The sequence below is a fragment of the Coregonus lavaretus genome, assembly GCF_964263955.1.
Source record: "Coregonus lavaretus genome assembly, chromosome: 10".
NCBI lineage: Eukaryota > Metazoa > Chordata > Actinopteri > Salmoniformes > Salmonidae > Coregonus > Coregonus lavaretus.
The window spans coordinates 52,085,640-52,147,485 of record NC_139997.1 but is presented as its reverse complement, the minus strand read 5'-3'; the positions used below and the strand labels follow the sequence as shown (position 1 = coordinate 52,147,485).

At 42.2% G+C, this 61,846-nt stretch overlaps 2 protein-coding genes across 3 annotated transcripts in view; both read right to left on the bottom strand.

Moving 5' to 3' along the window:
* Positions 1-13,232, bottom strand: part of LOC311136380 (dihydropyrimidinase-related protein 3-like) — a gene marked incomplete at its 5' end in the record, with an annotated part of 40,439 nt that extends 27,207 nt beyond the window's left edge. Inside the window, 2 exons of the mRNA XM_084170478.1 lie at positions 6,216-6,273; positions 12,992-13,232. Coding sequence (XP_084026604.1) covers positions 6,216-6,273; positions 12,992-13,232 — 299 coding nt within the window. The remainder of the gene's footprint in view (positions 1-6,215; positions 6,274-12,991) is intronic.
* Positions 13,233-28,151: 14,919 nt separating this feature from the next.
* LOC311135655 (janus kinase and microtubule-interacting protein 2-like) lies at positions 28,152-57,619 on the bottom strand (the record flags this gene model as incomplete). 2 transcript variants are annotated; one of them, XM_084169678.1, is made up of 20 exons in its annotated part: positions 28,152-28,202; positions 29,127-29,192; positions 40,861-41,064; positions 41,438-41,515; positions 41,968-42,036; positions 42,140-42,205; positions 42,329-42,382; positions 42,494-42,595; positions 47,142-47,240; positions 47,497-47,559; positions 48,487-48,570; positions 48,824-48,952; positions 49,393-49,515; positions 49,616-49,672; positions 52,443-52,589; positions 52,985-53,131; positions 53,369-53,467; positions 54,887-55,096; positions 56,467-56,964; positions 57,491-57,619. In XM_084169678.1, 20 exons carry the CDS (start codon positions 57,617-57,619, stop codon positions 28,152-28,154), a joined length of 2,475 nt encoding a protein of 824 aa, XP_084025804.1. The 2 variants fall into 2 exon arrangements, with proteins under 2 accessions (XP_084025804.1, XP_084025805.1); XM_084169679.1 differs by lacking the exon at positions 47,497-47,559.
* Between the last annotated feature and the right edge of the window lie 4,227 nt (positions 57,620-61,846).

Genomic DNA, 61,846 nt, shown 5'->3' with positions numbered 1-61,846 from the left:
GACCATTAGACCAGACATGGAGTTACCTCAACCAAAGTCATGAATAATGTATGTATGGGACCCATTATCCTTTGACACTGTGTAAAATGCCAAGGTTCAGTTCACTGCCTCGTAAGGAAACAGAATGGAGGCGTTCCTGGAGTCTCCCGTCAGCACATGGTGTGGTGTGATTTGTGATTTACTATCTTGGCTGTGGAGCTCGGCTGGCACGTCGTCAGTACGAACCCCACCCCTCCCTACTGCTTTAAATGAAGCCATACTGTACTGTAAATCCGTAGCCTTAGTGATGTATCCCCGGCATCTGCACAGCTCACACACCAAACACTGGCTAGTCTTCCCAGACAGTGTGTTGGGGATGGGAGGGAGGGGGTCTGATGCTGATTAGGCAGAGAGAGAGTCTTCTGAGCCATGCAGGTCACCCCACCCTGCCAGGAGCAGGCAGCACACTGTACAGCACCGAGGCAGACAGAATGACAGCATGTATACAGGGTCACTTACAGAATGGCCTCCACCACCTCCACACTACACAGTCCCCCTAATCCATACCATACCACTACCTTCAGGGGTTTTGGATCTGAGTATGTTTCAGATTGATAGTATATAAGCAGATGGTATTGCATAATAATATTCTCAATTTCTCACACAATGCAGCCGGCTAGCCCCTAAGGGGAGAAGCCTGGATATCGTGGCTAGCTAAGGGGTGATGGTTTAGTGACCTAAGGGAAGTGAATGTATCTAACACCAGCCCTAAGAGCATGAGGACGTCATCTCCCTTAAATGATCCCTATATGGTGTCGGATGCATGGTCTAGATGGTCTACTGTGCTGCATAGGTCTCTGGGCTATACTGTGTTGCTGTAAAGACATGCCCACATGCCCCGGGCCTGACTGCAGAGTGTTTGCCTGAACACCCACCCCCATCTGTCCCTGTCCTACCTCAGGCCTCGGTCCTGTCATCACCAATCAGAGCCAGCATCAAAACTGAAGGCTCACTTTCATCATATCTGACTAACCTTCAACATACTCTACTGCTGTACTTATACCAGCATCTGTATGACCACACTGCAAAATATTATGCAGATATATGACTTGCTTTATTACTTCTCAATCATACATCATCATTCGAGATCCTGCCGTAATCATACGGTGTGGCTTTGCTGTTGGAGCAAAGCCAAACCTCTAATGGTCTCACTTAGCTACATACTAAGCTCAGCCCTTCCACTCACAGGCACAGCAATAGGCCCCAAGCAATAGGCTTCATGTCAGATTTCACAAGCAACAGATGTAGGATCTTAATTTGATTACCCTGTTGCAGGAGAAGTTTCCTGCAATGCAGGAAATGTAAAACGTGTAAAGTATTTGAGGTTTAAAAAGGCTTCTGAAGTTTGTAATTTCCAGTTAGAAATTTCCCTTAAGAAAATTATATACGGTAAAACTTAAATTTAACGCCAAGTCTCAAATAGCTGCCTGTCCGTTTTAATAGCCGGGCAACGACACACATTTCAGCAAATAAATGCCTGTTTCAAATAAACGCCGGGTCTAAATGAATTGTTTACGAGGTTACCATGAATTACCATGAATTGTTTACGAGGTTCAATGTTTCATTTGTTAGATTAAATAATTCAGTAATGACTCTAAGAAATTGTGACAATCATCCGTTTTTATCGCCAGTAAGAAACTGCTAGCCATTGGCTGCTAACAGCTGAGAACTACTAGCTAACTGGCAAGCACAAAAATAGTAAATAACTTCGGGAGTACTGAACCCTAGAAATCTGCCGATTCCCCTCTAGTGGCAAAAGTAAGAACTGCTGAAAATGCACAGTCAAAGAGAAGAATACTTATTGTCAAGGAAAAGTTAGATTTTTTTTAAATAGAGGCATACTAAGAAAAAAAGAAACATGACACATTGTGTAAATGATAACACAGCGCAATAAATGATTAATTGATTAAAATGCTGGAAGTGAATGCTGGAATTAAACAATTAACTAGGCAAATGAGCAAAAGCTATGCATTAAGGAAATAAACGCCTGGCTCAAATTGAAGCCCCTCTCTAATAAGTGCCTGTTGTGTTCAGTGATTTAAGCAAATAAACGCCTGGGCTATTAATTGAAATTTTACAGTAAACCCTTACAAAAATGTCCATGAATTATTCTCCACATAATAATTCACATTTTCTGTTGCTGCAGGATTATTTTCCTGCTGTAGCAAACTGGCTCACATATATAGGCTTTTGTCCATCATCTCAATGCTTCTGTGGATTAATCCAGCAGAATAATAATAATAATATTAATAATAATATTGATAAATGACAGAAAGTAAAACGTTTTGGAGGTAATTTTCATTAAAGTTGTGATTTTGTGAACATTCGTGTTTTTATGTGGTGGAACCTTGCTGCGGCTGGAAATGACTGAATGCACTGTTATTTTCATAGAGCAGTGGTCTCCGCTGTGTAAACAATGGTATCTCCAAAGTGATTATAATTATCAGAGAATCAGAATCAGTATGAAACCCCAACCCTCAAATGCATAAATCTGTAGAAATCCCACTGAAAATAATGAGGGAAAAGAAAGACAGTCCGCCATGTTTTTGCAAGACGTTCCTCAACCTTTGTTACAACATAAATATGACAGCACTTAAAAGAGTAAAACGATACTGCAATCTGCGGTGGTTAAACGCTTTGACAGAATTCAGTATTTGCAGTAGTGTTCATATGAGACCAGCCAAAATCCTTGAGGTGTGACTGCACACCATTGGTCTTTGATGGTGGATTTGCAGATGGGTCATGACAGGAATTGTAAAATATTGTTCACGGTTAAACCGCCACCAGTGGAGAGTCCCATCAGTGCAAACACAAGACATTCAGAGCTTACATTTTAGTCATTTAGCAGACGCTCTTATCCAGAGCGACTTACAGTTAGTGAGTGCATACATTATTTGTATTTTTCATACTGGCCTCCCGTGGGAAATGAACCCACAACCCTGGCGTTGCAAACACCATGCTCTACCAACTGAGCTACATCCCTGCCGGCCATTCCCTCCCCTACCCTGGACCAATTGTGCGCCGCTCCATGGGTCTCCCGGTCACGGCCGGCTACGACAGAGCCTGGTTTTGAACCAGGATCTCTAGTGGCACAGCTAGCACTGCGATGCAGTGCCTTAGACCACTGTGCCACTCGGGAGGATAAGGATGGAACCAACTGATATGAAAATCATATACATCTGTGTGCTTACTGTATCACTACAGTACTACTAAAATCCCATTCCATGAAAAAAGTTAAATGGAAATCAGAGAGAAAACAATATACATACTATATCTAAGGACATTTCTCTCATAACAGTATCTTCCTCACTGAATCATTGTGCATTAAAAATGTTCCTGTTAAAATGTTAACTTACTGTAGCCTACACATCATCTGAAATGTATCATTTTGCCTTCAACAGTAACTGAGATGAGTGTGTGTTGTGTACATGGTTTAGTGCTGTCCACTTTGGTCGACATCAAAGCCCCACCTGATCACTTAGGCTGACCTTGACTAGGTCATGTGCCCTAAGGCCTACCCCCGCCTGTCAATCAACCAGGCTGCAGCCAGTTACAGTAAAGGAGAACAAAAAGAGCTTGAATGGGTAGTATGTCTATGTTTGTGTCCCAAATGGCACTTGTTAAAAGGCCTTGGTCAAAAGTAGTGCTTATAGGGAATAGGGTGAGGTTTGGGACACAAGCAGCCTCTATGTAGAGCCCTTCCACAGCATTGGCCTGGTGTGGCACACAGACAGATACTGGGGGGGGGGGGGGGGGGGGAGGGGGTTTGTTGTTGGCATGTTACAGATCACAGGATTTGGTTAATAGTTTAAGATTACACAAAGTGGAACAATCTGAGGATTATGATTTTGAGACATGCTCGTGATAGAATCTCCTCCTGAGGTCAGAAAGGCCGACAGTAACAGCGATTTGCTGCAATTTGACATTGGAAACAACAGATGTAAGTCCTTGTACACAAGATTGAATTTAAATCGAACTTCAGAAATGATGATGAGGTCAAAAGGGATGAACTTGTATCGAGTCATCCTCTTGACCCAGTCCTGGCCCTGGGGACCCAACAGGGTACACATTGTGGCGCAGTGGTCTAAGGCACTGCATCGCAGTGCTAACTGTGCCACTAGAGATCCTGGTTCGAATCCAGGCTCTGTCGCAGCCGGCCGTGACCGGGAGACTCATGGGCGGCGCACAATTGGCCCAGCGTCGTCCAGGGTAGGGGAGGGAATGGCCGGCAGGGATGTAGCTCAGTTGATAGAGCATGGCGTTTGCAACGCCAGGGTTGTGGGTTCGATTCCCACGGGGGGCCAGTATAAAAAAATATGTATTCACTAACTGTAAGTCGCTCTGGATAAGAGCGTCTGCTAAATGACAAAAAAAAATAAAAAATTGTTTTTGCACTAACTAACATACCTGATTACACTAATCAAAGGCTTGATGGTGAGTTGATTAATTGAATCAATTGTGTGCTAGGGGAAAAAAATAAAGTGCATTCCGTTGGGTCGCCAGGGCCTGGATTGGGAAATACTGCTCTTGACCATGTTCCAAGCTGTATCTTATCGTGGCAAGGTCTGTTTTTCCAATTGTCAGTCTACTATAGGCAAACAGGAAGCCGGTATTCAGGTGAAAGTTTTCAGAACACGACTCTTTGATGACATTCATGTCATTGTCATGCTTGTACCCAGAACACTAATACAACTACGGAGCTTCCTAAAGGAAACTGGCCCTTTCACTATTATACAAGACAGAAAACACTAAAGACAGTCTAAAGGAAGGACTGTATGCTGTATCGTGAAGGTTTGTGAAGGTTTTGTCACATTGACCAAATTGAGAAGAGCACACATTACCGTCAGAGAAGCATTTGCAACAGGCCAGTTCTTGAGGACATCTGCAGAGTTTGACTGAGAACAGTGTTGCCGTGTGTTGTTGCTAACAAGGAAAACACAGCAGCCAAAACACACAGAGCCAAGAGGATATTACAGAGGAGTCCATTAACTGAGACCCTTATCTGTGAGGCAGGCGGGCGGGCAGGCAGGCAGGCCGAGACCAATGGAAAGGGAAAGTTATCCTGATGCATGCGAGCCAGTGCCTCTGCTTCCCTCAGCCTTGTTGCCTAGTGACAAAAATATTTACTATTCGCTCAAAAGCACATCATATTAATTTTTTTCTGTGGAAAAGTCAAAACAATAGGACTTTTCAATCTAAATAAGTTGCCTAGCCACCACATCACAGAGGCTGGTCTCCGGCAGCGTGATCTTGTGATAGGCCAAAGCAGCACGGTTTCTATGGCCGCCCAACACTCAAATCTGGTTCTGATTGGGCCTGCCCACAATCTCCTTCCAGAATCGGAAAATGGCCTCATGTCAGAGGCTAGAGCTAGGGAAACAAGGTTAACCGAGGTGGTATTTTGGTAAACTGTCTCTATGCAGGTCACCATGGAGAGTGGATGGCAATAGCTGGGTGGTCACAGCAGGATGTTTTGATTGCAGTCAGGCCCACTTTGCAGGCAGTGTGGGGATGGAGGGGCCCTGTTTTGAGGTGCCATTTAGAAAAAAAAATCTGGGTAAGGCTTGTCAGTCCTGCCCACATATGCAGGTTCCAGCTGGAGGGGATTATTGATGACATGCATGGCACTACAGAGGGCTACTGTGAGGACATGGAAAAAGCATAACCACACCTAGAAATCTGACATGGCCTCTGCTGCTCCCAGACATAGGGAAACAGCTGGAATGTAGGGGGTAGAAATAAATTAGGAAAATCATTCCCAATACAATATATTTCTCAGATTGTCAGGCTATAGCCTACATATAATTACACTGTAATTAACTGTCTATCAATAATTGTTTAAAGGACTTTAGATTCTCCATTATGTCAAGTTGGTGATTTCACAATTTATTTTGGAGTCAGGCACATATTGTACACATTGTACAGTAGGGTAAAGTCATAGGCCTACAAGACGGCTGATATGTAGAATTGATTATTAAGCATAAAATAGTGCCCCCCAGGGCCAGTACAGCCTGGACTGAATAGCAGGTGTATTACCTTTACAGGCCACACAAAGATGTTCAAAGCCCCCACAAAATAAAACATGTAAAAATATACACACAGAAAACATGCACAAACGGTTCCTAAAACATTATCGTGCGTGCTGATGCTTTACATATGAGAGGACCCCTGCAAACCAGCCGGCATCCACCCCCAATCCGTCAGTGATATCGGACGAGACAAAGGGCGTCTCTCCTGGAATAGAACACCACCCAGAGCAGCAACAATGAACACGCAGCCATTTCAGACAGACCCAGAGCTGTGCTGCAGCAACACCAGCAGCAGCATAAATCCCTGCCACCACGTTGCTTGCAACGATTTAAACTCCAACCCCTTTAGGCACAGCACTGCACCGGCGAATTCTATTACATTATGTTCTAGTGATGCGGAATTCGAAATGCCCCATTTTACGGGCGGGTTATCGCATCTGATCACACATGGGCGTGGGAGATACATTTTTTCTCCCTGCACCAGTCCAGACGCTCATATAGCCTACAGCTGGATAAATACATATTTATTTAACAGAATGGGTGTACAACATGGTTTATTATGATACAATAATGAAAACTAATAGACCATATATTTCCTCGATTCACACAGTTATAACTGATTTATTCCTTTGTATTCGTAGTATTTCTTATCATAGGAGGCTGGGTTTTCATAATATTTGGCCCTGTAGGCTACAAAAACGAATCCAAAACGCGATAATGTAGTGTATTATTTATAAAAAATAATGTGATTGCCTACAGCATTTTATCTCTCTTTCCCCAATCGTTCAAGTTGCCACAATTGAGTAAAAAAAGAAAGTTATAACAATAACAGTCCAGTGTGATGATGTAGGTTATTGTATTTATTTTATTATATATCTTGCACATGAGCCACATGCACTGCGCACGGGTACCATGCCATCCTCAACAAAGAAGATGCAAGTTACCTTTAAGAAAACGCCTTGTTCTGTCTCTCCGGCTGTCACTATTGTGGCCAATCATGCCACCTCATTCTCCACTACTTAGCACTGTATTTCATTTCCCACCGGCTATGTTCAATAGACTATCATAATGGAAATGAAAATATTCCACACTGATGAGAAAAGCCTGTATGCATCCGCCCATTAATTGCTATTGCCACAGCCCTGAATAGCGGTTACTTAAAAAAGGAAAGACAAAACCAATGCACTGATTTGCAAAAATCAAGCATGCAAGTTTCAAGAATAATTGAGGCAGATATTACTTTCTACTTACTGTGATCTTTGGAATATTCTTTTTGCCTTGATAAGAATGCCCAGACATGATTGCGACTGAAAACGGATTCCACCTCTGAACAAAGCCTTGAAATATTCCCCTCTGGATGCTTCTGCGGCTACAGCCTGGATGGGAAAATTAGGGAATGGTCGCCTCTCTCTGCAATGTAAAGTGCGCTTCGCAGTGAGCTAGAAAGTCTACTACGGTGGACTCCTCCCTCAATACGGTCTAAAGCTGCAATGCTCAAATCATCCCACAAGAGGACGCTCAAAAGCAGGTGTAGGCGACCACTGTCGGCTGGCTACTTTATAGCTGTGTTGTGTAAACTCACTGGTGTGTTCAACATGCTACGCATGCAGCGCTAACAGATCCCAGCAGGCCTACAATGCAATAGTTAATTCACGGCTGAATTGATCATAAGAACAGGTGCGGCCGTGGATAGCCAATGGGCAGAGCATGTAGTTACCACGCGGTAGAGTGGCGTGGGCCTGACAGGTTAGACTACAGCGGTACTGTACCAAAGGAACTGGAGGAGGATACTACTGAAGCTAAGGATGGAGCAGGCTGTCCTATCCGCTTCACCTTTGTAGTCCTATTTCTAAGCTCATCAAGTGACAAATCCACGTTTTTTTTCTAGTAGGTTGGTCTTTTTACTGTAAAGCAACATATGTCAAGGGATCTTTTTTCCAGCTAAAATAAAGTTGAACGGCTCTCAAATAGGCCTACCATTCTTATTATTTTACTGGGAGTGGTCTAGCCTTCAGACCCCATACAAATCATTATCCATACACAATAGAAGACTTCCTGAGTGTATCCACAATCCACCAATCATGTATGATTTATTGTAAAGGCGATGCATGACTTGGCTATTGTGTTTCTTCAGTATCATGTGGTAACTAGGAAAAATGACAGGGTTGTACAGTACAAATGCACAACAACTCTAGCATTTCCCCCTTTTTCCATTTTTTTTATGGGCTACAAAATACTGAGATGTAGTATTTCAGGGAGAGCTGATATCTGTGTCCATGATCTTGATAATTATTGGGCTAGACTGGTCTGCCTCCTGTTATTATGTAGAAAGAGGGTGAAGCTTGCTGGTTAGTAACAGCTGTCGGCCCCACAGAGCCTGTCACTGTCCACACCCTGCCATGTGTCTCTATTGTCTGGGCCTCAGCAGAGCAGACCCCCTTCCCACACCCCTCCTCTCTCCCACCCACCCCATGCCCTAATGCATCCATAAAGAGGTTCTGTGTTTATAAAACAACACTGTGTGTGTTGGTGCGTGTGCATGTGTACATGCATCTGTATGGTGTATGTACCAATTGATTATCATGGGTTTAAAAGGGTCTATGAGTGATGCTGTGTACATTAGTTCAGTAAATAGTTGTAGAATATAAACAAGAAAACAGAGGAGGAAGTAATTTAGTGAGGAATGATAAGGTGCTCCTAATAGCACACTGTTGACATGTCCTTTCATGGATGTGGACAGACAAGTTATTACTTCAGCATTTTCTATCCCTGGAGAATGCATCAACAAAGCACTTAAAGTTGGCTGAATATTTCCTCTGCAAGCACAGAAGGCACACTGAACGATGCAGATAGAAATGTATGATATTCCCATTAAAATCACAATACAGTAATAGAGAATAATTCTAGTCTTTGATGTTCTGAAAGTAATGCACTAGAGCATATGCTCATAGGCACAGACAGGAAGCTGGGTATCATGTACAGGCCAGCCACAGAGGGGTCTTACAGACAGGAAGCTGGGTATCATGTACAGGCCAGCCACAGAGGGGTATGACAGACAGGAAGCTGGGTATCATGTACAAGCCAGCCACAGAGGGGTCTGACAGACAGGAAGCTGGGTATCATGTACAGGCCAGCCACAGAGGGGTATGACAGACAGGAAGCTGGGTATCATGTACAAGCCAGCCACAGAGGGGTATGATAGACAGGAAGCTGGGTATCATGTACAGGCCAGCCACAGAGGGGTATGACAGACAGGAAGCTGGGTATCATGTACAAGCCAGCCACAGAGGGGTATGATAGACAGGAAGCTGGGTATCATGTACAAGCCAGCCACAGAGGGGTATGACAGACAGGAAGCTGGATATCATGTACAGGCCAGCCACAGAGGGATCTGACAGACAGGAAACTAGGTATCATGTACAAGCCAGCCACAGAGGGGTCTGACAGACACCTTCCACCCTGTGGGCCAAAGGGGATTAAAACCCCTAACCCCTATTCCCCCCCCCCCCCCCCCCCCCCCCCCCCGCCCCCGCCCGACCCACCCGGGGCCAAGCCCCTACCCCATTACCACCATGACAGGAGTTCCATGGATGCTGGGGGAGTGTGGAGAGAAAGGCCATCCCTGGGGCATTACCCTGACGGGCAGAGGACAAAGAGAGAGCCCTCCTCTGGTCTGGCCACCTCCCTGAATCTAAGACAAGACAGGGCACGGAGACTCTCCATCCCTGGTTGTTTGTATGAAGAGGTACTTTCCGTTCCACTGAAGCACAAGCTTTAGTGGTGTTGCTGCACAAATCAACTCTTTTAATGGAGTAGAGGAAGGGGATTAATTCCCAGTGTGCCAAGTTTAGGCGTGTCACAGTAGAAAATAAATCAATTTTTATGAAGATGGGAGCACATAGTTTTACATTCTTAAATAGGCTATCTTAATAAATATTGTATTGTGAGGCTTCATACTCTGGCCTCATGTGGTAGGGCATGATTATAACCTTATAATCAAACATTGATTATATAGAGTACAGCTAGAAGTGCACATTCGTGTGAAACAGAACTTGCATTAGCTAGATGTTTCAGCTGAAGTTCCGTTTGGCATTCGCTTGCATGACAGGACAGAACAGAAAGAAGCTCCCAGGTTTAATTAGACTGACATTAGTTGTCAGTCTGATATGTCACCACCACAAGATTGGAGCACAACAGACTCAGATCAGACGGTCAGATCAGGGCTGCAGCATTGCAGTTCCACATCGGTCCACATGGGGACCAAGGCTGCCATCAGAGTCATGGCTAGATGCAGCTGAATTTTTTTGCATTTAACCTAATTATCCTAACCTGCTACCTTTAATCTCCTAACCTGCTACGAAAAAGTCAATTTTGACCGTAGCTGTATACCATTTAGTCAAAACCGTATATCAGCCCATGATGTCACACCACTAGTCCTCACTGTGATGCCTGGATGGAAATGTCCCCTTGATTTATTACGCAACAAGAGACAATCTGCCATCACAGCACAAACTGACAGAGAGAGAGAGAGAGGACTCAGTTAGTGACCTCGGTTTTGCTTGGTCTGTCTCTTTACTTGCTCTGTGCTTAGTTTGGGTGTGTGTCTAGGATTGACTGGGACAGCTATGGCTATATATTAATCATCCTTGCTCAACCTAATGGATTTTCTCATCTCTGAGCCAAAGGGATTACAGTATAGCAGGGCAGGATACAGTGTCTCAGCCCCAAATGGCACCCTATTCCCTTTGTGGTGCACTATAAAAGGGAATAGGGTGCCATTTGGGACACACACAGTGAATCATCACTTTGTGTTGCCCACAAGCTCAACTGAAATAATTTTCAAATTGAGACATTCAGAAGTTTTATGACAGAACCCGCAAGCCTTAATTAAACCACATTATGATGGTTTAAAGGACAAGTAATGTTATACTGTAATTTCCCACCAATTATATTATAATAAGAATAAAGATGACTTCAGACATAGGATGGATTCATAACTCACATCACCTAGTGAATGGCTCTCTATCTTAACCATCTCAGCTTCCTCCCTCAGCTTGAGACAAAAGAGAGACTGTTGTTTCTTGAAGTATACCAGAAAGTGTCCTTTCTGGCATACCTTCAACATCCATTATAAGAATATGAGCACATATTCCAAAAATAATAGTGAGAAATATTTGAAACATTTCAATGCTTAATAAGTTGTATTCATTGTTCAAATAAACTCTACACTGACAAGTTCTGAAAGATATGTAGTGGAACATATGACGTAAAAAACCCTCACAGAATAATTCCTGTAAAATAACCTACTGGATTCCTTTTAAATGCTTCTTATAACCTGCAAGGTTGATGTATCATAATTCAAATGCATTTGTTTTCATTTGAGACTAACAATTATAACATATATGGCTGATACAAGAACGATAGAACTTGGCAAAATGTGCTTATGTGGGTTTTGATAGGATTGGTGTGAGTTGGCTACAAATCATAAGGATGAGAAATAAAGAGAGTTAGAATGTTTTGTTTATTTCATGAGATTAAAGACTAACTCCAGGCTCAATGTGTGTTGACAACAGGAAAGGGGTTAATTGAGTAAAGCATTTCACATGATCAACTGCTCTGTGTCTCTGTGTGTGTTGCCAGAGTGAAGCAGCCAAAGGATGAATGGGTTCTTATGTCTCCATCAGGTGATCCAGAGCCACAGTCCAATCTAATCAAAAGCAATCATATTTATACTGCAGCCTTCATCAAATTCCAGCATTTATAGCCTTTCATTTTCATTCAGATTGGTTTTATAAAGTGCATGTGGATACTGGGTGTTCAAAGTTCCCTTTACAACTTTGTTAACTTTCCATAAGCCTGTTCAGAGGCAAAATCACACACACACACGCACACGCACACACAGTTGTTCTTCACACACACATATGAAATACTTTATTTGAATCCACAAATCACATTACAGTCGAGAAGGATTCAAACATTTCATAGGTCATGGATATATGGACACTTATGGATACAGAAAGCACCTTCTCCATACCGCAAGGCTGCCCATGACCGCTGACACAGAGCAGTAAGCTACCTCACTAGCTGCTTTGCCTTTGTCCTATGCAGGCCTGCAATCTGAAGGCCACATACTGTCAGCCTACAGTATGTACATGGTCGAGACTCCCAAATACCAGCACAAGTTTACACTCATAACCAAGGCTGTTCAGGTGTGACACACACACAAATATTTTAACAGTACAACATTACCATCATGCAACTTATGTAAAGGGTTGACACATGGAAGATTGTCTACATGGTGTGATGTACAGTTTAAGCTTTATTCATTTAACTGGATAACAAAAAGATAATTTGAGGAAAGCTAAGTAGATTGGCAATTAGTAGTCAATCGCTAAAAAGAGGGAACGAAATGTGATTTAATATTTCGCTTAAACCTGTAATTCATTGGATTGCATATTGTGCTGTACTGATACATGTAGGGTGTCAGACTGCAGCTTCACCTGATCAACTCTGACTCTCTCTTACATCATTCATTATCCGGATGCAATTACAGTGTAGTTGGTATAAACCCAACCAACCCTCTTAGGAAGACACGTTTCTCAAGGAGCCCTTTGATATGAAGAAGAACAATTTGTCACATTTCTGTTGCCATGACACAACATGAATTCATCTGTATGCTCCTCTGAATATAAAGTTGAGTGTCAGCTGCTGTGCATCTTTTGTGTTATATTGTATTTAGATCACTATTATTGAAACTAACAGGTACATTGATTCCTGCAGACATCTGTAGCATGCAAGAATAGAAATTACCTTATCATCAACCAGGTTCTGTAGAACTTCCTTGTCTCTGGTAGATTTTCTCTCTATGCCAGAGTCTTTCATATCGTGCCAAATGACACTTTCTTTACACGGAGACCTCTCACTTGTAGGGCTCCTCGCCTCCTGCGCGGTGTCCGGTTTAGCAGTCCTAGGGGTTCGGTTCCCACGCTGACCGACGCTCAGAGCATCAAAATCAATGGTTTTGCTCTCGTATGCTCCCTCAACGTTGCAAAACATACCTCCGTATTTTTGCCGGGGTACCTGGTCGGCCGTTCCGGGACGGGCGAGATACACCGGTAAGTCATCATTCTCCTCCCTGTTCCAATTCTGCTTATGCTCGGCCATAGTGCGCTGTAGTGAGAGGAAAGAGAGCGAAAGTAGTCCTGAAACTGTTCTAGTGTGTAGCTGCACAGGGCAGGAGGAGGCAGGGGGAGTAGGCTATAGTCTCCAATGCACTGGGCAGGAGGAGGTAGGGGGAGTAGGTTAGAGTCTCCAAACCAGAGGTGGCAGTGCTGCCCTGGGTCTCATCAAAACAAAGTGATACCTGCAGCAGGAGCTTTTTTTTTACCCCCTTCAGCAGTTCAGTCACACATTTTAGATGTTAGTTTACCACAGATGCACCAAACATCTTCAATGCATCATCTAGTAAAATAACTGCACCTGATATGGTTATAGTCCAGGCAACTGTCATCTCCTCTAAATAGGCCTATATTGAATATCTTAAGACAAAATATGTTACTTTTTATATAAAAACCAAAACTGATTACTGGGTATTATTTTGTAAGGGAGTAGCCTACGATAAACTATTTATTCATGTACACTTTTTCAGGCCAGGGTTGTTGCCACAGGTGCACGTGTTTTGGCCACACCCATCTTCGGCGCTGTCCTTTCAGCACCATGCATGCTCCCAGGCAAATAGCACCTGTGGTTGTCGTCGCTCATATCTAGGTTAACTATGCATGGCGGTTCAACGTTCAAACACACAATTTCCCTCCACCCCGAAGAAAGGCGCTATATCTTTAAGCTTCGTCTGAGCCTGCAGATGACAGCGTCACTGTTCTCAGACACTGGCCTGATTACTTAGCAGAAATTAGACAGACAGGGGCCTGCAGGAAGACAGATTCTAGCACGTCTCAAAGTGACAAAGTGCTGAGTGCTGAGATAAGCACAGGCACCAACTGAAGGATCCGCTTCAACTGGCTAAGTAGAAACACATAACCACTCAACTGTTTTAACAAATAAACGGTCATATTCTCTGACGGTAATATTCCCTGACACTCTCCACAGCCAGAAGCCACACAGCAGTTTCTCACAAGGTCTGTTTGGGTGCCTTCAATTGGAATTGACCTACTTAGAAATAAATGTACTTAGCCAACACAAAAATACGTTCTGCTGGATACAGTGACGCCATGCCTAGCTGTATACTTGCATCCTCAAGTGCAACCTGGTCTCAGAGCATTCCATAGTATTCTGTATGTAAATCCAAGACACTCCATTTAGTATGATATGTTAAGTTTAGTATGTTATGTATTCATTTGTGGAAGTCCATCAACCATTTCGTACGATATGTTACAAATTAGCTACATTTGTGTTACAAATTCTAGCTAGGTAGCTAATGTTAGCTAAAATTTTAGCAGAAGCTCTTATCCAGAGCAACTTACAGGAACAATTAGGGTTAAATGCCTAGCTCATCAACAGACTTTGCACCTAGTTGGCGTGGGGATTCGAACCAGCAACCTTTCGGTTACTGGCCCAACACTCTTAACAGCTAGGCTACCTGCCACCCTAACAGTAGCTTTTTCCTTGACACCCAAAAGTACTCGTTACATTTTGAATGCTTAGCAGGACAGGAAAATAGTCAAATTCACGCACTTATCAACCAAACATCCCTGGTCATCCCAACTGCCTCTGATTTGGCGGACTCACTAAACACACATGCTTCGTTTGTGTGTTGGTGTGTGCCCCTGGCTTTCCGTAAATAAAAATAAAATAAAAAATTGTGCCATCTGGTTTGCTTAATATAAGGAATTTGAAATGATTTATATTTTTACTTTTACTTTTGATACTTAAGTACATTTTAGCAATTACATTTACTTTTGATACTTAAGTATATTTTAAACCAAATACTTTTAGACTTTTACTCAAGTAGAATTTTACTGGGTGACTTTGACTTGAGTTATTTTCTATTAAGGTATCTTTACTTTTACTGAAGTATGACAGTTGGGTACTTTTTCCACCACTGCTGTTAATTAAAATGCATTCCAGGTGACTACCTCAATAAGCTGGTTGAGAGAATGCCAAGAGTGTGCAAAGCTGTCATCAAGGCAAATATATTTGTATTTGTTTAACACTTTTATGGTTACTACATGATTCCATATGTGATATTTCAGAGTTTATGTCTTCACTATTATTCTACAACTGAGAAAATAGTAAAAATTCAAACCCTGGAATGAGTAGGTGTGTCCAAACTTTTGACTAGTACTGTACATCAGTGTTGCTAAACCTACACTTGGCAACCAACTATAGGGTATAGTTGATTAACTTTGGTTTGGTTACAACTCAATGCAGATGATACCTAAATGTAATAGTCAGTAGAGGTTTTTCTCAGTCCCAATAGAAATGACACGTGGCTGTGCGGAGGGAGTCGCATCACAGTGCCAAAACAAGGGTGTATGAGTGGAGAGAGAACTCTGGGTCACCCTGGTCCTAGCACAGTGAGATCAAACAGGCTGTGAAATTGCACCCTATTCCCTATATAGTGCACTACTTTTGACCAGAGCCCTATGGGGCACTATATAGGGAATAGGGTGCCATTTTGTGTTGCTTAGACATACTGTGCACAGTCACCACTCTCATGACATGAGAATGCTAAACAGAGAGCACATGACAACAGAGATGAGATGCTTCAATGCCTTGGATAATTTCCATCCTTTAAACTAAATCTGACGTGTTTTTTTCTTATTCAGCTTCTAAATGCACCACAGTATGTTCCTCAGCTCAGTTGCAAATTTGCCCACAATTCTCGGCAGTCTATTGTCAAACATTCTTAAAAATACAACAATCCCTTGTCACAGATTACATTTAGCACACCGACATGTAAGAGCAACACCGTTTTTCTGTCACAAGCATGTGATTAAGGAATGAAGCTTCTAGAGATTGCAAAAATACACTTATCCTCCTGTTCTGACCGCTAACTATTTTCTCTCCTACAGCCTCAGCCTGGGAGCCTGATGTCTGGGGCAGACTGCTACACTAAGTATTAGGTCATTCTGTTTCTGGGAGTTATAGTATAGTTGGTGTGATGTCATGGCTGTAGTGCTAACAGATCTAAATAAATGGTGCTGGACATTACGGGTACGTCAGAATGAATGACAAGAATAGTTCTGTAGTGATTATGTGGAGTACAGATAGCCCTGAAGCATATAGGATGCTGAAGGCCCATTACAATGTGTAAGCCAAATAATAAATATTCCCCTCTGATGATTTATTCAGATGATTTATCCGATTTTCCCACATGAATCATGAGATCACTTTTTGTCATTTGGACTTCTAGTAGAAAATATGTATGGATTAAGTATTTGAACGTTATACCTTTAAGCCAACACAGCCCTGCAACATGCAGAATTCCATTTGGCACTTATTCAAGGACACAGCGATGGCTACAGGATGCTATTATATACTTAGTGAGGCTTAAAGCATGAACATAGGAGCATAGGGAGGGTTATCAGCCATCATACTATTACAAATGGATGAGGGGCTTTGAAATGAATGCCCCTAAAAAGATAACAGGTCTCATGTCTCCAGGGCCGTAAGTGCATACTCAGTCAGGCATGGTACAACAATCCCTGATAATGCTTAGACACAATACACAGTCAATCCTCTTCATGCCAGTTACATTAACGTTTTTGTCATTCAGCAGACGCTCTTCTCCAGAGCGACTTACAGTTGGTGAGATAACCACATATCACAGTAGTAGTAAGTACAATTTTCCTCAATAAAGAATTTATCAGCAAAGTTAATGCTAGTAGTGAAAGACAAGTGCCATTTAAAAATATATATATATTCAAAGAGGTAGGGTTTCAGAAGCTTTCGGAAGATGGGCTGGAACTCTGATGTCATAGCTTCAGGGGAAGCTGGTTCCACCATTGGGGTGCCAGGACAGAGAAGAGCTTTGACTGGGCTGAGCGGGAGCTGACCTCCCGTAGTGGTGGGACGGCCAAGAGACTAGAGGTGGCAGAACAGAGTGCTCGGGTTAGGATGTAGGGTTTGAGCATAGCCTGAAGGTAGGGAGGGGCAGTTCCCCTTGCTGCTCCGTAGGCAATCACCTTGGTCTTGCAGTGGATGCGAGCTTCGACTGGAAGCCAGTGGAGTTTGCGGAGGAGCAGGATGACATGGGAGAACATGGGAAGGTTGAACACCAGGCGGGCTGCAGTGTTCTGGATAGGTTGCAGGGGTACGATGGCACAAGCGGGGAGCTCAGCCAACAGAGAGTTGCTGTGGTCCAGATGGGAAATTACAAGAGCCTGGATTAAGACCTGCGCCACTTCCTGTGTGAGGAAAGGTCATACTCTACGGATGTTGTAGAGCATGAACCTGCAGGAGCGAGTCACTGCTTTGATGTTTGCAGAGAACGACATGGTGTTGTCCAGGGTCCCGCCAAGTTTCTTTGCACTCTGGGAGGGGGACACCATGCAGTTGTCCACTGTGATGGAGAGGTATTGGAGCGGGCAGGCCTTCCCTGGGAGGAAGAGCATGTCCATCTTGTCGAGGTTGAGCTTGAGGTGGTGGGCCGACATCCAAGCTGAGATGTCTGCCAGGCACGCAGAGATGAATGTCGCCACAACGGTGTCAGAAAAGGGGAATGAGAAAAGTAGTTGAGTGTCATCCGCATAGCAGTGATAGGACAGACCATGTCAGGATATGACAGAGCGGAGTGACTTAGTGTAGAGAGAAAAAAGGAGAGCGCCTAGAACCGTGCCCTGGGGGACACCAGTAGGGCAGACACAGATCACATAAGGCCTCAAGGTACTAAAGCATATTTGGGTGAATAGGTCTTATGGAGAAACCTCTACACTTAGAAAACAAACAAGTAACAAATACTCATTACTGGGGTCGTTCCACAAAATGAGTGCCTTTTGCGTGCCTTTAATATTTTGAGTAGAAATTGTAAACCAATATTGACATTTAAAAGCCTGTTATATTCAATGAAGTCTCCTTTAACATAGACCACATGAAGAATTCAATAAATCCAAATTTATATATGAATAAAGTGTCCCTCCGTGCATTAGGAACACCTGCTCTTTCCATGACAGACTGACCAGGTGAATCCAAGTGAAAGCTATGATCCCTTATTGATGTCACTTGTTAAATCCACTTCAATCAATGTAGATGAAGGGGAGGCGACAGGTTAAAGAAGGATTTTTAAGCCTAGAGACAATTGAGACATGGATTGTGTATGTGTGCCATTCAGAGAGTGAATGGGCAAGACAAAATATTTAAGTGCCTTTGAACAGGGTATGGTAGTAGGTGCCAGGAGCACCGGTTTGAGTGTGTCAAGAACTGCAATGCTGCTGGGTTTTCCATGATCAACAGTTTCCCGTGTGTATCAAGAATGGTCCACCACCCAAAGGACATCCAGCCAACTTTACACAACTGTGGGAAGCGTTAGAGTCAACATGGGCCAGCATCCCTGTGGAACGATTTCGACACCATGTAGAGTCCATACGCCGACGAATTGAGGCTGTTCTGAGGGCAAAAGGGGGTGTAACTCAATATTAGCAAAGTGTTCCTAATGTTTAGTACACTCAGCATATATTTCCACAGTATGAGGTTAATGAGAATAATACTGTGATGTTGTGAAAATAACCTTTTAGTGTAAGAGCTGTTTGAAAATAAAACTTCAGCCTGTTTTGGTGAGATGGAGTTTTGGCCTGCCTGCTGACATCACCAGGCGGTAAAATAGTTAATAGACCAATAAGAAAGAGAGTTACAACCTCTCTGCCAATAGCTAGTTTTCAGTTTTCCCCTCCCCACTCAGACCACTCCCAGACTGTCCTAGCAACATTTTTGCTTGAGAAATTGCTCTTGCTAGAAAGTACTCAGACCCCTTTACTTTTTCCACATTTTGTTAGGTTACAGCCTTATTCTAAAATTGATTAAATTGTTTTTTTCCCTCATCATTCTACACACAATAACCCATAATGACAAAGCAAAAATAGTTTTTTTATAAATGTTTGCTAATTTATAACAAATAAATAAAAAATGGAAATATAACATTTACATAAGTATTCAGACCCTTTACTCAGTAGATTGTTGAAGCACCTTTGGCAGCTATTACAGCCTCGAGTCTTCTTGGGTATCACGGTACAGATTTGGCACACCTGTATTTGGGGAGTGTCTCCCATTATTCTCCCAGGTTGGATGGGGAGCATTGCTGCACAGCTATTTTCAGGTCTCTCCAGAGATGTTTGATCAGGTTCAAGTCCGGGTTCTGGCTGGGCCACTCAAGGACATTCAGAAACTTGTCCCGAAGCCACTCCTGCATTGTCTTGGCTGTGTGCTTAGGTCGTTGTCCTATTGGAAGGTGAACCTTCGCCCCAGTCTGAGGTCCTGAGCGCTCTGGAGCAGGTTTTCATCAAGGACCTCTCTGTACTTTGCGCCGTTCATCTTTGCCTCAATCCCGACTAGTCTCCCAGTCCCTCCCGCTGAAAAACACTCCCACAGCATGATGCTGCCACCACCATGCTTCACCGTATCGATGGTACCAGGTTTCCTCCAGATGTGACGCTTGGCATTCAGGCCAAAGAGTTTAATCTTGGTTTCATCAGACCAGAGAATCTTGTTTCTCATGATCTGAGTCTTTAGGTGCCTTTTGGCAAACTCGAAGCGGGCTGTCATGTGCCTTTTACTGAGGAGTGGCTTCCGTCTGGCCACTCTACCATAAAGGCCTGATTAGTAGAGTGCTGCAGAGATGGTTGTCCTTCTGGAAGGTTCTCCCATCTCCACAGAGGAACTCTGGAGCGCTGTCAGAGTGACCATCAGGTTCTTAGTCACCTCCCTGACCAAGGCCCTTCTCCCCCGATTGCTCAGTTTGGCTGGGCGGACATCTCTAGGAAGAGTCTTGGTGGTTCCAAACTTCTTCCATACAAGAATGATGGAGGCCACTGTGTTCTTGGCGACCTTCAATGCTGCAGACATTTTTTGGTACCCTTCCCCAGATCTGTGCCTGAACACAATCCTGTCTTGGAGCTCTACGGTCAATTCCTTCGACCTAATTGCTTGGTTTTTGCTCTGACATGCACTGTCAACTGTGGGACCTTATATAGACAGGTGTGTGCCTTTCCAAATCATGTCAAATCAATTGAATTTACCACAGGTGGACTCCAATCAAGTTGTAGAAACAGTTCAAGGATGATCAATGGAAAGAGGATGCACCTGAGCTCAATTTCGAGTCTCATAGCAAAGGGTCTGAATACTTCTGTAAATAAGGTATTTCAGTTTTTTAAATCTCTAAAAACCTGTTTTTGCTTTGTCATTATGGGGTATTGTGTGTAGATTACTGAGGATTTTTATTTATTTAATCAATTTTAGAATGAGGCTGTAACATAACAACATGTGGTAAATGTCAAGGGGTCTGAATACTGTCTGAAGGCACTGTATGTACAAAAGTATGTGGACAGCCCTTCAAATTAGTGGATTCAGCTATTTCAGCCACACCCGTTGCTGGCAGGTGTATATAATCGAGCAGACAGCTATGCAATCTCCATAGACAAACATTGGCAGTAGAATGGCCTTATTGAACAGCTGAGTGACTTTCAACGTGGCACCGTCATAGGATGCCACCTTTCCAACAAGCAGTTCGTCAATTTTCTGCACTGCTAGAGCTGCCCCGGTCAACTGTAAGCGCTGTTATTGTGAAGTGGAAACGTCTAGGAGCAACAACGGCTTAGCCACGAAGTGGTAGGCCACACAAGCTCACAGAACGGGACCGGCAAGTGCTGAAGCATGTAGCGCGTAAATATCGTCTGTCCTCGGTTGCAACACTCACTACCGAGTTCCAAATTGCCTCTGGAAGCAACGTCAGCACATAACTTTTCGTCAGGAGCCTCATGAAATGGGTTTCCATGGCCGAGCAGCCGCACACAAGCCTAAGATCATCATGCACAAAGCCAAGCGTTGGCTGGAGTGGTGTAAAACTTGCCACCATTGGACTCTGGAGCAGTGGAAACGCGTTCTCTGGAGTGATGAATCACATTTCACCATCTGGCAGTCCGACAGACGAATCTGGGTTCGGCGGATGCCAGGAGAATGCTACCTGCCCCAATGCGTAGTGCCAACTGTAAAGTTTGGTGGAGAAATAATGGTCTGGGGCTGTTTTTCATTGTTCAGGCTAGGCCCCTTAGTTCCAGTGAAGGGAAATCTTAACGCTACCACATACAATGACATTCAAGACGATTTTGTGATTCCAACTTTGTGGCAACAGTTTGCGGAAGGCCCTTTCCTGTTTCAGCATGATAATGCCCCCATTCACAAAGCGAGGTCCATACAGAAATGGTTTGTCGAGATCGGTGTGGAAGAACTTGACTGGCCTGCAGAACCCTGACCTCAACTCCATTGAACACCTTTTGGATTAATTGGAATGGTGACTGCGAGCCAGGCCTAATTGCCCAACATCAGTGCACGACCTCACTAATGCTCTTGTGGCTGAATGGAAGCAAGTTCCCGCAGCAATGTTCTAACATCTAGTGGAAAGCCTTCCCAGAACAGTGGAAGCTGTTATAGCAGCAAAGGGGGGACCAACTCCATATTAATGCCCATGATTTTGGAATGAGATGTTTGACAATCAAGTGTCCACATACTTTTGGTCATGTTGTGTATTGTTGTCACAGTAAGGTACCCAGAAATGATTTGATATTGAGATCAAAACTGCTGCATGGGGCATTTAACAATGTTTTTCATTTAAGATGAAATCGTCAACCCTCTTATGGTTTACCCTGTTACTTTATTTGGCACTTAATAGGCACTTACCACAGTCATTTTTTTATTTTATTGAACCTCTTGAGATGGGAAAACTAGTTTTTTATGATGTTGAACATAATGCTCTTTATGACAGGATGTTTTTTCACAAAGTTACACATCTCAAAAGTCACCAAATTGGTAGAATAACCCACTGCAGGATAACATGGGTGTTTGATTATTTTTGTCCAAGAAATCATTTAAATAGGACACACACTTTACAGGAGTGCTTCAAAGTGCGTATTCATCAGTTTCTCCCATCATATTTGACTCTCAACTCCTCCCTCACCTGAAGGATTGGCTGGGGTGGGGATGTCTGATGGATTTGCTGACACACAATCATAGCCTGGGTGGAGAACAATAAATACAGAGGCCATTCATTCATAGTGATGCTGCAGAGAGATGAGGCCAGCTGCATCCGTTTGTAATGGCAGAGCCTGCAGAGCTGCTGGAACAGAAATCAAGTTAGAATAATGGTAATTACATAAGAGACTCCCAGACACTGTTCTGGTAGAAAACCAGGAGTTCAGTCTGATCTGGAGATGACCTTTCTATAAAGCACATCCTTGTTCATTCCTAGCATGAGGTGCAGCTCAGTATTAGGGATTCTATGCTTGAAAGTTGTATATTTTTGCAGAGCAAGCAGAGCTGACAAATACTCATATTTCTATTCACACACAGCAATATGTCACCTGGGATTTCTGCAGAATTAAGCCATGCTATTGTTTCCCTTCTGTCACTAATTTTGTCTCAGGAAGATACAGTACAGTCGTGGCCAAAGTTTTGAGAATGACACAAATATTAATTTTCACAAAGTCTGCTGCCTCAGTTTTGATGATGGCAATTTGCATATACTCCAGAATGTTATGAAGAGTGATCAAATTAATTGCAATTAATTGCAAAGTCCCTCTTTGCCATGAAAATGAACTTAATCCCCAAAAAACATTTCCACTTCATTTCAGCCCTGCCACAAAATGACCAGCTGACATCATGTCAGTGATTCTCTCGTTAACACAGGTGAGAGTGTTGACGAGGACAAGGCTGGAGAACACTCTGTCATGCTGATTGAGTTAGAATAATAGACTGGAAGCTTTAAAAGGAGGGTGGTGCTTGAAATCATTGTTCTTCCTCTGTTAACCACGGTTACCTGCAAGGAAACACGTGCCGTCATCATTGCTTTGCACAAAAAGGGCTTCACAGGCAAGGATATTGCTGCTAGTAAGATTGCACCTAAATCAACCATTTATCGGATCATCAAGAACTTCAAGGAGAGAGGTTCACTTGTTGTGAAGAAGGCTTCAGGGTGCCCAAGAAAGTCCAGCAAGCGCCAGGACCGTCTCCTAATTTTGATTCAGCTGCGGGATCGGGGCACCACCAGTGCAGAGCTTGCTCAGGAATGGCAGCAGGCAGGTGTGAGTGCATCTGCACGCACAGTGAGGCGAAGACTTTTGGAGGATGGCCTGGTGTCAAGAAGGGAAGCGAGGAAGCCACTTCTCTCCAGGAAAAAAATATATTCTGCAAAAGGTATAGGGATTGGACTGCTGAGGACTGGGGTAAAGTCATTTTCTCTGATGAATCCCCTTTCCGATTGTTTGGGGCATCCGGAAAAAAAGACAAGGTGAGCGCTACCATCAGTCCTGTGTCATGCCAACAGTAAAGCATCCTGAGACCATTCATGTGCAGGGTTGCTTCTCAGCCAAGGGAGTGGGCCATGAATAAAGAATGGTACTAACACATCCTCCGAGAGCAACTTCTCCCAACCATCCAAGAACAGTTTGGTGATGAACAATGGCTTTTCCAGCATGATGGAGCACCTTGCCATAAGGCAAAAGTGATAACTAAGTGGCTCGGGGAACAAAACATCTAAATGTTGGGTCCATGGCCAGGAAACTCCCCAGACCTTATTCCCATTGAGAACTTGTGGTCAATCCTCAAGAGGCGGGTGGACAAACAAAAACCCACAAATTCTGACAAACTCCAAACATTGATTATACAAGAATGGGATGCCATCAGTCAGGATGTGGCTCAGAAGTTAATTGACAGCATGCCAGAGCGGATTGTAGAGGTCTTGAAAAAGAAGGGTCAACACTGCAAATATTAACTCTTTGCATAAACTTAATGTAATTGTCAATAAAAGCCTTTGACACTTATGGAATGCGTGTAATTATACTTCAGTATACCATAGTAACATCTGACAAAAATATCTAAAAACACTGAAGCAGCAAACTTTGTGAAGACCAATACTTGTGTCATTCTCAAAACTTTTGACCACGACTGTATATTTGTGGCCGGAAATATTGTTTAAATTTTTTTTTTACAACTATACCAGCTCTGTCTCTGTGAATGACCTTTCTTTTATTGAGAGTACATGGTGAAAGGTGGATAGAGAGAGAGAGATGAAAGTCTATTTATGGCAGATAGCCTCTGGCAGAGGTGTAGTCCAGAGCTCTCAATGGTTCCATTCTATTCTGGCAAAGCTTGGGACAGAGAGGGTAAGTGAAAAGACAGACTCTTGGATTGACTTTGTTCTGTGTTGAGTTGGCCAAGGTATAAACTCAGTGCCAAGGAGCTGAAACATCTCCTTTTTCTATTAGTAGGAGAACAAGGACCTTTACCTCTGCTTGGGTGAAATGCCAAAAAGCACTTGTGATTCCCATAATGTGAAGTCCTCAGTAACCAAGTCAACTGGGTTCCATAACACAAACAGATGTCAATTGTTTACCTCTTGGAAAAAGCTAAAGGGTCAGAATACACAAAGAACATAATTCAAACAAAACATGTACAGTATGTGAGGTTGATAATGTACAGCGAAAAATAAAATAAAATTGTGTCCCTAACTTACTGGTAGGTAATGGCTGCAGTATGTGGGAAATGTTTTGGATATCGTTGCCAATTGATGGCCAAGTGTAACATATGCAGAGCACATCGCGCACAGTAATATCTCTTAACAACCAGACCCTATTTCCCTTCCCCACCTCAGTCAGTGCCACAGGATTCCATTATTCCCATATGTTGAGCTGGAGCAACTGAGACACACTGTAAAAGTCAATCGCCACCACAAATTACATTTGGAAACAAGATGTCGCCAAAATACAGACACTTAAAACTGAAGTCCATTCACTTTTATTTTCATCATTATCTTTTTGTTTGTTTGTTTAATATACTTCAAAGAAGAGGAGGGGGTTGAGTTCTCAATGGAAAACAGGAGGGTAAAGATTTACAAAACAATGTCCTCAGTGAGCAGAAATGTACAACGTTACATAATCATATTAACGGACCAAAAACATAATCATTAAAAAGAACGTAAAAATGTATGGGGATAGCGCATTTAAGGCAATCGCTAGTTAGCGGAGTTTGCTCCAAAATAGTGTCAATCATTCCCCTACAGTGTACCGTAACAGAAGTGGGCCATGTTCATGTATGTACAGGGATGTAATGGGATGCCTTAGGTTCCTAGGCCTCTGAATAGGGTCGGGTGGGTGAGCTAGCTCGGGTGGATGTGGGTGAGGGAGTTGGACGGGGAAGGTAGTTCATATTGCAGGACCAGGACATTGTCAGGGTGAAAGGAGAGAAGCAGAACCAGGCAGGTATACCTTGCATCAATTGTCTCCTATTTCAGTTTGGAGAAGGGGATAAGGGGGGGGTAGGAAGGTTAGAACCAACCCCTGTGGTGTCCATTGTGTTAGTAAAATAGAGTAAAGCAAACGACATGTCATTGCTGCAAGAGGTTCTGTACAGTCTTCCTGATCACTTTGCTGAGAGGACAATGACCATAATCAGACAAAGCTGTTTAGGATGTAGGTAGGTATCCAGGATGTAGTATTTACAGATCGCTGTAGATAGTACTGTTCTTTTAAAGGGAGTGTTAAACGTAATTCAGTATAAACCATGAAACTCCTGCTGGTAGGCTACAATTGATTATCTTGAACGAGTACAAAATAGAGGGAATGTGACAGAGAAAAGGGGGGAGGAAAATATTAAGTTCAGTACAATTGAGGAAATAAATTTCATTTGCAGCTGTCACCACAATAAACAGAGCAATTCATATGTTGGGGTATTTATAAACTGCCGAGCAGCTCTACTGTTCAAGCTGCAGAGGAGAAAGGGTTAATATTCACAAAGAAGGAAATAAACTACAGGAAATCATCAAGACACATGTACATATCAACAAATGTATATAGAGAGGGTCTTTTTTTCTCTGTGGAAATCTTGGTACATGAGGATCGACCTGGACTGTTGGTTTATTCAGAAAGGAAAAGAAGTGGAACCAGAGACTTTCATTATGTCCGCTGTTTTTTTAAAAGAAAGTTAAGTTCTCAAAACAGAAGCCCGGTCCTTCTCTCTCGCTCTGCCATCCCCTGACCTGCTTCAGACCAGAGGAGACACATTATCCTGGGTGTCCCATGTCCCGTGTCTCCTGGTCAGAGAACAGTCAGTCAGTCACCATCAGATCAATCAGTCACCATACTCACAGGCCCTGAGTCAGGTCTTGTCGCTCCTGTGAAGGGGTGCTTTCACACATAAGAGCGTCTGGCAGGTTTATAAGAGGGAGAGGAGAGGGCGAGAGTAAGGACTCTGTGGTCTGGGGAGGTCTATTGATGAAGACTACAGCAGCCTTTCCTTTCCTCTCCTGTCTGAAGTCTGGGTGTAGTCAGTCTGAAGTCTGGATGTAGTCAGTCTGAAGTCTGGGTGTAGTCAGTCTGAAGTCTGGATGTAGTCAGTCTGAAGTCTGGGTGTAGTCAGTCTGAAGTCTGGGTGTAGTCAGTCTGAAGTCTGGGTGTAGTCAGTCTGAAGTCTGGATGTAGTCAGTCTGAAGTCTGGGTGTAGTCAGTCTGAAGTCTGGGTGTAGTCAGTCTGAATTCTGGGTATAGTCAGTCTGAAGTCAGTGTATAGTCAGTCTGAAGTCTGGGTGTAGTCAGTCTGAAGTCTGGTTGTAGTCAGTCTGAAGTCTGGGTGTAGTCTGGTGGTGGTCAGTCTGAAGTCTGGGTGTAGTCTTGGTGTAGTCTGGGTGTAGGCAGTCTGAAGTCGGTGTAGTTTGGGTGTAGGCAGTCTGAAGTCTGGGTGTAGTTTGGGTGTAGGCAGTCTGAAGTTGGTGTAGACTTGGTGTAGTCTTGGTGTAGTTGGATGGTGGTTGGTTGTGTAGTGTTCCCCTGCATGGCAGAGATAAGATCTCCCAGACTTTGGTTTCCTTGACGTCTGTGAGTGGGTTTGGTGTATGTATGTGTATGTGTGTCTGCGCGCACACGCACATGTGAGTGTATGTGTGTGTCTCTCTGTCTGCCCGTGTATGTGGGCGTGTGTTGTGTGTTATATTTGTGTGCATGTGTTTCCAGTATGTTAGTATTAGTGTGTCCAGTGTATATGAGTTTTTGCGAATGATGTGTGTGTGTGTTTTCCAACTGAGGGTTCTGTTCCTGTTACCCAACTGAGTTTACGGATGTTCCAAGGATCAGGACAGTGCAGTGCAGTGCAGCATACATGGTGTGTATCCCCAGAGTGAGGTCCCAAATCAAACAGGTGTGAATTCCCAGCCATGTCCATTTCCAAAAATATGACTCCCTTCACCAAAAAATGTAAACCACTGCAGTCACAAACACAATCTCCAAGCTGCCACACTGTCTGCAAACAGAGAGAGAGAGAGAGAAAGAGAGAGAGAGCGAGCGAGAGAGCGAGAGCGAGAGAGAGAGAGAGAGAGAGAGAGAGAGAGAGAGAGAGAGAGAGAGAGAGAGAGAGAGAGAGAGAGAGAGAGAGAGAGAGAGAGAGAGAGAGAGAGAGAAAGAGAGAGAGAGAAAGAGAGAGAGAGAAACTGTATGAGATCAATCTAACAATGGTTGTAGCATTATCCATAGGGAGCCTCAGAGGAGCCGGTAGACCAAACAAAGCTTGCATGCCAAGATCACAATGTCACAGTCTGACAATGGATAGCACTAAATAATGCTGTTCTTCATAACTGTGAAGGAAAAATGGGTTGGCTTCAAGGAATAATGACTTCTAGTGTCATTAGGAAAATTATTAGTTACATATAGCATGAATCCCTAAACAATGAATCTCTATGAATCACAACTGTGAAAAGACATGTTGGCTACACTACAAAGATGATTTCACTCCTTTTACTATCACAGGTCCTGATGGTCGCTAGGGAGATGGAGAACAACAGGGAAAACAGACGAGTGCAGAGAGGAAGATGGGAAGATTCTCTGTTTGTTGACCAGGACAGACTTACCTCTGCTGCAGGAGATGTCAAAGACATCAAGGCCAAAGGATAAAGGCAAGAGAAAAGAATAAGAACAGAAACAAAAACTGCAGAGAGAGAGAGAGAGAGAGAGAGAGAGAGAGAGAGAGAGAGAGAGAGAGAGAGAGAGAGAGAGAGAGAGAGAGAGAGAGAGAGAGAGAGAGAGAGAGAGAGAGAGAGAGAGAGAGAGAGAGAGAGAGAGAGAGAGAGAGAGAGAGAGAGAGAGAGAGAGAGAGAGAGAGAGAGAGAGAGAGAGAGAGAGAGAGAGAGAGAGAGAGATAGAGAAAATAAGACTTGTTAGTCACAGACAGAAACAATGGAAGCTTTAGGAAGTTACAAAGATACTGTGCTACTAAGTAGGGGGAGCTAGTCCTGATATTACTAGCCCTAGCCTCTATGGTGAATAACAGAGCTATAGCAGAACTACAATAGAGCGTGGTTTTCCTGAGAATGTCTGTAGACTAGAACATAAAACACAATCCGCGTCTCTGAGTCACGTACAACTTGGTTCATATACAACTTTAACTCTGAAATAACCAAAGTCCTGACTATAAGTCCTGACCTAACTGAACCCCACATTTCCCTCGGTATTGTGCAACAAGGGAAGCAGAACTACAGGCCACGCCTCATTATGTTTGGCTCATTAACTAGTCAGTGATGTGGGGTTCAGAAAGGTCTGCCTAATGCGTGACTATAAGGAGAGGGTAGTCTGAATGTCAGTCAGGGGGAAAGCCTTAGAGATAACCACACATTATATTACATATTTTAACAGACCCCTTCAGGTCACAGAAGCATCACAGGGCCTGCGTCCCAAATGGTACCCTATTTTTTTTTTTATAGTGCACTACTTTTGGCCAGGGTCCATTGGGCTCTGGCCAAAAGTAGTGCACTAGATAGGAAATAGGATGGCATTTGGGACACACACAGTTTATAGACGACAGGGGAAAGGAGAGAGCAAAACCTGTGTGACGGTAAATAACTCGCCATCTTACCTTCTCCTCCAGATCCTTAATTTGTCTCCTCTGGATGTCTGTCTTATCCTCCAAGTCCCGGATTCTCTGAAAAGATTGTAAAGCAAATATTGTTGTTCCCTTAGTGAATATACTAAATCTATTCAACAGTAACATTGCATGCTACAGCTGAACTATATGCCAAGCCAACACAAATATGCTCCATACATTTATATTTTACATAGATTTTTGAATCAGCACTGGAAATATAAATAAACGTTAGAGAAAACGTTAGGAAACCAGTCATGATGTATTTTCAGTATTACAGTTTTGGTGTATCAGTAAATATTATTTAGATACATTTGGGATTTCATTGGAGCATCTGCCTGTGGCATGGGACTGGTGATGCTGACAGCTTTGCCCTTGGAGTGGCCTGGTAAGAGGTTCTCCAGCTGGGTGTGTGTGAAAGGCTGGCACAATGCTGCTACCCCTGGAGTGACTCAGTCAGTGTAAACTGTAAATAAATGGAGCATCGCCCTCTACTGTAGCAATGAGTAACTGCAGCAGCAGCATCATCTCCCAGCCTGCTTTGTTCCATCTTAAAAATTACAATTTTGGATTGAACAACCTTGTGTTCATTCAAGTAAACATATGCTGTATTCTGCTAAATGCTGCAACTGCTTAGAGTATCAATATCAAGTCAATGTCAGGTGTGAGTCTTGCACACTATGTCTCGAACAGATGTTAGAGATCTGTGAAAGTCCTGTCATCTATCTGTTCTTTATGGACATATTTGAATGACCTTTCTTTCACTAAGGCGGGTGCAGGTGTGAATCCCTCAAGTTAAATCATCAAAGGAAGTGTATGCCATATGTTGACTTATACAGGTATGCAGGTGCATCAGGCCAGGGTTCTGCTGGTGTAACCAACAGGTATCGACCCTGGGATGTCTTTATGACAAAAAAATGTGTTAGTCCAGTGAGCTGGACATTAGCTCTGGGAACTAGCACAAACATTCAGGTCTAAAGTGTCAGACAAGGCTACTCATTGAGCAAACATAGTTGGGTCGTTCCACGAAATAAGTGCCTTTTGCGTCCCTTTGATATTTTAAGTAGAAATTGTGCACCAATATCGAATTGTAAAAGCCTGTTATATTCAATGAAGTGCCCTTTAATATAGACCACAGAGGGAATACAATAAATTAGATTTTCTATATGTGACTCGTTTCAGGAAACTAGGCGTATGTCGCATATCACTACTTCACAGGAGCAGCATTTGAACGTAAACATTAATTCTTTCTCAAAATGAGTTTTTTTGGCAGAAATGCCTTCTGGAACATATTAACTTTCATGTGCCTTAATAACAAACTTTTATTCCATCCATAAATATGAATAAAATTGTTACATTACGAGTTGGTTTAGCCATGGAAAAAGACAGGAACATTCCCACTAGCCATGATTGGCTGAGATAATGTATGGGCCGGACATGCCAGGAGATGAGTTTGGATTGGTCTGCTAAGTAGCACGCTTCTGTCTATAACGTGAGCTGTTCAGTATGTGTTGACAGTCCTTTCTACCGCACTGTTTTTTAAAGATATATAACGTTAGCCATCGAGAACAACAACAGTTTAGCTACTTTTCTCAACAACATTGATGCCCTAAATTTAACAGGCGCTATAAACAGATCAATAGGAAAAAGTGATGGGCTACTTTCTGCAAACGCCACAGTCAGTGTGAACCGGAGTGACTTGACACAAAGCTGGCCAAACAAGATGTACAGTTGAAGTCGGAAGTTTACATACATTTAGGTTGGAGTCATTAAAACTTGTTTTTCAACCACTCCACAAATTTCTTGTTAACAAACTATAGTTTTGCCAAGTCGGTTAGGACTACTTTGTGCATGACACAAGTAATTTTTCCAACAATTGTTTACATACAGATTATTTCACTTATAATTCACTGTATCAGAATTCCAGGGGGTCAGAAGTTTACATACACTAAATTGACTGTGCCTTTAAACAGCTTGGAAAATTTCAGAAAATGATGTCATGGCTTTAGAAGCTTCTGAATTGACATCATTTGAGTCAATTGGAGGTGTACCTGTGGGATGTATTTCAAGGCCTACCTTCAAACTCAGTGCCTCTTTGCTTGACATCATGGGAAAATCAAAAGAAATCAGCAATTTCCAAACGCCTGAAGGTACCACGTTCATCTGTACAAACAATAGTATGCAAGTATAAATACCATGGGACCACGCAGCCGTCATACCGCTCAGGAAGGAGACGCGTTCTGTCTCCTAGAGATGAACGTACTTTGGTGTGAAAAGTGCAAATCAATCCCAGAACAACAGCAAAGGACCTTGTGAAGATGCTGGAGGAAACAGGTACAAAAGTATCTATATCCACAGTAAAACGAGTCCTATATCGACATAAACTGAAAGGCCGCTCAGCAAGGAAGAAGCCAATGCTCCAAAACCGCCAAAAAAAAGACAGACTACGGTTTGCAACTGCACATGAGGACAAAGATCGTACTTTTTGGAGAAATGTCCTCTGGTCTGATGAAACAAAAATAGAACTGTTTGGCCATAATGACCATCGTTATGTTTGGAGGAAAAAGGGGATTGCTTGCAAGCCGAAGAACACCATCCCAACCGTGAAGCACGGGGGTGGCAGCATCATGCTGTGGGGGTGCTTTGCTGCAGGAGGGCATCATGAGGAAGGAAAATGATGTGGATATATTTAAGTAACATCTCAAGACATCAGTCAGGAAGTTAAAGCTTGGTCGCAAATGGGTCTTCCAAATGGACAATGACCCCAAGCATACTTCCAAAGTTGTGGCAAAATGGCTTAAGGACAGCAAAGTCAATGTATTGGAGTGGCCATCACAAAGCCCTGACCTCAATCCTATAGAACATTTGTGGGCAGAACTGAAAAAGTGTGTGCGAGCAAGGAGGCCTACAAACCTGACTCAGTTACACCAGCTCTGTCAGGGGGAATGGGCCAAAATTCACCCAACTTATTGTGGGAAGCATGTGGAAGGCTACACGAAATGTTTGACCCAAGTTAAACAATTTAAAGGCAATGCTACCAAATACTAATTGAGTGTATGTAAACTTCTGACCCACTGGGAATGTGATGAAAGAAATAAAACTGAAATAAATAATTCTCTCTACTATTATTCTGACATTTCACATTCTTAAAATAAATTGCTGATCCTTACTGACCTAAGACAGGGAATTTTTACTAGGATTAAATGTCAGGAATTGTGAAACATGTATTTTGCTAAGGTGTATGTAAACTTCCGACTTCAACTGTAAACTGTGAAATAACATATATGGAATCATGTAGTAACCAAAAAAGTGTTAAACAAATCAAAACATATTTTAGATTTTAGATTCTTCAAAGTAGCCACTCTTTGCCTTGATGACAGCTTTGCACACTCTTGGCATTCTCTCAACCAGCTTCACTTGGAATGCTTTTCCAACAGTCTTGAAGGAGTTCCCACATATGCTGAGCACTTGTTGGCTGCTTTTTCTTCACTCTGCGGTCCAACTCATCCCAAACCATCTCAATTGGGTTGAGGTCAGGTGATTGCGGAGGACAGGTCATCTGATGCAGCACTCCATCACTCTCCTTCTTGGTAAAATAGCCCTTACACAGCCTGGAGGTGTGTTTTGGGTCATTGTCCTGTTGAAAAACAAATGATAGTCCCACTAAGCGCAAACCAGATGGGATGGCGTATCGCTGCAGAATGCTGTGGTAGCCATGCTGGGTAAGTGTGCCTTGAATTCTAAATAAATCACAGACAGCGTCACCAGCAAAGCACCCCGACACCATTACACCTCCTCCTCCATGCTTCACGGTGGAAACTACACATGCCGAGATCATCCGTTCACCTACTCTGCGTCTCACAAAGACACGGCGGTTGGAACCAAAAATCTCAAATTTGGACTCTTCAGACCAAAGGACAGATTTCCACCGGTCTAATGTCCATTGCTCGTGTTTCTTGGCCCAAGCAAGTCTATTCTTCTTATTGGTCAAATCAAATCAAATCAAATTTTATTGGCCACATGCGCCGAATACAACAGGTGCAGACATTACAGTGAAATGCTTACTTACAGCCCTTAACCAACAGTGCATTTATTTTTTATAAAAAAGTAAAATAAAACAACAAAAAAGTGTTGAGAAAAAAAGAGCAGAAGTAAAATAAAATAACAGTAGGGAGGCTATATATACAGGGGGGTACCGGTGCAGAGTCAATGTGCGGGGGCACCGGCTAGTAGAGGTAGTTGAAGTAATATGTACATGTGGGTAGAGTTAAAGTGACTATGCATAAATAATTAACAGAGTAGCAGCAGCGTAGAAAGATGGGGTGAGGGGGCAGTGCAAATAGTCTGGGTAGCCATGATTAGCTGTTCAGGAGTCTTATGGCTTGGGGGTAGAAGCTGTTGAGAAGTCTTTTGGACCTAGACTTGGCACTCCGGTACCGCTTGCCGTGCGGTAGCAGAGAGAACAGTCTATGACTAGGGTGGCTGGAGTCTTTGACAATTTTGAGGGCCTTCCTCTGACACCGCCTGGTATAGAGATCCTGGATGGCAGGAAGCTTGGCCCCAGTGATGTACTGGGCCGTACGCACTACCCTCTGTAGTGCCTTGCGGTCGGAGGCCAAGCAGTTACCATACCAGGCGGTGATGCAACCAGTCAGGATGCTCTCGATGGTGCAGCTGTATAATTTTTTGAGGATCTGAGGACCCATGCCGAATCTTTTCAGTCTCCTGAGGGGGAATAGGCTTTGTCGTGCCCTCTTCACGACTGTCTTGGTGTGTTTGGACCATGATAGTTCGTTGGTGATGTGGACACCAAGGAACTTGAAGCTCTCAACCTGTTCCACTACAGCCCCGTCGATGAGAATGGGGGCGTGCTCAGTCCTCTTTTTTTTCCTGTAGTCCACAATCATCTCCTTTGTCTTGGTCACCTTTAGTATTCGACCATGAAGGCCTGATTTACGCAGTCTCCTCTGAACAGTTGATGTTGAGATGTGTCTGTTACATGAACTCTGTGAAGCATTTATTTGGGCTTCAATTTCTGAGGCTGGTAACTCTAATGAACGTATCCTCTGCAGCAGAGGTAACTCTGGGTATTCCTTTGCTGTGGCGTCCTCCATTTTCATCACAGCGCTTGATGGTTTTTGCGACTGCACTTGAAGAAACTTTCAAAGTTCTTGAAATGTTCCGGAATGACTGACCTTAATGTCTTAAAGTAATGATGGACTGTCGTTTCTCTCTGCTTATTTGAGCTGTTCTTGCCATAATATGGACTTGGTCTTTTACCAAATAGGGCTATATTCTTTATACCAACCCTACCTTGTCACAACTCGACTGTTGGCTCAAACGCATTAAGAAGGAAAGAAATTCCACAAATTAACTTTTAAAAAGGCACACCTTTTAATTGAAATGCATTCCAGGTGACTACCTCATGAAGCTGGTTGAGAAAATGCCAAGAGTGTGCAAAGCTGTCATCAAGGCAAAGGGTGGCTACTTTTAAGAATCTCAAATTTGTTTAACACTTTTTTGGGGTTACTACATGATTCCATATGTGTTAGCTCATAGTTTTGATGTCTTCACTATTATTCTACAATGTAGAAAATAGTAAAAATAAAGAAAAACCCTGGAATGAGTAGGTGTGTCCAAACTTTTGACTGGTACTGTAGCTACATGTCTAAACAAAAGACTCCACTTCGGCCGGATTATTACATGACTCATCAAATTAGCAGGTGTGTCTGGGGGTGATTACGGCCATCGATTGTATTTCATGAACATGTCTACATGTCTAGACAATAGTGACCCATCCACTTAGCTAGAAGTGGATGAGGGGCATTTCCTTCACATGACCCATCAATTTAGACATGTGTGTCAGGTTAGCGTTATCTAATAACGATTAAATATTAATAAAATATTTGTATCTGTACACTTTCTGTTTTTGATATTGCTACTATGCAAGTAACCACTTCACTGTACCGTTTACACCTTCTGTATCCTGTGCATGTGACAAATACATTTAGATTATATTTGAAATAGCGTGTGTTTACCACATGGCCTCACATTTGAATCCTTAAAGAGATGGGTGGGACTAAGGCTTAAGAGGGTGTGAACGATGCTGAATGGCTTTAGACAAAGAAGAGCTCTCCAGTAGGTGTACCAAAACATTCAAGGGCCATTTTCTCAAAAGTGGGGTTACAAGTTTATCAACTTTCAAAGCAGAATTACTTTCCCATTGTTCCTCAACTGCATTGTATGATATACCATATACCATCTACTTATATCAAATGTAAAAAACACCATTTAAAATGTTGCTACATATTCCGAATCGAGGCGGTCGGTCACATATGAATAAAGACTTGCTAAAGTGCCACAATTCAGCATATTGACATGTCCCTCGGTGCAGCCTCTGTGACTTCTTGGAAGATTTTAACCCAAATAACCCCAACATTTCTCCATGTTTCTCCAAGTCATTTCTGAAGATTATCATTTATTTCATGTGATTAGTGATTCATTTTAAGAAAAAGAAAAACCCTATCCCTCTTTTTAAGGTCAACCCTGTTATGTGAACTGAACTCTTGTTTCAATATGGTGAAACTTTTATGTTGAAAATATTTTTTTCAAAGAAAACATTAAACATCTAATAGTCAAATCATAGTGTAAAAGCAGGTGAACTGGTCCTACTCTTTTGGGGCATTTGCTGGTGTTTTGTGGTGGAAAACTGAGTGGGTCAAGCATAAAACATCAACCCTGTTACCCATAGATAAACAGGCTTTAAAAAATTTGCATTAAATTCCCCCTCCCTGTTGCACACAACAAGCTTCCATTTCCCCTGTCACATAGGGATGTATGGCTGATTTAAGATGAAATCTCCAAACCCTGTTACTTTATTTGGCACTTAATAGGCCCTTACTATAGTAATTGTTTTATTTAAAACCTCTTGAGATGGGAAAACATGTTTTTTATTAAGTTGACCATGTGCTCTTTATGACAGAATGTTACAATTAGGTGAAATCAAATCACCAAGTCACACATCTCAAAAGGCACCGAATTGGTGGAACGACCAAGTTCACTGAACCACCTCAGCTATAAGTCCAACTGACTGGCCTCATCTGTTGAGTCATCCCTCATGTTAAGTCATCAAATGGCGTGTACAGTGGTTCCTCATTTAAAAGGTGCATCATACTGCAGCACAGCTTGCAGGATGCTGCGGTATGGTACAGCATGTTACAGTGCCCGTTGGTACAGCCGTTAATGCTTATTGAAACCACCAGAGGGCATCTTTGATGGCGTCTTTATAAAGCTTGTTGGCGCTTGCTTACTTTCCCAAATAATCCTACAGCGGTCCATGCAGGCCAGACATTTTGATTGCTATACCCTATCTGAAAGAGCATAACAAGTTAATTAATTTTGTTGACATGAAGCAACCATAGCCTCAGCTACTATAGCAGAGAGAAATACATCTTAAAACATACTATTCTGTTCTTTTGAAATAAATTGTCTTAGTATCATGTTTTTTTTTATGACCTTCCTAAACAAAATATTAATGGATTTCTTTGTGATTGTGTATATTAAATTGATTTATTAGACTGGTGGCTATTGGTAGGCTACTCGTTGAGTCCCGGCTATTTTACTGTTAATATGCATACCGCGTGGCAGACCATCATGGCGCTTTGAGGATGAAATGCTCAGTAAGTTTTTGTCTTTTATGACATTTATCTTAATGTAGAGCTACTGCTAGAGTGTAAAATACACATATTTTGGTAAATTCAGGGACACATGGGTCCAAGGTTTTTACTGAAATGACATGGAGCTGCAGGAGTAAGAGTCCTGTTTACTGTAGCGGTCTTAACATAACTTACATATTGGCCTAAAGGCCTAATTCAATATATATCAATCAATCATTCGTGCATTTGTGCATGTCATCACACCAGACAGCACACATACATCTCGCCGACGTCGGGCCGACGTAGTATGGAGAGCGTTGGCAAGATGTCGCCGAGACCTCGGCATTAGATCGCATTTGCCCTTCAGCCGCCGTTTGGATGATGCATGTCAAAGCTGCTAAATTATACTTTCTTTTTTTCCATACTTGTCCCCGTGGGAATCAAACCCACAACCCTGGCGTTGCAAGCACCATGCTCTACCAACTGAGCTACATTGGACTATCCTACACTATTAGTGATTTTGTTTGTGGGTAAAATGAAGAGAGAAGATTCAAGTTAATGTCAAGTTTATTAGGCTATTGCTATACCATCAAGTTCTTAAAAGAACTCCAGCACAGAGAAGAGAAAGGAGCCTTGAATAATTAAACAACAAATAAACTGCAAGATGTCGGCTAAAGCAATTGAATTCAGGAATTAATTCAAATGTTTTTAACCTTGGCTGTACTAAAAACTTTAAAACTTTTTTTGTTAGAACAGACTATATGGGATTGATTATAATTTGTTTGTAAATTATTATTGTATTTGTTGTACAGTGTCGTTTACACTGTTCGAAATGGTCAGAAAAAAAGAAAGAATATGAATCACACATATTGTAATAAGCATGCAGAGCTAGCTACTCCTACACTCCTTCTTGATCTCCTTCTTCATGTCATTATCATTAGTAGGCAAACATCCATTAAACATCCATTAATACATTTCAAGTCCTAAAAATAGAAATAAACTTGGCAAGAGTCTATTGTCCTGCTAATAGCCCATCATGGGTGGATGGCTTCTTTTGTATTCCAATGTATTGAATGAATGTATTAATTACAGTCATTTACCATTCTCATTCTCAGAGTGGAAATGTTGTTTGCTGAGTTCACAACCTGCTATACTTGTGAAAAACAAGTGTTAGAAAACATGTTTTCAAAATGCCTCCAGCTCACATTGTAAAGTGGTGGGTGACGCGCTGATAGCCTGTTGCCTGCACTTGAATGGTGAAAGGGAGTCGCGCTTCATTACCAGTTGAGAAATACAATTATGCAAATTATTCAACAGACCGATAAGCATGACGGTCAAATGTATTTACACCCAGAAATTAGAGCCAGTAATTGGGGGATTTTTTTTAGGGTGAATTATTATGTGGATTATAATAAATTGACATATTGATAGGGGTTGTTGCATTTGTCATTGTATCTGGATGGCTAGATATAAATTAGTTTCGATCAACAATGATCTATTATGAGGGTTTTGGCTGTCCAATTTAATGGCTCATCAATCTAACTGTGACCAATGTCCATCACTATTGTAAGCAGAGAACAGTATTCTAAAAATAAAAACACAGCATCTACAGTGGTAGTTTAAAAAAAAATTATTATATTGTTTCAAAATGCATATGTTTATTAGGCTAACGTGTAGTGTGCCAAAAACCAATAGGACAATGAGATGTTTACTGTAGCCTACATATACTGTATGCTTAATTCCTTAGATAAGGGAGAGCAGGCCATGTCCAGACTTTCACGGCGACCTCAAGTACTCATTAACTCTGTCTTTAATGCTTTTTCGGGTTGCACCACTGATGGACAGAAACTTCTGAAACACAGTATTTATGATGAACACTCGGAGGTTCACTGGTAAGCCAAATGTGCCTCAGGATCCATCCCAGTTTGTATTCTGTGTCCACTCGTGGTATCACTCGTGGTGAGCAGTTCATCAAGTTCTGGTGTAAGAAGAGGAAGAGGAATGGAAATGTCAGGGTGAACCGACGACCTGACGAACCCGCCACGATTGTTGCCTCTGCCTGTCGGAGGTGGAGTTCCAGAGCTCACAGGTGTGCCTGGCATGGATTGTGACTCCATCATCCCGTCCCATCATCCCGTCCCATCATCCCGTCCCTTCATCCCGTCCCATCATCCCGTCCCTTCATCCCGTCCCAGCATCCCGTCCCATCATCCTGCCCCATCATCCCGTTCCATCATCCCGTCCCATCATCCCGTCCCATCATCCCGTCCCATCATCCCGTCCCACATCCCGTCCCATCATCCCGCCAATGCCACCTGACTCTCCATATGGCCCGTACCTTTGGAACGGGTAGCACCATAGAAAGAAACTGGCTTGCTGAAAACTATGTCCATTCCTTCTGTTCTCTTTGGTCTCAATGAAAAAATTAGCAGATAAACAGATCATTTTTGAATGGTAATTGTGTTAAGGGCAGAGTTTAGGGTGGGGTGAGGAGTACTGGAAAGGTGTGACTCCAGGTTACAATAGGCCATAAGTGTACAGCAGACCTCCCACTGTCCTCACTTTGATTATGCTGTAGAACATACAGTATGATGATGTGCGATCACTCTCAAATGCAGACAATGACCCAAAACACACTGCCTCCCAGGTTTACAATGCAAATGAGGGTCAAAACTGGGTCAAGACGCCAGCAGAGTAAGTAGACCTACAACACTTTTTCACAGCACATTACTTAACACTAGTGAGACTCACCTCGCCTACGGTAGGCCTACAGTATATCTAAATATTTCTACATGTAGGTCTCCTGATTTAAACCAGATCGAACTTGTTTGGCATCAACTGAAAACATTCATCCGTAACTCTGCCAAGCCTACAAGCAAAGATGAACTGGTGAAGGCCATCAAGATGTATTTTTGGCTTGAGAAACTGACGATACAATGCAACAAATACATTGATCATCTCAGCAAGGTTTTCCACGTGGTCGTGGAGCTGGGGGGAAGTGCAACTAAAATGTAGTTGAGATGTAGTTGACATCAGGGGTGCAACTTTCACTGGGGATGGGGGGGGACATGTGCACCCCAGTTTTATAATTGGAATGTGATACAAAACGACGCAACGGTGTGCTTTAGGACCATGCGGATGCCTCAGAGCGGTCGGGTAGGCTGTTTTGGAGTGTTTATCCGACTGGATTAAAAAATATATATATATAAATATTATGTCCCCCCCACTTCTAAAACAGTATTTTTTATCATTATTTTATTAACAAAACATAAAGATGTCGATGAACAAATACTGTATATGCGTCTTTCTTTTGGAAATATATAAATCATTACCTATCATAAGGTTGATTTGATTATTATGTGAATTATAATAAATTGACATATTTGTAGGAGGGTTGACGCATTTTTCATTAGGGCAAATCAGGTCTGTGATATTGATACATTTCTAACTTTAGTCTTGTATCGGGTGAACTGTTGTGTCCTCACAATTGGTCTGACAATTTCCCCATAATCTCCAAAGTGTTCTCTTTCAATTGCTACTTCAATATATATCTTCAATATAGACGACAGCGGAGTCACTCACCACCTTCCGGAGACATTTGAAACCCCACCTCTTTAAGGAATACCTGGGATAGGATAAAGTAATCCTTCTACCCCAACCCCCCCCCCCCCCTCCTAATAAAAGAAAAGAAAAGAAAAAATAAATAAAGAAAAAAAAGAAAAAAATTAAAACATAATAAAAAATAAAAAAAACATTGTAAAGTGGTTGTACTACTGGCTATAATGTCAATGCACCAATTTGTAAGTCGCTCTGGATAAGAGCGTCTGCTAAATGACGTAAATGTAAATGTAAATGTATAGCTCTCCAGTATGTGTACCAAAACATTCAAGGGCCATTTCTCAAAAGTGGGGTTACAAGTTTAGAATTACTTTCTCATTGTTCATCAACTACAGTGTATGTTACATTTTATTTTCTAGCTCAGAGTCTCTAGTTTTATCCAATGTAAAAAACACTATTTCAAATTTTGCCTCATAGCACCGGACCCAGGTGATGGGTCACATATGACTGTATACCTGATGGGCCTGGTGGAGCCGCTCCATCCTCTCAGCCAGGACCTGACAGTCGAACTCTCTGCTCTTCCTCAGCATCTGCCTGCGTAACTTCTCCACGGATGTACGCAGCTCGTCCTTCTGCATGTCACTCAGAGGCTCGCCGTATCCGATCACCTTGTCCTGCTGCAGTGCGTTGTACAGAGTAGCCTCCAGCTCCTGGATTTGCTGTGGGGGGAAGGTCGAGGGAGTAGTTAGCTACAGTGACGATAATGATATGTGTAGATATTCATCATTTATAGTATGTCGGTACTGGCTAGGGGAGAGGTGTACGCACAAACGCATGCACGCACGCGCGCGCGCACGCACACACACACACACACACACACACACACACACACACACACACACACACACACACACACACACACACACACACACACACACACACACACACACACACAACACACATTTATGTTACCCTTACAGTATGTTCAAAGCGTATATTAAATGTAACACCTTTGAGGCCAATAAAGAAGTAAGCCTGTATTTAAAGGTAGGTGGCTGAAAGAGTGGGAATGCATCTATAGAGGGTACTCACCACGTAGGCCTGATCCAGGGCTGACTTCCTGTAATCCAGCTCCTCTTCCAGATAGCCTTTCTGCTTGCAGAACATCTCCTGTGGAGGACAGTGCTCTCTGGTCAGTGCTCTGATCTTAATACTGAAGAACTCATTACCAACCTCACCAGTCCCTAACATCACGCAACAGTTAGTGATAGGTAGTGTTGTCTATACGCCTTCGAATTCGGAAGTATTTTTTGTACTTATGTACAATGCACAAATTATAGTTCTTTGAGCATCTCTTCCATCGTATTGTGCACAGCAATCTGGCATTTTAGTTTCATGGAACCGAGTAAAAACTTCTCAAGTCAAGCCCAGTCCGTGTGAAGTGACTGTGAGTGAGTCCCCTGTAGCTTAGTTGGTAGAGCATGGCGCTTGCAACGCCAGGGTTGTGGGTTCGTTTCCCACGGGGGGCCAGTATGAAAATGTATGCACTCACTAACTGTAAGTTGCTCTGGATAAGAGCGTCTGCTAAAATGTGATGTGATGTGAAGGGAGAAGGGACTCACCATCTCTAGCTCCAGATCCATCATCTTCTGGTGCAGCGCTGCCTCTGTGCCCTCAATCTGTTGTATCCACTAGGGGGAGACAAAACGCAGATAAGAAACAACGCTATATAAATGGCTATTCTATTGCTTACAAGTTACTCTGAACTAAGCATCAATAATTGTATTTGCATACCTTTTCAGCAAGAGAGAGGACAGTGCTAGCTTGAATAATGGCCACTTGCTCCTCATTTCGCAAGTTCTAAACAAACAAAAAAAAGGTTAAACAACCTTGACTTTCAATCCTTCGCGCAAAGGAGGAGTGATTTTTAATTAGCAAAACATCAGTAATAACGTATTATAGAGCCCTTCCAAGCAGACTTACCCCGTTATCACCCAGAATGTCTAGCAGCTTGATCAGGTCAGGTATACAGACATCCTGGGAAAGGATCAAAATAAACAATCAGCATCATATTTCACCTACATTTCTTTGCAGAAAGACAAAATATGATGTCTTATAATACTAATGAGATATTGAGATGGGTTATACCTTCACTCCTTCCTTCATGCAGTAGATCTGAAGGGCGCTGACACCCTCGGAGAACGGATGCATGCGGAGATGATTAAACGGAGGGGACTTCCGCTCACGCTCCTACAGGAGGAAAATGTAATTTATTTAATCAGTTAACAGCATTGGTTAAACAGATTGAATGATTGGACAAAGAAGACTGCGGAGGGAGTCAGTGGAGGGACATGTTCTGCTGTTTTATTCTCTATCCAGTAGATGGAAGCACCATCCTTTTGGGGGCTTATTGCAGTATCTCCACTGCAGCACAGAATGCACAAAGCCCTGTGTTCTGAGCCTGTCTGAGCCTGGCCATGGGAGGAAGGGGGGGCAATACAGAGGTCCCAGAGACATGACTGATATTAGTGCTGAGCGATTAGTGCTATTTGAGGTCGGTTCGGTTTCAGATAGATTATTTTAAAAATGATCACGGCTTTCGATTTAGATTTCAAGAATTTTTTGTGGGACATTAAATGCACTATGCATTATTTGGGTTGAATTCTGTAACAACATAGAATAAAACACTTTACTAAAAGTCCCATGATGGTAGTGACTAACCATTACTGCTTATCACTTATCACTTATCAACCATCATTTATTCACATTGTGTATATTACATTTGTTTTAGGCCTATTTGACAACTTTAATATTTCATTCCAAGTCATCATCTCATCTCTATAGAGCTGCTGCCTATGCTGTCTGACAAAATCACTATTTTAGTAGTTCTTCAAAGTAAGTAAGGCATACTTGATTGACTGCTGAATACCAACTATCAATCTTAGATCACGTATTTTCAGATAGAGAATACGAAGCAACTTCTCTCCATCCCTCTTAATCCCACGTTCTTCTGTCTCTTCTCTCCACCTCAGACCGGACAAGTAGTCGCACAATTGATTATGGTCAATGTAGTTAATTACCATGTTTTCTGAGCTAAACCATGTAGAATATTGGCCTGTTGAAAACTACAACTTCCTACTACATCGCACAGTTCGGACTGCGTCTATCTCTAGAGAAACTGAGAATTGCGCTCACAAAAAAATATTTACAAAAATAAAACCCGAAAATAACCAACATTTCAGTTAATCGCTCAGCACTACTGATATAATGTTTAGAATGTATCTAAATATTTGTGTAGACACAAACAAAAATCTGCTATATATCTATTGGTGGGCATATTACAAACCCATGATTTATCTTTCTCCATGTCACCACTGCTCTTTTCTTTTTTTCTTTAAACAGCTGTGATTCCACTCAAATGTATGCTTCATTGATATTTGTCAATCATAAAGGCTCACCTCTAGTAGAAAATACAAATATATTTTCACGATTTCAGTTATATCATCAAATCGATAAATCACAGCACGTTTTTGGACTCATTCGGAACTTTTAAGAGTTCCTATTCTGTTAACTCATACCCAAATAATGTTGTTGACTCGTCCTATACTCGTATTCCTGGCCAAAGCATAAATTGGAGGAAAAAAAACGTTGAAAACCCCACCTCAAACTTGTATCTCAAACAGACTGTTAAAAAATGATTGCGATTTCCTCAAAGAGTATGATGTCATACTCCTGAGGAGGATGAGCTGGCCAATCAGCGGTCTAGAGGAGGATGAGCTGGCCAATCAGTGGTCTACTTGCATGAATATATTTAATGACCGGTATACGCCCACACCATTCTGTTGTTGGGGTACGCCACCATCGTCCCAACACAGAAAAGCTGCTTTTTAACATACTTAATTACCATTTTTTGGAAGGAAGACTGTTTCACTCATGTTGTAAGTAATTCTAGGTCATTTTTCATAGAAATCTGGAAACACTGGACAGCTACATAAAAATATTGTTATAAATATTTATATTCCTAAGTTGAAAATGATACTGTTGCTGCTTCCTGTTGTCATGGATTTTTCATTTACAGCCCAGTGTCAAAATACATTTACATTTTAGTCATTTAGCAGACGCTCTTACAGTTAGTGAGTGCATACATTTTTTTCCCATATTTTTTTTCATACTGGTCCCCCGTAGGAAACGAACCCACAACCCTGGCGTTGCAAACACCATGCTCTACCAACTGAGCTACACGGGACTAAAATACTGGTTTTAAATGTCCAAATTCATTATCAATATGCTGAAATAGGTCAAAATACTCTGTACACATACACTACCAGTCAAAAGTTTGGACACACCTACTAATTCAAGGGTTTTTCTTTATTTTTACTATTTTTACATTGTAGAATAACAGTGAAGACATCAAAACTATGAAATAACACATATGGAATCATGTAGTAACCAAAAAAGTGTTAAACTAATTATTCAAATAGCCACCCTTTGCCTTGATGACAGCTTCGCACACTCTTGGCATTCTCTCAACCAGCTTCATGAGGTAGTCACCTGGAATGCATTTCAATTAACATGTGTGCCTTCTTAAAAGTTAATTTGTGGAATTTATTTACTTCTTAATGCGTTTGAGCCAATCAGTTGTGTTGTGACAAGGTAGGGGGGGTATACAGAAGATAGCCCTATTTGGTAAAAGACCAAGTCCATATTATGGCAACTCAAATAAGCAAAGAGAAATGACAGTCCATCATTACTTTAAGACATGAAGGTCAGTCAATACGGAACATTTCAAGAACTTTTTAAGTTTATTCAAGTGCAGTCGCAAAAACCATCAAGCGCTATGATGAAACTGGCTCTCATGAGGACCGCCACAGGAATGGAAAATGCAGAGTTACCAGCCTCAGAAATTGCAGCCCAAATAAATGCTTCACAGAGTTCAAGTAATTGACACATCTCAACATCAACTGTTCAAAGGCGACTGTGTGAATCAGGCCTTCATGGTCTAATTGCTGCAAAGAAAGCACTACAAAAGGACACCAATAATAAGAAGAGACCTGCTTGGGCCAAGAAACACGAGCAATGGACATTAGACCGGTGGAAATTTGTCCTTTGGAGTCCAAATTGGAGATTTTTGGTTCAAACCAGCGTGTCTTTGTGAGACACGGTGTGGGTGAACGGATGATCTCGGCATGTGTAGGTCCCACAGTAAAGCATGGAGGAGGAGGTGCTATGGTGTGGGAGTGCTTTGCTGGTGACACTATCTGTGATTTATTTAGAATTCAAGGCACACTTAACCAGCATGGCTACCACAGCATTCTGCAGCGATACGCCATCCCATCTGGTTTGGGCTTAGTGGGACTATCATTTGTTTTTCAACAGGACAATGACCCAACACACCTCCAGGCTTTGTAAGTGATGGAGTGCTGCATCAGATGACCTGGCCTCCACAATCTCCCGACCTCAACCCAATTGAGATGGTTTGGGATGAGTCGGACGGCAGAGTGAAGGAAAAGTAGCCAACAAGTGCTCAGCATATGTGGGAACTCCTTCAAGACTGTTGGAAAAGCATTCCAGGTGAAGCTGGTTGAGAGAATGCCAAGAGTGTGCAAAGCTGTCATCAAGGCAAGGGGTGGCTATTTGAAGATTCTCAAATATGAAATATATTTTATTTGTTTAACACCTTTTTGGTTACTACATGATTCCATATGTGTTATTTCATAGTTTTGATGTCTTCACTATTATTCTACAATGTAAAAAATAGTACAAATAAAGATAAACCCTTCAATGAATAGGTGTGTCCAAACTTTTGACTGGTACTGTACGTGTCACAATTGTGTTCAGATTACTTGTATTTTGCTAAATTAGTACCTTATAAACTACACATGCACCAGCATTTTCCAATCGTCCTCAAATTGATTAGCTTGTTGTATTGTAATCAATAGCGCACGCAAACTAATCACATAGACATTGTATTGAAATCAATGGGACAATAACCGCGGTGACATGTACCATTTGTGCTCTTCTAAAAGACAAACCACAACAAACTTGTGTAAATTACATATACCTGTCGATAGATGAGAACCTGTAGTAGCCATTTATCAACTCATCTCCTTGTGCAACCATGTTGACGGTAAATGGCCAATACGAAAAAGGAAACGCAACACTTTTTTGACTGGATAATTTCAACGAATCGTCACCTCACAGGTAGTTCTACATAGTGACAGGGGTTGGATTTCATTTGAGTGACAGCTTGACTGTGAAATCCGTGTATTTGTTTGTGGCCAGTGACTTTTATACAGAAATTGCTCCAAATTATTTGTGCCATTTGAGTTTGAAAATGACAACTGCGTTCTAAGTCATGCAACGGACAGGTGCGTATGATAAAACCAACAGTACCAAACCAAAGATATTGTAGCATCAATGTAGCATCATCTTGATGACTATAAACTGTTATATTAACATTACTAATCTGAGGTAAAAAGGATGTGTAATTCCACAACATTTTATGTTTTGAAATTGCAAGCTTGTGTAAGTAAGGTAGTAACACAAACTGTCCACATTAGGTAAATTAGCAATAGAAAATAATTTCATATGGCCAAAAATATCCAACAACAATAATTCAATTTAAGATGATAGTATATGTTACCCACTCACAAACTATTCCAACAATGACATCTATTTCTCACTCATTTAACCATTTAGAGAGTAAAAAAATGCTCTCAAACACAATTGAACCAGGCACTCTAGATTAGAGCTTCCATAGTGTCTGTGCAGCAGCCTGAACGTTCCACATCCTTACCTCTAGCTCCAGTATTCTGAATTCCAAGAGCTCATTCTGGTCCTTGGAGTCTTGCAGCTCCTGTTGCTGTCGACTGCATTTTCCATCCAACTTTTCCACCTGCAGAAGACCAGAGGGATAGCATGAAGGTCAGAGCCTGCCAGTAGCATCGACTTCCATACCCTATACAATATCAAGTGGTGCATGGTGAATGTTCAGATCCAAAATGACTACCATGTATCACCCTTCTTGCTAGCAGACATTGGTGGGGGACAAAGTGAGTTGACTTTAATATACAAAGTAAAGTGCATCCAGTAATGATGCATTGTGTCATGCAATATTACGATCATATCAATGATATCATTGCAGGACAGACCTTTTCCAGCAGCTCCTGATTCCTCCTGAAGAACAGCTGTTTCTCCTCTACCCACTTGGAGTCCTACGAGAGGAGAACTAGGTTTCAATTAGGGAAAAGTGGTCTTCTCTTACAGATGTACTTACTTTGATCACTCTGTCGTCGAATATCATTTTTCTGCGCCGCAGGAAATTTAAACCTGTAGTGTATTCGAGTTTTAAAAAGTATTCTAAAGATTGTAATTCCCACATAAACATTTCTGACTTGATTTGCTCTAAGGAAAATTGTATCAACCCCTAAAAAAATGCCATATAATTATAACACACAGAATAATTAAAATGTCCTGTTGCTGCTGTGAGAAACTGGTCAAATTAAGAGAGTACATCTGTACTTGCAACCATAGAATTAGAATGAGTGTACCAAATTAGTTTCCCAGTCAAATTGCCATGGTCTGAGGTTCTATGCCCATTCTACTCATTCTATTTCAATGGTTACACATTGAAGTGTTATACAAAATCTACCATATCCCGTAAATAGATATCATAGCTATCCCACCATGGATAGCATTTCAGTTTGTTAACTGAACTGACCCACAGTGTATGAAATACTAGTGTCAATCACAACCCCATTCAAAATTGTTCTTCACTGTTGTGAGGCAACAGAATCAAAACCATTCATTGACATTCCTCTCAGTCCCCAAGATTAATCACTATTGACAGTCCAACTTACATTTGGTACTCCTAGTATGTAAATAATTGCATAATAACTATGGTCACATACAGTACAAGCCATCCATGCACAGTAATTCAGAGACTGGGACATTGTGTATAGCCTTCCTCTATGTTGTAGGATGTGTCGTAAATGGCACCCTATTCCCTTTATAGTGCACTACTTTTGACCAGACATAGCCCTATGGACCCTGGTCAAAAGTAGTACACTATATAAGGAATAAGTGTGCCATTTGGAAACAGCCCATGTCTTAGTGTTGGTCTGTGGGATAATGTCCTTTACCTGTCCTTTGTGGGCGAGCTCCTTCTCCAGGTCTTCTATCTTGGCCTTGTACCTGAGAACATCTGCATGGAGCTGCTCCTGAGCCTGGGACACACAACATATCCACATTAACATCAACCATTTCATACAGCCGTATGAGACGGGTGTTGTTGTTATAGAATACATGGGCAGTGATAGTTGTAGTGGCGTATATAACCTGTATGCAGTCTTATACACAATTTTACTGAATACAGAAACAAATCTGGCATGACCGCATCCCTATTGCCCCAGATAATGTCAAAAACACAATCTTACGCGGGTGACATTTAACTGAAAATTAATGGCAGTGGTACTGTACCTTAGCTTCCATCTCAGCATCCAGAAGGCCCCCTTGATGTTCCTGTAGCAGGGCGTATGCCCTCTGTAAGGCCTGGTACTCTCTGGTCAGCTGCCTGAAGCGCAGCTCCGACTCCTCGTTAGCCAGTCCCTGTGTTGATGGACGGACCCCAGGGTTAGAGAGAAGACATTGGGAACAGGAGAGAGCGAGAGGGAAGCCAGGATGAGGGTTGATGGACAGAGAGATTAGAAACACATTGGTTCAGAAAGACAGAAGTGAAAGTGCTTGAGGCGGCAGGTAGCCTAGCAGTTAAGACCGTTGGGCCAGTAACCGAAAGGTCGCTGTCTTGAATCCCCGAGCCGACTAGGTGAAAAATCTGTCGATGTGCCTTTGAGCAAGGCACTTAACCCTAATTGCTCCTGTAAGTTGTGCTGGATAAGAGCGTCTGCTAAATGACTAAAATGTAAATATTGCATGGATGCTGATTTGCTACTGGTGCTTATGCAAAGGTTATTGATCCCTTATCATAAATAAAGTTCCCTCCCCACCCAGGGTCTGTGTCTATTTCCTGTGATGTGAACAGCTCTCACCTGATCCAGGTCTTCATCAGGAGTGGCTGGGGTGCGGTCCATGCGAAACGAAGCCAAGGAGGATGTCTCCGAGTCCATGGATTCCTCATCGTATCCAAAGAAGGTGTCCACTACAATGTGCCTCTGTGTAGGGAGAGATCACAGGATTGTTTGGAAATCAGATATTTCCCAAGGCAGATTACTGTATTATTGTATTGTATTGTGTAAATGTGGCTTCCTCTACCTTTATTGGCCTGTTGCTTCGTTTATGCCTCTTCTTCCGCAAGAGCTTTTCCCTATCCTGAAAGACACAGAGTATATCAGACCTACCAACAAACAAACATACAACTTTAGCAACCATGGATACATTTCATTTGATCAGCTAATTGTATCTGGCAAAGAGCAAAATAGTCAGATACTGTGTGTCGACCAGTTCTCTTTGTGCTTAGTAAATCAATAGTCAGATACTGTGTGTCCACCAGTTCTCTTTGTGCTTAGTAAATCAATAGTCAGATACTGTGTGTCCACCAGTTCTCTTTGTGCTTAGTAAATCAATAGTCAGATACTGTGTGTCCACCAGTTCTCTTTGTGCTTAGTAAATCAATAGTCAGATACTGTGTGTCCACCAGTTCTCTTTGTGCTTAGTAAATCAATAGTCAGATACTGTGTGTCCACCAGTTCTCTTTGTGCTTTAGTAAATCAATTGTCTCTTGTGACAGACTGCTAATATACAGTAAATGTTAGCTGGCCAGTGCACACAAGATTTGGTTCTGGGTTCAACCGAGATTAGTAAATCAACACCTTTGATCATTTTAGAAGTGAAAGCCTATTTGTAAAATGTACTATTTGACTAAATGTATTTGAATGATTTTTACATTGAAAAAAATTTAATATCCCGTAATAAATGTTGTTAAAAAATATAAGTAAATGCCTATTGTTAGTGGTGAAGTCATATTTCTATATATATACAGTGGGGAGAAAAAGTATTTGATACACTGCCGATTTTGCAAGTTTTCCTACTTACAAAGCATGTAGAGGTCTGTAATTTTTATCATAGGTACACTTCAACTGTGAGAGACGGAATCTAAAACAAAAATCCAGAAAATCACATTGTATGATTTTAAAGTAATTAATTTGCATTTTATTGCATGACATAAGTATTTGATACATCAGAAAAGCAGAACTTAATATTTGGTACAGAAACCTTTGTTTGCAATTACAGAGATCATACGTTTCCTGTAGGTCTTGACCAGGTTTGCACACACTGCAGCAGGGATTTTGGCCCACTCCTCCATACAGACCTTCTCCAGATCCTTCAGGTTTCGGGGCGGTCGTTGGGCAATACGGACTTTCAGCTCCCTCCAAAGATTTTCTATTGGGTTTAGGTCTGGAGACTGGCTAGGCCATTCCAGGACCTTGAGATGCTTCTTACGGAGCCACTCCTTAGTTGCCCTGGCTGTGTGTTTTGGGTCGTTGTCATGCTGGAAGACCCAGCCACGACCCATCTTCAATGCTCTTACTGAGGGAAGGAGGTTGTTGGCCAAGATCTCGCGATACATAGCCCCATCCATCCTCCCCTCAATACGGTGCAGTCGTCCTGTCCCCTTTGCAGAAAAGCATCTCCAAAGAATGATATTTCCACCTCCATGCTTCACGGTTGGGATGGTGTTCTTTGGGTTGTACTCATCCTTCTTCTTCCTCCAAACACGGCGAGTGGAGTTTAGACCAAAAAGCTCTATTTTTGTCTCATCAGACCACATGACCTTCTCCCATTCCTCCTCTGGATCATCCAGATGGTCATTGGCAAACTTCAGACGGGCCTGGACATGCGCTGGCTTGAGCAGGGGGACCTTGCGTGCGCTGCAGGATTTTAATCCATGATGGCGTAGTGTGTTACTAATGGTTTTCTTTGAGACTGTGGTCCCAGCTCTCTTCAGGTCATTGACCAGGTCCTGCCGTGTAGTTCTGGGCTGATCCCTCACCTTCCTCATGATCATTGAAGCCCCACGAGGTGAGATCTTGCATGGAGCCCCAGACCGAGGGTGATTGACCGTCATCTTGAACTTCTTCCATTTTCTAATAATTGTGCCAACAGTTGTTGCCTTCTCACCAAGCTGCTTGCCTATTGTCCTGTAGCCCATCCCAGCCTTGTGCAGGTCTACAATTTTATCCCTGATGTCCTTACACAGCTCTCTGGTCTTGGCCATTGTGGAGAGGTTGGAGTCTGTTTGATTGAGTGTGTGGACAGGTGTCTTTTATACAGGTAACGAGTTCAAACAGGTGCAGTTAATACAGGTAATGAGTGGAGAACAGGAGGGCTTCTTAAAGAAAAAACGAACAGGTCTGTGAGAGCCGGAATTCTTACTGGTTGGTAGGTGATCAAATACTTATGTCATGCAATAAAATGCAAATTAATTACTTAAAAATCATACAATGTGATTTTCTGGATTTTTGTTTTAGATTCCGTCTCTCACAGTTGAAGTGTACATATGATAAAAATTACAGACCTCTACATGTTTTGTAAGTAGGAAAAATGCAAAATCGGCAGTGTATCAAATACTTGTTCTCCCCACTGTATATATATATGGGTTTTTTTTTACCCCTTTTTCTCCCCAATTGGTAGTTACAGTCTTGTCCCATCGCTGCAACTCCCGTACGGACTCAGAGAGAGGCGAAGATCGAGAGCCATGCGTCCTCCGAAACACGACCCTGCCAAGCCGCACTGCCTCTTGATACACTGCTCGCTTAACCCGGAAGCCAGCCTCACCAATGTGTAGGAGGAAACACCGTACAACTGGCGACCGTGTCAGCGTGCAGGCACCCGGCCCGCCACAGGAGTTGCTAGAGCACAATGGGACAAGGACATCCCGGCTGGCCAAACCCTCCCCTAACCCGGACGATGCTGGGCCAATTGTGCGCCGCCTCATTGGTCTCCCGGTTGGCTGCCGGCTGCGACACAGCCCGGGATCAAACCCGGGTCTGTAGTGACGCCTCAAGCACTGCGATGCAGTGCCTTAGACCGCTGCTCCACTCGGGAGGCCCGAAGTCCTATTTCTAAAAGGAGAACTCACTCTTGTCAGGTCGTCGATTATGCTCTGCTGCTCCAGCACCTGCAGCTTAAGGAACTCAATCTCCTGGTCGTCATGTGCCTGGTCCAGATCATTCAGAGACTTACAGTTGGATTTCTTCAGCGGTGGGTGGGAGCTGATCTTCTCCTTCTGCACACACAGAAAATACCTTTGTGAGTGGAACCAGTTGTAAGTCTATCTCTCAGTATGTGCTCATCATGAAAAATGAAGATTTGTGGTGGTTAGGGTACTGAGGCCAAAGCCACAATATTATGCACTTCTAAATCTACAAGACTAATGCAGACTTTAAAGCTTTGGTTCCATTTACTTTACTTTGATAAGGACTGTCATCGTGGCCAATGTGTTGCAGACAGTCTTCATAAACACTTGAGCTATTGAGGCATGCTATGCTTGTACTAAACTATTGGAGCCCTGGTTGTATTGAGATCTGTGCGACGATGACACTCGCCATAGAAATATAATTACTAGAATAGGAATTCCCCTTTTAAGTCAATGTTCTGTAATTATATTTCTATGCCACTCACCATCTCCAGGTTCTCTTTGGCCAGGCCTTTGAGTTTCTCTTCCATGCGCTGCAGGGTCTGGCTGAGGTCATCATTCCTCTTGTTCAGCATCTTGTTCTTGTCCAGCATGGGCTTGCACTGCTTCTCCGACTCCCGCACACGCTTTAGCTGAGAGAGAGAGAGAGAGAGAGAGAGAGAGAGAGAGAGAGAGAGAGAGAGAGAGAGAGAGAGGCTCGTCAAGTCAACTTGGCAGGGGACTAAATACTGTAATTGTAACTTCTTAGCAGGTACATTCATTGCATGTTTAATGAATCCAGATGAAGACAGATTGTTATCGTTCAGTGACAGAGCATTAAGATGTGATTCTCTGCCAGGCAGGGAGAGTTCAGAGTGACCAGGTCATACCAGTTCATTCCTCTCGTCCACTAGCAGTGAGTTGCGGTCCTCCAGCTTGCGGACGGTGGAGTTGAGGTCAGCCATGCGCCTCTGGTTCCTGCGCATGTCCTAGGTTGTTCAAACCGAACGCACTGTTAGCTCACTGGCATCTTACAACACACTACATTCACTCTTGGACGCAGTCTTTGACACAGCGACAACAGTAAAAAGATTATATGATGTTCTATAATATAATCAATTATTTCAATAACATGTATTATACATTGAATAATAAGATGTTGGTTATCATTTTATACGTTTCTGGGACGTTTATTTTTGGAGTTCAATTATTGGGTAATTCTTTCTACGTATCAGTCACATCTCTCTAGAAATATTAGCCAAAAAACAGTCGTTTTCTGTCATGTAGTGGTTTTCAAGCAGACCACTAACCCAGAATGTGAGACTGCATTGAAACCTCACAGACTTATTGACTGACCAGCATTCTTCAGAAACAATGCTCTTCAGAGCCCTTCCTTCAGTTCTTTGTTCAGTACCAGATAGAAGCTTGTTTTATTGTAGAAGGTAGGCATTTAAATACTTGTTTGTTGTGGTTTTCATTTGACAAAATATCTAGTACTACTGGTTTGTCATGTTTTTAAAAAGTGATATTGCTCTCATAGAAAGTAATTCCTTGAGCACTACACATGTAGCATAAAAACTGAAATGTGCATATGAAGATATGAAGGGATGCATTTGCCCTATAGTTAGAATTTTGTATTTTGTTGGTGGGGCACTATGGAGTAGAGATCTTCATGGACCCGTTCCGAAATGGACATGGGGCTTTCCCACACGGACCTGATATATATATATTTTTGTTATATATAGAGACTTGTTCCGAACGGACCCGAGGATAACTTGACCCGTTCCGTATAGACCTAGTCAGATCCAGACCCGATCTTTATTAACCGAAGCTGATAAAGCGGGAGAGGAGGGAGAGAGAGGTCCCGCTCTAGCATGCGGGGGAAGGGATGTACTGTGAGCGAGTGAAGGGAGGAGGGAGGGAGAGATGAGAGACAGCAACCAACTAAGCCGACTCGCGCTATAGTAAACTAGTAGTTGCCATAAATAGGTTATTTATCATCATATATGAGGTATTATATGAGTGATAAAACTTTCATATAGAGAATGGCCACACCCAAACTGTGTTTGTTTGACACTGTGTGAAAGCAGTTTGATCATTGTCCTGCAATGTGCAAAGACCATGTTTCTCTGTATGGATGAGGTGATCGGAGTGATTCGAATTGTAGGCTAATTTAATCCTATCCTTAAAAGTATATTTCTGACCACTTATTCATGTCATTCTTCTCAATCTTTTTTCCGCATAAACTGTGTAAACTAGTATAGGCCTACAGTATTTTACATCTCATTATCGGTTAACTGTCCGATTAATTTCCATTTCTTTTGAAATTGGCTTCATTGTTACATTTCAATAATATACAGGCTGTTTTGTACCATTTCCAAGTTCCCCTCTGCCTTTCTATGTCGTACCGGGCTGCCACAGTGCTCCGCCCCGTCCCCAGCCCGCCCGGGGATCTCTCTCTTGGGGCTGCCCAGGTTACACTCTGCCTCCTTGACCAGGAACAGCTGGTCATCCAGGGCATCCTTCTGCATCTGCATCTTCTGCAGCAAACCAATGGCATTCTCCAGCTCCTTCTCCAGAGAGAAGATGGTGCGCTCTTTGGACTTGATCTCATCCACCTGAAGGAGGGCATAGCAAACAGGAAACTCAGAGAGTGGTTAATGGGACACAGAGAGATGGACAGGACAGACTGACTGTCTCAATGATTGATTGATTGATTGATTGATTGAGACAGACAGACATGTGCACAGTTCCATTCAAAAATCCATTCAAAAGAGCAAGGGTGAAAGTAGATTTAATGTATTCCTGGTACGGGACCTCCTATGTGTTCATGCGCTTGCGGCTGACAGGAGGTAATGATTAATGATGGTGTAATAGCCTACATTTTTCTTGCCATCTTTGTTTAAATTATTGTGATGTGCTCTTGTTTTACCGGTACGCTGTACCAGCGCAATTTTTTGGTCTAGTACTCCATACCAGACCGTACTGGCTTAATTTGACCCCTGCAAAAGAGTATCATGTGAAAGAATGATGTATCATATCATGTAACATATGTCATTTGATGATGACCATCACAATTAGCAAGAAAATATAAATGGATCGTTCCATGAAATGAGTGCCTTTTGCGTCCCTTTAATATTTTAAGTAGAAATTGTGCACCAATATTGCATTTTAAAAGCCTGTTGTATTAAATTAATTGCCTTTCAATAAAGACCACATGGAAAATTCAATAAATCAATACAATTCAGCATTTTGACATGGCCCTCCATCAACCCTGCATCACTTCTAGGAAGAGTTTAACCCACTTAATCCACACATTTCTCAAAGTTTCACCATCATTGTAAAGCCCTGGTTATTTTGTTGTTTAGACAAAGTCATTTCAGAAGAATATTATTTATTTCATGTGATAAGTGATTCATTTACGTCTGTTTGTCCCTCATTTTAAGGTCAACCCTGTTACGTGAACTGAACTTTCGTTTTAATATGGTGAAACTATTCCTTTAAAAAATATTTTTAAATAAGAAACATTAAACATCTAATAGTCAAATCATAGAGTAAAAGCAGGTGAGCTAGTTCTACTATTTTTGTCAATTTGATGGTGTTTTAGGGTGGGAAACTGAGAAATGTTTTAACAATTTAATTTTTTGGGGTGAAGCTTGCATTCAATTGCCACTCCCTGTTGCACACAACACGCTTCCATTCACCCTGTAACAAGGGGATGTATGGCTGATTTAAGAATAAATTGTCAACCCTGTAACTTTATTTGGCACTTAATAAGCACTTAGTATACATTTTTATTTACTTAATCTCTTGAGATGGGAAAACTTGCTTTTTATGAAGTTGAACATGTGCTCTTTATGACAGAATATAACAATTTGGTGAACTATATAGACCAGCTATGGCTACGTCTGGTATTCAGTAAGACATGCATCCACAATCAGACCCTCTGCTCTTCCCTCTACCCATCCTCCAGTCAGACAGTATTTACCAGTCTGCGGATGTCCTTCTCGCTGTCCCACTTGATCTTGGAGATCTGTTCCTGGTGCATCTGATGCTCGGAGCGCAGATCCCCGGCCTTCATCTTATCCGCCTGGATCATGGTGCTGAGCGCCTCGTCCGTCTGCTTTTTGTTCTGCTTGAGCTCAGAGATCTCTTGCAGCAGCTTGACCCTCTCCACGTCGAAAAAGCGCCGTGCCTCCTCCTTGGCCTCTAGGGTCAGCGCCGTGCGCACCTTCTCCCCGCTGCCGTCCCGCATGGCGCTCAGCGCCGCCTTGAGCCGCTGGTTCTCCTGGTCCTTGATCTTTGCCGTCCGGGCCTGCTCCTGCTCGTGCTGGCGGACCAGGTTCTCCCTGAGTGCCTGGAGCTCCTTCTGCTTCTCCTCGTGCCATTTGGAACGCTGCTCTGTCAGCGTGGCCGTGTGCCGGTGCTGCTCCTGCTCCCGGATCCGCTTGCACTCCTGCACCTTCTCACGCTCCAACTTACTCACCTAGCCCCCGGGGAGAGAGGTAGAGGAGCCGAAGAGAACTGGGTTACACTATAAAAGCAGCAAGGTCAGAGAGATACCATTCTCCTCATCTATCACCTATTACGTAGATAAAGAGATTCATTACAGTGTCAAATATAATTAGAAAAACAGATAATGGCAGACAGACCAAGACCAAGCAGAGATGTCGATCTACCATCGCATAACGGTTGGCTTAGGTAGTGCAGGTGAATGTACAACACAGCAATAGCCTATATCTACTGTGTGCCAACTGTGAAGGGGTATACCTCAGCCAGACCAGGTCAATGTATAACTCAAAACATTACTGTACATCTAAGTAGAACCTTATAAAATTTTGAAAGCTAGCTGTATGTCAAAGGTTGTGTGTAGTAACCATATGTAACAAATTAATCTAAACAACATGCGTAAGACATTCAAAGTTACACATCATCTGCAGTTGAACACACTGTTATAGGTGTATTTGAGAAGGGATGATTTCCATGCAATGTAGTGTTACAAAATGGCCTACCTTGCATTTCTCTTGATGCAGTTCTATTTGAATGTCAGTCAGTTTGGACCGGAGATCTTCGTTAGCTGCCTGTAGGGCAGAGATGAGCGCTTCGGGCTTCTCGCCCTTGGTACGCCCCTTCTTCGCCATTGAGTCAAATACTACAGCTCCTCCAATGCTTTCATAGAGACTTCATAGACATGAACAGAGGCCCTCCCGAGGTTTCCAGTTCTTCCTCTTCCTCATTATCTTAGTAGACAGTAGAGCTGTGTGTGGGGAGGAATAAGAAACATTTTTGACAATTGTCATTGAAGGATATGAAGCTCATCTCAACTTAACTGTTTACATTCATTGATTATTCAAGTCTAATAGTAAAGCAGTTCATTGCATGGTGCTGGCAATATACAGTACAGTATTGGCAGTAGCCGCTGGCAGGAGTGGCTCATTGATTTAGACAGGTCAGGCAGCTGCACAGTGTGTAAACATTGACCAGGTTTCCATCCTCACAGATGATGACTACAGAAGGACAGTGTCAGCCAGTGGTTTTCTATGCCAAATGTTACAATCTATTAGACCGATGCAGACCAGTGGACACATAATTGAACATCAGCATGTGAAAGAACCAGTAGGCTACATCCACAACGTAGTATACATAAGATGAGACGCAACTTGATGTGACGGTCTTAAGGAGTTTTATTTAAGAACCAAGTTTGTTTGATCTGAACGGTCGAGTTTTAGAATTTCTCATGTTTCCATGATTCAACATGTCAAACCTTTAGCTACCGATGTAGGATCTTAATTTGATCACTCTTTTGTTGCTGAAAATGTTCCTGCACGGCAGGAAATGCAAACTTGTAGTGTATTCAAGGTTTAAAAAGGCTTCTAAAGTTTGTAATTCCCACTTTAAAATGTCAGACTTGATTTGCCCTAATGAAAAATGTATCAAACCCAAAAAAAAAAATGCATTAATTATAATCCACATAATAATTCACATTTCCTGTTGCTACAGGATTATTTTCCTGCTGTAGCAAACTGGCTCAAATTAAGTCACAAAGTGTACCCTATTTCTGGTGCATGTATTTCATGACACTTGTTTGCTACAGCAAGTGGCAAATTTGTTTTAAAGTTTCATCACGTCATTGTAAAGAGACACGTTGAAACAGTCTCAACTGCATGTCTCGTCTTCTTGATCTGAATGCCCCATCTTTAGTCAGCACAACATTCTAAAACTAGCAAGTTTTATCTGGTCTCATCTCATGACAGCTGTTGTATCTGAACTAGGCTTTAGAGGTGAACAATACTGAAACAATATTGTTTTTCTAACTGTACAAATAATGTGCTGCTCATGCCAATTTGATGTATGGCACTCTACACGTGTTATACATGTTGTTTGATAAGAAAATGGGTGTTGGTGTTGGTGGTGTTGGTGGTGGTTGTTAGAGTAGAGAGTGGGGGAGGGGAAGGGCAGCTGTATATACACTGGTAGTGCTGTATACAGTAGGGCACAGCATGGTGCTGTGTGCTTGAATAAGGAGATATAGCCTAAAGTAGCAGGCGTAAAAGAAATGCCTGAAACTAGATTCCCTACATACTGGTCTTGACAAGAAGAATAAAAAAACATGTTTGGGGAGGTTCTCTTCTGCACTGTTCAACCAATCCAGTAAATGTGGAGGAGGAGTTAAGATGGAGTGTCGCCTTGTTAATGTCCAAAAGCGGAAGTCGCATCACAGGTTCTCTTTCCATTTCCCCTGAAAACCGGAACGTCCGGTCGTTGGGGACTCGGCAAAGGCTAAAGGAGATATGACATTCTTACGAAGACTGTATAACCCATGTGCTATAGTTTCAGCCACTGTACACACACAGTGCTATAACCCCCTTGCATAATCTACTTATAATCAGAGACAGAGGCCTAATGATGATTCAAATATTACACTAAGATTTCAGATGAAGATTCTAATGTCACGTTTCTTCCTCATGCGCTTATCAGTCCACTGGTGCTAGGCTTTTTAATCGCTGTCAACTCTGGTGAGTGTTGCTCGTGGCTTCTGTCCAAAGGACCATGGCTGTTTTGAATTACTGTTGATATTATTTGCGTGTGAATATGCAGACGAAACAGCAAGAGACAATGGATCATCCACCATTCAAAAGCAAAGCAACATAGGCTATTCTCTGGAGTCTTTATGACCTTTCTAACAGCAAATGGGTCTGGTATGGCTCTGTTCTGGAACATTTGATCCTAAAAGAAAAAGGATGACATGGCTAGGATAACTGTGGTTCCATGCCACATCAGAATGTCAAAAGGCCTAATGCAACCTAATAACGTGACAGAAAGTCATCCTAGTTGTTGTCTGAAAACATTATGGAATCCTTACTTCTAAATACAATGTGGTATACATTGTTCATTGTGGGCTAATCAGCAATTACAAGCACGAATGCATGTGAGACAGGCACTATCTTTATCCAAAGCACTTCTGGGCAAGGGTAGGAAAGCATACATTAGTAGGCCTACTACTCACTTAGAGTATAGTAAAATCAGTTGAAAATAATCACAGAGAATTAGTCTTGTCCAATACTGATGGGTATGCATGAAATGCAAAACGAATGTAATGGTATTGAAATGAATGCTGACAGACACTACTACAAGGTCCACTAGTACTGTGGCTGGGTGAATACATACAGACATTCTTTGTCTGTGAAGGGCTGTCTGCCTCCAATGCCATCCGTTACACTCTTATGTAAACTCCAGATTTAAAGTGAATTATTAACATTTGATGTAATTAAATGACACGGTTTGGTCACATCGAATACTAAGTTGAAAACGATTTATAGGTTTTTAGGTAACAATCAATAGCTCAATAATGTAGGACTGGGCGATACGGACAAAACATCATATCACAATATTTTTCAAATCTTTGACGGTATAACAGTATTTGACGGTATTTTATGTTTTTATAATAAATGTTCTAAATATGCTTAATGAGTAGTGCATGACCTTAGGGTGGCTATACTGTTCAAACTTCAACCAATGTTTATTTCATGGATCCCACCATGTCGAACAAACAAATTATCTGTCGGCATTCATAAAATTACACAGAAACTTCCTGTTTCCATCACAGCTGTCGTGATATGTTTTCATACGATATGACTTTTCGCATAAAAACTGTGGATGAAAACAAGGTTTGTGACCATGTATTTTGAAAGGATTCAACGCAGTTCTTACTTTCGCAACAGGGTGATTTTGCCACTGCCTCACAGGCAAGATTCATTACAAAAAAGTATATGCAAGCACCTTCGGCACCAGCGCTGCCTCACAGGCACTAGTGATGAGCGTTCCCTTTTTTTCAATGAGGCGGATCTTTTGGCTCCGTTCACGTAAAAGAGCCATTCATTTGGCTCCCAAACGGCTCTTTGTTCAGTAGAGCATAGAAATTGATGAAAAACTATGAAAAATTGCATATTTCTAATGTACAGTGCTGTGAAAAAGTATTTGCCCCCTTTCTGATTTTCTCTACTTTTGCATATTTTTTATACTGAATGTTATCATATCTTCAACCAAAACCATGGCCTAGTCAAAGTCCAGAACTAATCCAAAATTGAGATGTTGTGGCAGGACTTGAAACGAGCAGTTCATGCTTGAAAACCCACAAATGTTGCTGAGTTAAAGCAGTTCTGCATGTAAGAGTGGGCCAAAATTCCTCCACAGCGATGTGAGAGACTGATCAACAACTACAGGAAGCATTTGGTTGCAGTCATTGCAGCTAAAGGTGGCACAACCAGTTATTGAGTGTAAGAGGGCAATTACTTTTTCACACAGGGGCATTGGGTGTTGCATAACTTTGTTTATCAAATAAATGAAATAAGTATGTAATTGTGTTATTTATTCACTCATGTTTCCTTAATCTATTATTAGGTTTTGTTTGAAGATACGATAACCTGAATTTAAAATGGATTATATTTCGATTTTTTGTCTCTGGCCTACACACAATACCCCATAATGTCAAAGTGGAATAATGTTTTTAGAAATGTTTACAAATTAATTACAAATGAAAAGCTGAAATGTATTGAGTCAATAAGTATTCAACCCGTTTGTTATGGCAAGCCTAAATATATTCAGGAGTAAAAAATTGCTTAACAAGTCACATAATAAGTTGCATGGACTCACTCTGTGTGCAATAATAGTGTTTAACAGGATTTTTGAATTACTACCCCTGTAAGGTCTTATCTGTAAGGTCCCTCAGCCGAGCAGTGAATTTCAAACACAGATTCAACAAGAAAGACCAAGGAGGTTTTCGAAAGCAGATATTGAATATCCCTTTGAGCATGGTGAAGATATGAATTACACTTTGGATGGTGTATCAATACACCAAGTCACTCTCC